This window comes from Cupressus sempervirens, chromosome 1 (assembly GCF_028749045.1).
Source record: "Cupressus sempervirens isolate cs-2001-9-10 chromosome 1, ASM2874904v1, whole genome shotgun sequence".
In the NCBI taxonomy this organism is placed as follows: Eukaryota; Viridiplantae; Streptophyta; class Pinopsida; order Cupressales; family Cupressaceae; genus Cupressus; species Cupressus sempervirens.
Window position 1 is genome coordinate 602674667 of NC_143118.1, and position 72089 is coordinate 602746755.

Consider the following 72089-nt stretch of genomic DNA (forward strand, 5'->3'; position numbering starts at 1 on the left):
CCCTCAAGGGGCTCCACACTTGACTCTCTAAGCATTGGGATCCATATCTTACTAATTTTGTCTAAATCTTTCTTCTAGTAAAGGGATTTTTTTTGCCATATTCAATAATGCAAAGGATAACCATTCTATGTGATCATTTCTTCACATGGGAAAATTGTTTCCCTTTGATGATTAAACCTTGGCATAAGGACTTTAACCCAGCCATATAATCTTTTTGCAAATTACCTATCTAGGTACGACTTCCTAATCTCCCTCTTCATCTCTGACATGACTCTATTTTTGAGGAAGTTGGTGAGGATTTAGGTGATTTTTTAAAGGTGGAATCAGAATCTTCTAATATAATACATTCTATCTATGCAAAGATTCTTATTGATATAGATGCTTCTAAAGGGCCTTTCGATAGAGATTAATTTGTGTAGTCCTCTTGGCTCTTGTACACAATCGTTAGATTATGAAGGCCTCAAGTTTAGAAGCAGAAAATATTTTAATACCAAGCATGTTGCAGCAAAATGTGAGACTCAAAAAATCAAATCTAAGAAACCCTCCTCATGGTGGTCGAGTGCTTTGAGGCAAGCATTATACGGTGGTCAAAATGCTTGTGTCTATTGGGGAAGTTCTCAGATACTATTGTTGTTTCTCAGTGACAATTGGTGGAGTTGTCCATTCTCCTGGTCTTTTGTCGGAAGTTGGCTCCACTAAGTTCGATGTTGCCATTGCGGTCCCTCCTATGGTTGGATATAAAAATGGAGCCTCTGGTGGTACTTCTATTGCTATTGCTGATCAAAAAAAGATTGATGATGCTCGTTCAATCCAGCATGGTGTTGTTGGGTCTGTTGTGGCTGGAAGTGATGTGGCTTCTGTGGAGAAGATTAATGATGTTGGCCCTGTCCAAAATGGCTTTGTGAAAGGTGGAGCCGCTGGTTTTGCTACTATTGGTCCTGTCATTAATGGTGTTGGTTCTGACAGTTCTGCTGATTCAATGGCCTAACACTTTGTGGCAGCCAAGGATTGAAGAGGGATGGATTACTTTGGGTAGGTGGGGGTTGCGAGATGTTTGGGCACCCTGGGCGCCCCCTTCTCTATCTATGTTTTGTTTCATCTCAACCCCGTATTTCTTTGAAAAGTGTATTGTATATCTTTCAGTTTGGTTTGCAGGTTGCTATGCTTTGCATCTACTCTGTATTTGGGTTTCAAGGCCCCTTTAAAATCCATTTTACTTAATCAAAAACATTTTCTATTACCAAATCTTTGCCATTGTAGAGGCCAAGTGAAAAGGGCCCCAAATATTTAGTAATACATTTCAAGACTAATAGTTTGAACTAAATACATTTCAAGTGCTACTAAGTCTGAAAAAGAATCCTACCCAAGCTATGTATGCATGTCTGGTCTTCAATACTACTACAATTTTCTGTTTATAAAGGTATGTGCTAATCTTGGCTACTTTGACACAAATGTGCCCACAAATTAATGACCATTCAAATACTCTGAACTGGAGCAAGGATCAATGGAAAGAAGCATTAACGGATGCACAAGTCACTAGATTCTAACAAGATCAGATGACACCAAGAATAGGGATGCAAAAGTTAGAACAAACGATTAATAAAACAACACACAAGTATTAGACACAGGAAAAAAAACATTCAAAATAAGTAAAGTCATATACCACATTCAAAACAACACCATGTAACTGCATGAAAGCCAACACCTAAAATAAATCGTAAATGTGAAACCCAGAGTAAAAACATAAATGTCCTGAAAGAGTTCTTTCATGTTCAAGCAAGAACAAGAGTGCCTATCCTGAGACACATCTCATCATCACAAATGCAGATTAAAAAAAATTGAAGTCTGCATTGTATCAATCTTATTTATTTGTGTCCACTCAGAGGCTTGTGGCCACTTACATAATCTAACCAAGTGTTTACTCAGATATTAGAGAGTAATCAATGCAACATTCTGCAAAGTGCATTAAACAAAGTCAAATAGCTCTAGACAATCTAAAGAAAGACTCAAAACATGGCACTGATTAACTTGCACCAAAAATGGATCTTCATTCGTCAGATGGAACCTGTCGAAGGACTGCATCACAACAGAACAAATGTAGCAGTCAGATTTACCAGATAAATCTTACTCTGCAAACATAAAATGCTTACATGAACAAATTAAGACAAAAAGAAGTAATACTCTAGGCACATGAATTTCAAACTGCATCGTAGTATATCCAGAATCCAATATAGAAATGATGTGGAACATTTAAAATATCATATTGTCTTGCCACTCTAAATAAACATGCTGATATTTAGTTGAAAATTAAAAATGCTAATATTTGATGTGCACTACATCCTTATTCTTTTTTAGAGCAGCCAAATACTTAAAGTGCACATAAAAGAAACAAATAAGCAACTTTGCTGCTCGCTGTGCTGCTGTGAAGACTAAAACTAGGCGACCACCTTCCTGGTGGTCAGGGGCCTCTTCTGAACACTACACGGTGGTTAAGTCTAGTGATGCGCCTCTGGATTCAGCGGTTGTATCTGAGGATGTTTCCTTTGCAGACGATCTTTCAGTGCCGGTGTTAGAGGACGTTCCTGTTCCTTCTCCTGCCCCAGTACTGGATGTTCCTCCTGGTCCTGTTGGGGGCCAGGACCCTTTTGCCTCTCCTGGCCCTGCCCCTGTCCTTCCTTCTAGTTCTGTGGGGGGCCAGTTGGCAACAGGCTCTTCTAGGAAGATTGTTGGTGTTTTGGATTCCCCTGGGCTTCATTGTTCAGTTTCATCTAGGGATTAGAGTGCTGAGGCTGCTAAGGTGGAGGATGGTTGGACTGTGGTAAAAAGAAAGAACACAAGACCATCTGCTCCTCTTTTAAAAATGAACCTCCGATCATGCAAGGGTGTCTCAAAATCAAAGGGCAAATTGTGATATATCGGGCTTTGCCCCTTTGCTGGATCTTTATTTTTGGTTGGTGATAGGCTTTTTGTCACCTTGGTTACCCTATGTTCGGGGGCTGACCAGTTCTGCTTTTGTTTGCTGTATCTTTGTATCTGAACTTATTGAAAATCTTTAGTCTTGTACAGGGTTTCAGGCACCCTTCAAAATACCATTTAAGCACTTGGCTAAATGGGCAATAAAGGGGAAATTCATGGCTGTGAGATCTAAATTGAAGGTTATTTTACAGGGAAACACACAAAAGTGTCCCTATCCCCTACTCCCCTCCCCCCCTCACAGGCATTTCTGGTACAGCAGCCAGACACCAAAGCGGTGTCACCCTCCCGTCCCCAATATTCACATAGGATTGGGGATAGCTAGCTTTCCTGGGACAGCTGAGGGACACTTTAAGACAAGAAAACAAAGTTGATTTTATAGCTTTGCTTCTGCACCTACATATGAGAATCAAAAAAATACATTCAAATTTCAAAGTACAAAAATCAAAACAGCTATTCTAATTTCAAATGCATGAGAACCAATTATATTCAACAAAAGACATATTAAAAGTTATAGATGTTTGATTTTCTAAGGCATAACAAGTCCGAGATCTTGAGTTTTTAAATTAAAATATGTACAATCCTATTTCTTTGTATGATCATATTTTATTTGCTCTGAGAATGTTTACTAGTTGACACTGACCATAGTTGCTAGTAGCTACCATTGGATGATCCACTTCTGCCAGATGGTGATGATAGTGACTCCGATGATTCTAAGTCTTTAAATATTGATAGACTGAATGAGACTTAGTTTCATAGACTACTGTATTTTGATGATTGAGACTCCAGGATACATGTTTGAGAGTTTTGGATATTGATAGACTATGGTTTTAGGTTGTTTGAGACTGACGTTAAAATGTGTTATTGAGATTTATTATGCTGCTATGCTACAGCTCCCATAATTTATTTACATATTTATATTATTGTTATCTGTTATTGACATATTTCTCTCTTTCCCTATCCCGCTCTATAATATATAAATAGATAGATACATACTAATGTACCCTGCCATCCCCCATCCCTAAAACACTGTGGAACATAGCTATTTTATCATGGCAAGAATGACTTCAGCATGAGATGTCAAATAGCAGAAAAATATCATAGAAGCTGGAAATTAATCTTCCACATCATGTATAGGTGAGCGACCCACCAGGATATCCTGCACATTGTTACACCACTCCCATTGCACTTGTTTTTCTCTGTACCCATCACACAGCATAACAATTTTCGGTACTCATTAATGTTCCTATGGTAAGTATCACTGAAGATATTTATCTTCAACATTAGTATAATCGCATTAATAATAACATATTTAACAAATATCTTGTTTAAGTGTTTAATTCCCATTAAGACTTTCAAGCAATTTCAGCATTGGAGAAGGCCCAATCTTAGAGGATAAGCATGTGAGCTGAACATGGTTAACTTACTTGTAGATAGTATAATTTTATCAATATTCACACTGTTAATGTTATAATTTTGTTGGATAAATTATATTATATATATGACATATATAATATATGACAAATATTATATATGGAATAATTAACTTACATTAAGAGTGATATATCTATATCTATATATATCTTATTATATAATCATTATAATATATTGAGGGTATATTAATTGTGTTATAACTATAACTAATGTAAGTTTATATATTAAAGAGACATGTCTCTTCAAGAGGCATGCCTCTTTATATCACATATATGTTCATTCATATAGTAACTTGGAAAACACACAAAATATGCACAAGTGCTATTACAAATTACAAAATAAATTAATTGATCCTATTTCACTAACATGGTATCAGAGCCAAGTTGCAAATGTAAATAAGTGATTAAAGACATGGTAGAAAGATTTATTTCAGAGATAGCTTGAATAAATATAAACAATGGAGGTGTAACAACCAAATTACAGAGCAAAGCAATTGCAACGAACTTCTATGAAAGCTTCTAATTACTGTAGTCAGTGACAACATTTCAGTGTTGCTTTGGTGATGAAGACATTGTTATATTATGCAGCTCTTCTTGGATCACTCTATTCGATACACCAGACATCGACAACCCTTGCACATGTCTGCAGTAGATGTTCAAGATGATGACGGTTGGCAATTCTACACAATGCTTCTTTCAAGGGTCACATAAATTAATGGAAGATGACATAAGGGGGCACCTCACGACTAGTGTTTGGGTTGCCTTGTACATGAACTTTCCACAAACTCTTTTGGGACACTCAGTTACTATGCATTGTCCTTCCTGCATTCAAAATTCTCTCCTCACGGTAAGGATCAAGGAAATGTAGTAGATTCTAGTTTTGCAAATGGACTCTACATAAATCTTTTGGATTCATTGGGATAGATATGAAGTCATTCGATTGTGCTATGGAGGTTCTCTCAAATGGCCAGTCCTTCATTGCCATAACTTCTCTTGCAGAAATAGTTTTGGCACTAGTAGTCGATCTAATGCATGCTCTTAGAGAAGTCAGAGAAGATTGGGGGCCCACGTTTCGTGTCCTCTTGTGAAAGAAAACAACAATGAAGGAAGAAACGACAAAATAAGAATATAACATGCGTGAATGAAAATACATGTCCTCTCCTGGTGACAAGACGTGAAGAGGTAAGGACAATAATCACTCTATTTTAGTGAGAACACGTCGAATGACCATTCAAAATTAATTGGTTTGATCATTATAAGGTGATTAAACTGTTGAAAAATAATATACTCAGTGCCTTGGTTAAAGGAAAATGAGGGACTTGTCAGGAAGAGACATAGATGTGGAAGTGAAAGACATCGATTTGGCAGGGACTTTGACAGTAGTAACTAGGAAGACAGTGACTTGCAAAGACTATAATAAATATATGAGCCAGTAGGAAAGAAGTTGCAGTCCACTTGAATCAATACATGCCCAATCAGAAACAAAGAATAATACCATTAATACAAGGTGCCAAGAAAAGACAGGAACTATGTATTTTGTGAAGAAAGAATTCTAAATTATTAGCTCCATTATATCAAGAAGTAATGGAGAGTTAATTTTATGGTTTTGATTGGATGAATTGGTGAGTTAGATATCTCAAATTTCCCACCATTCACACAGGTGAATTACCCAAGCAATGTTTCCCCATCCACGTGAGGGAAGGAGTCTCGAACAGGAAGTTGAAAGATATTTGTGCACTTTCATGCACTTGGTGTATGAGGCGTTGAGTTCAAGTTTGAAACTATGGCTTCACATAGTACCATCATGGAAAGGATAAGGGGGGCAAAAAAAAAAGTAAGTTCTGCACATGCAATTATCAACCGACGTCAATCTATTTTAAAGACATTAAGCAATGTTACTACTTATGTTGCCCACCAAGATATGATGCCTCGTGTACTATTATTGATGTGGGATGAATACCATCGGACCCCACATATAAGTTAGAGTTTGAAACATATGGTAACAAGAGTCTTACGTAGAAGACTACCTGTATAAAGGCTAAGAAGTACGAAGATTAAATGTTTAAACCCAAACACCCAAGGAAGATATTAACATGAATCGTGAGAAAGACGTGGATAGCTAGTGGTGATAAAGATTAGTTAATAAAACATTGAAATCATGGTTTCCCAGGGTACATACTATGCATTTTGTATGAACAAAATCTACATTCCTTTGAAATCAAGAGTTCATCACTGCGCGATTGATGAAGATTTGGAAACAGTGAATGTTGAATACATACTCCACAATAACAAACTTTCCATCGCCATAATTGTTTGATAGAAAAGAGACTTTCAGCCACGTGTAGTGGGAAATGCTAGCAAAGTGATAAGTAGGGCAACATCGAAGGAAGAATAGAAAGTTTGGAAAGGATCCAGGACATCATAAACCAACTGGAGTTAGAAGTAATGAATATGCAGTTGCAATAATAAGTATGATGAAGATTTGACAAGAGACAAATGTTATAAAGATCCCTCTGAATGCAGTCTTATTTAGGTTCATGATCAAGGCTTAGCATTAAAACCAAGCAAGAACTCAAAATAAAGGTAAGCCATTTGAAATACTTGGTATTAAACAAAATTGTGGGACACAACTACATGCACAAAAATACCATGTTTAAATTATGAGCTATAATTTGAAAGTTGAAGAAAAATAACTTAGTAATACGTGGCCAATTATTGATTCTAAAGTGTTGATCATTGTGCATGCATCTCACATCTGTGAACTCTTATGAGAATGAATGTAAGAAGTTTGTCATATTTCACGTGAAGCTTAAATTGTTTGAACAATATAAAAATGGGTATTTTACATTATGGGAGGAAATAATAAACAATGTTCCATTCCCACTTGAACTATATTTAGAGAAGAGATGTTTCATTCTCAAATGTCTATGGACCTTCATGTGCAGATAAGTATTTCTCATCCTTCAATATTACACTTATCTACTCTTTGTAGTCTTTCTCTTATTTTTACTTCTATATGTGAGATATAAAGAGTCATTTGCCTTAATCTTTTCCTTTGTCTCTAAGGATGTCCTTGCAGGAAAGAAGATTGGAACATTAGGCATGCTACCAATATTGTACAAACTCAATCTTGTGATAGTAGCTCCAAAGAAGTTGTGATTCATTAATCATCTAATGATTATGTTGAATAATGTGAGGCTCTTGAAGAAAATATCCTCAATGATTATGATTATGAGAGGGGGTCTAATAGATCATTAAAGGTAGCCTTGGAGAAAGAGAGTGAGCAGAAAATAAATGCTTCAATCAAAATTTTGATGATCTTGGTTCAGAAGGAGTAGACCTTGTTGATGGATTCTCCACTAGTCAAAAACTATAACAGCTAAAGGACTCTAATTCATGAGATAAAGTCTCATGTATGTAGGCTGGAAGGCCTTATGCTATCAAGATTCCCATTGAATTAAGGAAGCTTGACATGACTTGCTACCAAAAGGTTAGAAGGATGATAACAGATTCAAACGAAGTCTAACACTTCATCGGAGAGAACCTTATGCTAAGAGGTCAGAAAAGTTGATATCAAACTAAGAGGGAGAAACCTTATTCTTTGATATGTTTTATGGTGAAAGTTGTGACAACACCACATGACAGTATTCGTGGAGACTTCATGCGAACTTTTGATGTCATACATGTATGAGCTTGTCCCCAGTGTATATCATGAAGAAGTGACGACTTCTAAATGATTATCACTTGTATTAGGAGAAGTTATTGAAAGGTGAAGACCTTACAATAACTTGTATCATGATATACATTTTGTGTAAATGTTGAAATAAATCATGAAAGGCTTTATCTTATAAATCAACAACTAGGCGTTAGATGTTATTAAATTTAACTATCTACAAGTTGTTTGTATAGATATATTTTAGGTACCTGGTGAATATCTTGCCTTGATATTCGGATAGGGCATTACCACATTGAGTACTTGGTGAATATTATTTAGTTGATGTTCTAATAGGCCATTACTCAGAGTATTTGGTGAATATCATTTGATTGATATTCTGATAGGCCAATGCTCATGTTACCTAATATGATATCAAATAGTAATTGGTGAATATCATATATTGATATTCTGATAGGCCAATACTTATATGATATCATATACTAGAAATCTTCTGATCAAAGATTTCCTATATGTATTATTTTTGAAATATTACCTATGGTGTAATATCTATGTGTTTTATCCTTCTTCGTTAAGAGGGAGTGTTAATGTTATAATTTTTTCGGATAAATTATATTATATATATGACAAATATTATATATGGAATAATTAACTTATATTAAGAGTGATATATCTATATCTATATATATCTTATTATATAATTATTATAATATGTTGAGGGTATATTAATTGTGTTATAACTATAACTAATGTAAGTTAATATATTAAAGAGACATGTCTCTTCAAGAGACATGTCTCTTCAAGAGGCATGCCTCTTTATATCACATATATATTCATTCATATAGTAACTTGGAAAACACACAAAATATCAATGAGTGCTATTACAAATTACAAAATAGATTAATCAATCCTATTTCACTAACACACACATTAATGGAGAAAACTCCTTTGTATGTACACATTAGCACATGAAAGAGGTTATAACTGTTGAAGATAAGTAGCTGCAAGAGAACTCATACCCTTGAATCTTGATAGACATTGTATCAATCTCTTCCCCATTATTGTGGGTCATTTCTGTGGCTCAATAGTTTAATGATGAATCAACAATTTTTTTTATTCTTCTTTTGCCGCTGACCCTGTTATCGCTATCAGTTTGTGAAATGTAGGAGCTTTTGACATTCTCCAAACCATCATTTGCATAACTGATATATTCAATATTTTCATTGCTGCATGCTTAGTGTATGCCATTTGAAGTCCAGTGCAGTTGCATTGATAACCGACACTCATTAAGGAACATGTTTGGAGTTCTGAGTGATTGTGTTGGTAACCATCTATCATTTATCATTGCATGCTCGTTATGAAGGAAGGAAAGATGTCACTCCTGTTGCCGTGTCACTCATTAACTCACGATGAAGTATTCTTCAGTTATGACTGTCTGTATTCTGAAGCTAGCATTGAGGCCCATGGGTGACTCCTTTGAAGCATGTTTTCTTATTCTCATGTGTAATTATTGAAAAGGCACTGGTTAAAGCACTGGGTATGGTCTGTTGATATTATCAGGCAGTCATTTTCTTAAAGGATATTCTATGGAGTGTCATTCTCTTTTTGAGAACAGTGAGCTTTGGTTACTCTGGTAATTTGTGGACATCATTCATCAGAGGTGACAGTCATGTTTCGGTTGCAGTTGATGCTTCATCTGTTATTATTGTATGTGCCTCTTTGGTGTGTATAGCATTTGTGTCCGCTATAAACGAAATATGTATGCTCTGTTTCAAGGGCAGAGATAGTTTGGGCTAATGTTTTCTACAATAACATTCTCTGTGTAATCATCGTGTGACTGATCCTTGCATGTCATCTGGCATTCTTCAGAGAGAGTGAAGCAGTCCATTTTCTGTAGATATCTAATCTTATTATGGTGTTCTACTAGTGTCTCTTATGTGATGACAGTCATTGTGAAGACATCATTCTTCTGTTGAAGCTTGCAAGGCTTTGTAATGAATCTCTTGATTATTCAATAAAGCAACTACTTTTTAGGTGTGGCTGGGTTTTTCCCTCAAGGAGAGTTTTCCCAGGGTAATCTTGATGTCTTTGTTTTTTCATTCTATGTTTTGCTGTCATTCCTGATTCCTGATGCAAGAATTTAACATGGTATCAGAGCCAGGTTGGATAAAAGGAAATGAAGGTGTGCAGCATTCAAGATTGATTTGGGTCTAGTGCATACTCCTTTGAACTAGGAAAGATATCTGATTGGAGATTGAAATCCGGTTCCAGTTAAAGGTTTTGAAGATTTGTGCAGCTCAGAATTAATTTGATTTTATTTGGGAGCAATGCAATTGCTCTGAACTGATTGCTTTATTCAATACTGAACATTATGACCGAGTAATATGGTGAGATCAGTTCTTATTTGAGGGGAATGTCATAAGTTTGAAATATATTGAGTAAAATATCAAATCAGTCTTATAAACTCAAAGTTGATTTTCTTGTGTCTTGCTGAAACTGGTTACCATAAGCCTAAAGCCTAAAGGTAACAGGGAAGAATAATTGTTAAAATTTTAAAAGGACGAAAGTTACCTTCCTGAGCATTACAACATTTATGCTTGTTTATTGGCAATATCCTCTTCGAGATTCAAGTCTTCTTCAGTTACAGGGGCTCAGATCTGATTGAAGTTGAATTACATTCAGAACAGCTCTCCAGGGTTCATGATCAACAGAGGTGCAGTTGCATTGAGCAGGGTGATCATGACGAACTGGTGATCTTTAGATACTGTGGCCAAGAGCCACATGAAACTGAAGGAAGCTAATAAGACTTTGCTGCTTATGAGTGTGAAAACTTTTGTATTGGAGAAGATGACATATACTTACTACTTTACGTATAAGATGGCATTACTGGAACCTGAGTATCTACTGGCTACATTAGCAATGTTTCTTCAGAATTAATAAAGGTTTGAATTGGGGATCTCTGACTATTGAAAAACTACCGTAGTTCTCTGTCGTCTAAATCAAAAAAAAAAATTTGCTTCATTGTCCAGCTGACTCGTCTGCTGCGTGCATCAATTAAGTAATAAATTTGCTAAGGGTTTAAGCTGCTGTGACAGCTGCATTTTTTGAAATTGATGCCATGTTATTTGTGAGATCTGCTGATGTTTTAGTAGCTGCGATAGAAATCCTTATACCTGCATTAAAGTACCTTGAGTTCTCTGAGATTCATCTGCGATGATGGACTTGTTATACTTCATTCAAACTTCTGATTTCTGTAGAAATACTTTTCTGTATGTGAGCCTTGCTATTTTTTTGAAGCTGTGACTATTCATGACATGGTCATTATATTCATCAGTGATAATGAGCTGGAGCTTATTCCTGTGGATTCTCAACAGTTTATCATGAATTCTTTGCCGTGAATGCTTGTTGGTATCACGAGCCATGAAGTAAATTATTGGGAGTTGTTCTAAAGGTTCTTCAAAATTATACATCTGAAATATCAATGGCATGTGTTCATACTCTGAAGCTAATTACATTGTGTTCCTTCTACTTGCTGTTAGCTTCTCTAAGATTGAAATTTTTTTAATTTTCTGTCTGAGCTCTATAGTATTGCTATAAGGCAAATATTAGCGGTGAGTTAAAGTATGCTCAGATGATCCTCAATATCCAGCCAAATAATATTGAGTGTGCTCGATATATTGAGGGCTATTGTATCTTCATACCACATGAAGTGTATCAGTAATTTTGAAAATTTTGAAAATTTTGATATAGCTCTTTTATTTTTGTTGGTAAAGAATCATTTCACAAGTTGGCTGGAGGAGAAATATGGGCATTCTTTTACAAAATATTAAAGCCAGTGGTTGTCAGGATCTTTATTCAAGATTGCAGAGTCGATTGATGCCCTTCTTGGTACATGTGGCCTGAGTGGAGGTTACAGAGTCTCTATTATTTGCTGTACATCCATGGCAAACAGAAAGTTCAGTATTTCTCAGATTATCATGCAGATTACTCTCCTAGTCCTGCATTTCTCAGATTATAATGCATAAAGACTTAAAGTATTTTTCAAGGAAAGTCTTCTAGAACTATTCGATTCGAAAATATTTGCAGATAAGTCCTACAATAAACTATTATTGTGAGACGTGACTACTTGAGAGTTTATATTTAAATTGAAATATTCAAAATTTAATGTAGCCTCTCTTCTATGCTCTTGCTACAATCAATAGAGTAGTATTTTGTACTATTTCCTTAATATTGTAAGTGGAAGTGATGCTTTTTTGTTAACTGTAGGTACAGGATGTATCAAAGGGAAATGAGGTGCTTGGTGGAATAGTGATTCTAGTGGAGTCTTCAGGCCTGCCACAGTAGGCATATTTATTGGTGTCTATGATAGTCATGGAGTTTCAGAGGCAGCTTGCTTTATCAATGATAATCTTTATTGCCATTTTCAGAAATTTGCATTGAGAGCAACAGGGAATATCAGCTGATCTTGCATCAGTTTGATCATGTTGTTTGGTTGGTGTAATCCATGAAAGATCTCTTATGTGGTCAATCTGGGAGATTAATGTAGCAATGGGACGATTAATGTAGCAATGGGATGATTCAAAAGGTCTACCGAATTTATAGATGTTGTGTAATTATCAATGGAACACAATGCTAGTGTTGAAGCTCTTAGACAAGAGCTTTGTCCATTACATCCAAATGTCTCTCAATTTGTGGAGTATCCCGTGCAAAAGGCATAATTTAGGATGGATCAAGAAACAAACATGGGGACACTATCTTGTGGCCAGGTTCTTCTAGAGGAGATAACGCTTGGAGAAGGCTTTGTGAAGAAGTCTTTTTGTAAGCTAAGAGGGTTGCAGTGTTGCAAGGCCAGGTCCTAAATTCCATGGCAAAAACACTTCAACTGCAAAGAGCAGAATTGCAAGTCATTTTGGATCTAATATTTGGTAGCTTCTCAAGCTTTCTGCAGTCTGGGAGGACAATCTTGGACTAGTATGATCTGGCATGTGGTCAAGGAGAATCCTGGACTTTAGCATATCTGAAGTTTCAAAGGTGTCCGAGCATTCATCCCTCTAAGGCAAACATTGCAGGCTACCTTGAACAAGCAATTTAGGAGGTTGAAGCAAGTGCTTAAAGATTCAGAGGGAGCTTGAGCTGCAGAGGGAGAGTGCCAAATCCATTGCAGAAGATCATCAAGTTCATATGGCAATCTGACTGCTAAAGCCCTTTGATTGGTCAACAATGGATTCAGCTCTATTTGTTGTGATGATCAAAGCGTGATATTGCTATCAGGATTTAACTGTGTGATTTTTGAGTCAAACTCATTGACCCATATTTCATAAGTAATGATTCAACATGAATCCATCTCTCATGAAAATAAATGGAACGCTTAGCACTCATTCGATCTAGGTGATGCTCATAGCGGTGAAGCACTGGGACTTCCCAGGAGGTCACCCATCCTAATACTACTCCAATCTAAGAGCACTTAACTACGGAGTTTCCTCCATGGTTAAACCCAAAGCTTGCAACCCCATTTGCAAAACCGTCACCAAGTGTTGTGCCTTATGAACCATTCATTAGAAAGCCCCTTAAGCTCATCAATTGATAAATAGGAAATAATTTCCACAGCAAGTCAAATTGTGATATTGCTATCAGGATTTAACTATGTGATTTTTGAGTCAAACTCATTGACCCATATTTCATGAGTAGTGATTCAACATGAATCCATCTCTCATGAGAATAAATGGAACACTTAGCACTCATTGGATCTAGGTGATGCTCATAGGGGTGAAGCACCGGGACTTCCCGGGAGGTCACCCATCCCAGTACTACTCCAGCCTGAGAGCGCTTAACTACGGAGTTTCCTCCATGGTTAAACCCAAAGCTTGCAACCCCATTTGCAAAACCTTCACCAAGTGTTGTGCCTTATGAACCATTCATTAGAAAGCCCCTTAAACTCATCAATTGATAAGTAGGAGATAATTTCCACAGCAAGTCAAATTGTGATATTGCTATCAGGATTTAACTGTGTAATTTTTGAGTCAAACTCATTGACCCATATTTCATGAGTAGTGATTCAACATGAATCCATCTCTCATGATCAAAGCGGTGAGAATGCTGCCTTGCTGAGAGGGAGTCTTCATTCAGAGTGAGTTTGACTTTTTTTAAGCTACCTCAGTCAAGAAGGTCAGATGGTTGATATCGGATTGAGAGAGAGTTTTGACAGAGGGAGCCTCAGCGTTCAGATGATCTTTATGTGCTTAATGAGTTCTTCTTCGAGAAGCAGAAGTTCAAGTTGCAATCCCTTGTTAATGAGTTCTTCTCTATGAGAGAAGTTTGAGGTGAAATCTCTTGTTCCACCCTTTGCAAGTAGGTATGGTGGATCCACCCTATGCGAGTAGGCATGGTGGAGGTGCATTCTTCTTTGGGAGAGGATTGAGGTGAAAGCCCTCTTATCACCCTCTGCAAATAGGCATGGTGGAAGTGCAATCTTCTCTAGGAAAAGATTGAAGTGAAAGCCCTCTTAACATCCTCTGCAAGTAGGCATAGTGGAAGTCATATCCTTATTTTTTTTAACCTGTCTATTGTAATGATGAGATAACAATATGTTTATTGTTATGATGAGATGACAATTTGTTTATTGTTAAGATGAGATAACAATCTATTTGTTGTTACATTGAGATAACAATCTACTTATTGTGAGAATGATATTGACATCTTTGGTTGCAGCTATGTTTGCCTGCAATGCTAAAGATCTCTCTCTTGCTAAGAGGTAGTGTTGAAGATAAGTAGCTGCAATAGAGCTCATACCCTTGATAGACATTATATTGATCTATTCACCATTATTGTGGGTCATTGCTATGGCTCGATTGTTTAATGATGAGTCAACATATTTTTTTGGTTCTTGTTTTGCCACTGACCCTTGTTATTGCTATCGGTTCATGAAATGTAGGAGCTTTTAACATTCTCCAAGCCATCACTGTGTAACTGATATATTCAATATGTCTCATCACTGCATGCTCAGTGTATGCCATTTGAAGTCCTGTGCAGTTATGTTGATAACCGACACTCATTAAGGAACACATTTGGAGTTCTGAGTAACTGTGTTGGTAACCATCTATCATTTTTGATTGCGTGCTCGTCGTGAAGGAAAGATGTCACTCCTATTGCCGTGTCACTCATTAGCTCACAAAGATGTATTCTTCAGTTACAGCTGTCTATATTCTGAAGCTAGCATTAGAGCCTGTGGGTGGCCGGATTTTATAGAAAGCATGTTTGGTTATTCTCGTGTAATTATTGAAAAGGCACTGGTTCAAGCGGTGGGTAAGGTCTGTTGATATTATCGGGCGGTTGTTTTCTTGAAGGATATTCTCTGGAGTGTGATTCTTGTTTTCAGAACAGTGAGCTTTGGTTACTCGGGTTATTTCTAGACATCAATCTTCAGAGGTGATGGTCATGTTTCAGTTGTAGTTGATGCTTCATCTGCTATTATTGTATGTGCCTCTTTGGTGTGTATAGCATCCGTGTCCGCTATAAACTATATATATATATATATATATATATATATATATATATATATATATATATATATATATATATATATATATATATATATATATTCATATTCTGTTTTGAGGGCCGTGATTGTTTGGGCTTATGTTTTCTACAGTATAACATTCTATGTGTAATCATCATGTAACCTAAGTTACCATGGTTCGTCCCTAGACCCCCGGGACCTACAAAAGTTTGAACTGGTTCGAAATTCGGGTCCAGTTTGCAGTCCGATTCGGGCACAGTTCTAATTTTTGCCTGCTGGTTCGATTTGGTTCAAACCAAGTTCGAACCCGAGTGAACCAAGCCAAAAAAATTGGGCCAAGTTCGAACCCAATTCGAACCACATGCTTTCTGGGCCCCAGGGACAGCAATAAAGTGTTTTTTTTTTTTTGCAAAATTTATTAAGTTTTTGGCGCCCACAACCCTAAAAGATTGTTATAAAGTGCTTTTGGTGGCCTCTCATTGTCATTTTTTGTGGCCTCTCATTGTCACTTTTTGAAGAATTTGATGCCAATAGCATTGTTGCTGCTGCTGATCCCATTGGCCTTAGGTCTATTGCTGAGTCAACTAATGCCAGAGAAGAAGAAAATGAAGAAGTAGAAGAAGATGAAGAAGATAAAGATTGAAGAACTTAGAATATTAATAGATTTTTATTCCATTAATTGAACACTGAATGTGAAACAATGATACTTGAACTTGATGATACGATTTATTTTTAATGTTTTAAATCTTTGATATTGAACTATATGATGGTAAGATCACGATGATTACAAGTTTATGGTGTTTTTGTTATTTAAGCATGTTTATGCTACTATGCTACATTCTAATTTTAACTCATGCTTCATAAATATGTATATATACATATATTTTTTATATGTTTTTGTACTAACGAACCCAAACGAGCCCAAACCTCTTTCCAAAATTTTGACAAACTTGCAAACTGATTCTTGAACTTCGAACTTGGAACCGAACCCAAACCGGAAACTTAGCATGTGACTGATCCTTGCATATGTCATTTGTCATCCTACAGAGAGAGTGAACATTTCATTTTCTAAAGATATCTAATTTTATTATGGCATTCTACTAGTGTTTGTTATGTGATTACAATCTTTGTGAAGAAATCGTTCTTTTGTTGAAGCTCTATTGAAGCTTGTAAGGCGTTCTATTTAATCTCTTGATTATTCAATAAAGGAACTACTTTTTGGGTGTCGTCGTTCATTTTTGCACGTGAATTGGGAATGACCTTGCAGCGAATGTGGTGCGACTGGCAAATATGTTGACTTTTCTAAATTTGTTTTTAACGATTTCCTGCCAAATGAAAGTATAAACCTAAAAAGTAACAAGCATATGTCTTAAGACTTAACTCTTTCTCCCGCGACGGCAAACACCATTTCCTCTCGTGATAGCACACACCAATCCACTGTAACCACCGAGTTTTGTTGCAAGGTTTGGTAACTTGTTCCCTGCTTTGTCTTCCTAAAACAACAAGTTCAGTTGAAAGTTGAAACTTGGTAAGTATGGACAAATAATAAATATTTGTCTGATTACCGATTAGTATCCTAGGTGCTCAGATTATAGACTACAAATAGTTTTAGTTTTTTTCCCAGCCCTAGGTGTTCGGATTGGTGTGTCCTCACTGTGTATAGAGTCACAAACAAATATTTGTCTGAATGCTAATTATTATTTAGTATCAATTTATTTTATTTAATATTACTGTGGCTTATTGTCACCTGTATTGTCTATATTAATTTTTAAATTTATAGACTTACAATTTTACTATCTTACAGTTTTAACATTTAGAAATCTTTATAGACTTCCCTAAACACTAAATAGGAAACTCTATCTTATTGTTACTGTTAATCTTTCAATGTTCATATTGATCAGTCATACTCTAAATTAAAAATTTGATCATAGTCCCTCCTGATTTTTTATTTTGTATTGCTATGCTTTAAAATATGCTACCATATTTCTAATCTCTAAATATTGTTGAACGTTGTGGCTTCTTATTTCAAGCTTCAACACTTTGAGTTTGGATGGCTGCAAGCGTTTCTGGCACCAGAAGCCCCCACTTCAAAATCAACAGATGCTCCCTGTTAGTGCTTATAATTTTTCTCACACTCTAGTATGTTTTTAGTCCCAAGTTTTCTTTTCTTGAAGTTGAACTTGAAGTTTTAGTTTACTTCAACTTCAAGTTCAAGTCTACCTCAGTCTTAGTGTGTCAAGTCCGATCTTTCCTCGAGTTGGTCTTAGTTAAGTCGAAGTCGAAGTTGAAACCCGGTCACCCAATTCTTCAACTTCAACTTCAGTGTCAAGGTTGCAAACTGACGAAAGTTGTATGCAGGTTTTAATTCTTCGAGCCAAATCAAGGTGGGTCCCAGTATAGCATTTCCCAATACACGCGAAGTCATGAATAGAAGGATTTAAGGCAGTATATGCTCGGTTATGGCGAGATTTGATTGAGGGATAAAATTGTCATGTCATGATCACCTAACATAGCAGCATACATGCAGATTTGATGGAGTATTTAAAACAAAGCACACGCGGCGTCTTTTCCAATCCATGCCACATGAGTGGGTAATTATTGCACTTACTTGCCAAATCTGTCCTGCTATCTCCCACACAAATCATTCCTTAAATGCATTCATTTTAGCCCTTTTCTGCTCATTCTATTTTCTCCGAAGAAATTCCCAGCATTATCGGGTCAGAAGGGCGAGTTGCAGGCTTTGTCTCTGTCAAACTGTAAGTGCATTTTCATAACCCTTTGCATTTCAAATTGTGTTTGCTTTGTTTTGAGGTATTTCAAGCCATATATTGTAGACCTGTCATTATTAGCAACCATGACGCTTTTTCGCCCAAAATTGCCTAAGCTAGAGAAACCTTCCTTGCTCAGTTCCTTGCCTGAAATTCGTGACACATTCCTGGTAAATAAAAGTTTATCTGAGTTAATTGAACGAACCAAAAACACCCAATCAAGCCCTATTTATCAGAGGTTAGTTGATAGTGGATTATTAGAAGTCGTCACTTTTCCCGCTGCCATCACATACCCAAAACTTGTTCTTGAATGTGCAAGCCATTATGACCCTGTTTCTGGGTGTATTAAGAAAGCCTTGAAGGAAGTGATTGTTAGAATCAATAGAACCAGTGTCCATTCGGCCTTTAGGATTCCTCACAAGGAACCTTATGAGCCATGGACGTTTGAAGAAGTCGAGCGCCTGTACGCCGAAAACAAAAACAGCTATGATAACAAGATAGCTCAGTCCTGGCTCTTGAAACCAGCAGAGGGAGGTTCTAGACTACCTAAGCCATTGACTATTGAGCATTTTATAAAAGAAACTGCAGACATCATTCTTTTGCTGAATAGGATCAAGGGAAATGAGCATGCATTCCACTAGGAATCATGGATGTACTTTTTCATACAGAAGATCGTTGAAGGGGTTAAATTCATCGATTGGTCTGATCTCATAGCAAAAAACCTACATAGGGGTTTAATAGTTGTTAACAATTATGGCCCATTTTTCTTGTCTTCCTATCTAATTTACGTCCTAGCTACATCTAAAGAATGGGACTATCTTCCACATGCACCTTGGGTTAATGACATGCCCATTTACCAATATCATGGCGATCTTCAAGAAGCTATAGTACGCAAGGAGTTCAAGAGGGTCAATGACGTCTTTCTAGGGAAATTGGTATTTGAACTCCAAGGCCGGGAGAATGATAGGATGACAGAAGAAGCTATGCAAGTTGTGCAAATCTATGGTTGCTATTACATTCAATTCCCCAGGTTTACATATATCAGAGTGGGTGGTTTTTCTGATGAACCTTTAAAGCTGCCACGTTATTGTTCAGATTCTATAGTGTTATCTGAGATGTGTAGGCAATTTGTTTCTGTGATTGAGTCCTTTCAAATTTCAAAGAGATCTTCTTCAGTATTCTTCCCAATTGAGATTGGACACTATAGATGCCCCAGTCTGAAAGAAGCCATATTGTCAGCAAAATCATTAACTCGTTTAGGCTTTAAACCTTTCATTTCTTGGTTAGATTTTGACTATGCTGGCTTTGTCAGAAACAATGTCAAGAATGCGGTATCCCTGGTCCACTCCCCACAATTAGAAGATTTTTGGGCAAACTACCTTAATGAATTCGAGGTAAGGAAAAGACTGTGGTCACACTTGACCATTAAACAAATCACTATGTTCAATGTGGAATTGGATACTTATGGAATAAAGGATGATGATTCTGAAGAAGTGCTTGATCAGTTTTATATTGACCAGATTGAATGCATGCCCATTCCTGAAATTGACTGGGAAAAGAGGGAAGAAAATGATGTCTATGCTCGTACTAAAGATGTAATAGCTAGAACCGCCATGTGGATAAAATTAAAGGCAGTGGCTACTCCAGACCTCTCTGGAAGTTTCCAAAAAGCAAAGATAAAAAGATTGCTAAAAAGCAAACTAATCGAGGTGTTCCTGATTCTATTGCAGGCCCAATCGAAGTTGAAGTTGAAGCAATTCCTGAAACACTTCAGCTGCAACTTCAAGAGACAACTCCAAAAGGCAAGAGGGTAATCCGTTCAAGCACAAAGAAGGCATTAGTCGTCAAAAGTAAGAACACTATAACCGTGGACTTGGAGGTAGCAGAAAACCCACCCATGGCGGATAATGTACCCGAATCCCAGAATTTGCCAATAACTACCGAAGGCCAAGAGGGTAGCCTCTCCTTGGTCAAATGCTCCCCTGCTACCATAAAAGATCAAGCTACGCCTAAATGGCTTGAGACATCAATGGAGAAGAAAAGGAGCATAGTCCCAATATCCATGCCTATTGACGATTTGGTTAGTAAGTGTCTTGGTAAGGCACCTGAAATAAAGAAAGCAAGAACCGAGGCAAGAATTAATTTTGATAAAAATTCAAGACAATGGGCAGCAGAGATAGCTACACCACCAGATGGAAGGCTCTCGTGATTTCATGGTTCCTCAAGACTTCCAGATAACAAAGGTTGACTTGGGAAAAGGGAACCGCGAAGTAGACATGGAGTTCTTTGAATTATCTAATAAAAAGATCGCGCACAGGGTATGGAAAGATGGACAAGACAAGAAGGAAATGAAGGAAACAATAAAAAGCATGGCACAATATATCAATGCTATCCTCCACCCTAAAGCAAAGCCAATCCATGAAATGTCAGCCATCATTGATATGTCCTCTACAACCAATCAGCAATCATTGGAGAATCTGCATAAGTGCAAAGCGGTAGCCAAGGTAGCAGGTGAATGGGTTCAATATGTTCTACATGATACCATAAAACACATAGGTCACCTAGATCATGCCTCAAAGGAAATAATGAATATTACTAAAAAGGTGGAATCAGGGAATGAAGGATATGAGAAAGAGAAGAACAACTGGACAAAGGTAGTGATGTGGTTAGAAGATGTGCAGGAACTTGGCCTACAAAAATTTCAGGCTGAATGCCCTGTAGCTGCCCTAGACGAAAAGGCCCTGTATGTCATCAAAGATTGCATCGAATGGAGGAATGAATGATTGACACAAGGAATAACTGAAATCAAAGAAGCGTTGCAAGAACTTAAGGTTATTCATCAGATTATTCAAAATGACCTTAAATGGTTTGCCAAACAGTTCATGGGAAAAGAAGATGACTCCGTTGCCCAATCAGATGAAATAATCAAAGAGGTTCAGAAGAAGTTTCAGGAGTGGCAAGACAAGAAGGCACCAGCTAAGTAGGACTTTTCCAACGTGGCGCATATAGAGGCTATGTTAATCATCAACCTAAAGCACTTAGAAATGCATGAAGAATAGGTTGTTGAACTGAAGAAGATGAAAAAATCTGGAAGCAAAGGTTCGCTTATATTGGTCTGCCGCATCAATCCGTTATCTCAGCCTTTTCGACTGACTATGAAACGTGGAAGACGACGAAAGGCGTGGCTAGTGGAGACAGCGCTACTTGATCAAGACAAGCGATTACATTTAATCGCTTAGTTTTCTTTTCTTTTCCCTGTTTAGTTTTTCCTTGCATTTCAGTTATCAGTTACTTTAGCAAAAGACAATTAACTCTTGGCGGGGTAATTTTGGCAATAGTCCAGCCCCATGCCTATATATATGTAATAATTAGTATGGTAGAGGGGTTAGAATTCTCCAACAGATCGATAGACAAAATTATTTTTGTTTATGGTTTTATTCCAAGTTAGAAGTAGCATTTCAGAATTTCTACAGATACAATGAAACTCTACAGTTTGATTTATGGTTAAAAGCTTTGTAAGTGGATATTATTGTTTGCCTATTTAAATCAGTGTTTTTGAAGATAATGTTTAAGCTTTTAGCGGTGTCTGTTATTTGTTTTGAAATTGTCTGTTCAAAACTTGGGATGCTGTGAGAAGTTAGTTTTATTGGATTTGCCTACTCGATAGTTTTAATTTTCAAATATGTGGATCATTTTGATAATTAAAATCGAGTGGTTCTTTTGCATTAAAATTTATTTTGTATTGATGAGATAAAATAAGTTGATTCAACACTCTCAGGAGATTGTTTTCCTGTAAAGGTCATTCTGTTGAGTTTATTAGATCAAAATATTCTCATTATAATAAAGGTAGCTGCGCCTGGTTTCAGTGAAGAAATATCAAGCAGAGAATTCCTAAGCCTCTTCGACAGGAATTCATTTGTTAGTTTGCATGCTTTTCTCTGTTTTTGCATATGAACATTTATGGGAAAAACTGTTTACTAACACTCCCTGTTATGGAAATACATGGAAATACTTCCGACCAATGCCAGGGGCAAGAGGTTGTGTATGGATTTGCGGCCATTGCAAAGAGGAATCAAGTAGTTCCTATAGTAGAGTGAAAGCACATTTAAGCTTTATTCCTTAGAAAGGCATTAAATTTTGTATAGGAAAACTGAGAGTAAATGGAAAGCTACCTAAAAGCCTCCTTCCAAACCACATTGTGAACAAATACATTCAAGAACAAAAGAAAGCAGATGAAGCTACCGGGAAGGCAAGTGTTTCTCATCCGTTGCAAAGTGGTAGGCCTTTAAGAAAGGGAAAATGTCATCTATGTCTTCAACTTCCATTACCAGTGAACCACCGGCTGAGGGTCATCCATTCTTACATTCTCCTCAACAACAAGTTGTAAGTAAGAAAGCAATGGGAACATTGGAAGCATCATTTCAAAATGAAGCTACAAACATTGTCGATCAAGCCATAGCGAGATGTGTGTATGCAAATGGACTATCATTTCATGTTGTTCGCTCACCATATTGGCAATACATGATGAGAGCAGTTAATGAGGCTCCAAAGGGGTTCAAGGGCCCTAGTTATGAGAAGATACGCACCACTTTACTTGATGATGAGGTGGCTCATGTAGAGGCTGCCATGCTACCCATCAAGGATTCATGAACCGAAACAAGTGTCACAATAGTATCGGATGGATGGAGAGATGGGAGGAACCATCCTCTGGTGAATGTTATTGCAATGTCTACAAAAGGTGAAATGTTTTTGAGAGTTGTGGATTGTGATGGTCTAGTAAAGGATGATCCTTTCATTTCAAACATTCTCATCCAAGCCATTGAGCAAGTTGGCCCTCACGATGTTGTTCAAGTAGCAACCAACAATACAAAGAATTGAAGGCATGTCAACTTATTGGTTGAGGAGCAGTACGAACACATTTTTTGGGCACCTTGTATTGTGCACTCACACAACCTAATGCTGCAAAAAATTGGCACTAAGGTTGAATGGATTAAAAAATTGTATGAAGAGGCACAAGATATCCAAATGTTTGTCACAAACCACAATATGACACAAGCCATATTTAGACAATTCTCGAAATTGGAGCTCTTGAAGGTAAGTTCAATTGTTTAAAAAAATTAAATTTAAACATGTTTAGAAATCTAGTTGCATTAGTTTAGTAAACTTTTTATGTTTTTTAATTTAAATAGATTACTTGATTTTAAATTTATAATCTACTATTGTTTTGATCTTAAAATAAGTTACTGAGACCCACTTTGCCTCCAACACTATTGTTTTGAGACGCCTTATCAAAGTGAAAGAGGGATTGTCTAGAATCGTAACCAGTGCTAATTGGAGCATATGGAGACAATCTAATAGTGAAAGGGCAGCTGCCATTAAGGAAAGGATATTACGAGACTCTTGGTGGGATCGTGTTGAATACCTTCTGAAGTTCACTAAGCCTGTATTGAGCATGATCCGATACACTGACATGGATAGGCCTTGATTGGGTGAGGTATATGATCACATTGACTCCATGATTGAAGACATTAGAGCCATCATAAATTAGAAAGAGCAAAACCCTGACGAAAAGTTCTTCAAGAGGCTAAAAGTAATCATGGAAGAGAGATGGAATAAAATGATTACCCCTTTGCATCTACTTGCCTTTGCATTGACCCCCAGGTTCTATAGCCAAGTTGTCCTCAAGGGGAACACCACTAGAGTTGCTCCATATAGAGATCCTGAAGTTTCTAAAGGGCACAAGGCAGCCCTCTAAAGACTCTTTCTTGAGCACCTACGATCAGCAATGAGGTCTGAATTGATGAGTTTTGCGAGCACCGATCATTGTGGTCTTGATGCTCTTGAAAACAAGAACAATTTTGATGCTCATAAATGGTTGTACTAGCAATTGATGATGGTGAACATAATGATGAGATACAAGGTGATGTTTAAGCTGATCCTGAGATACAGCTGAGACTACTGATGCTAGTGGCACTAATTGTGCTTCTAATCTACAACTTCCTAATGATGAGGAATTCTATGATGATTTTTTATCACATGACTGATAGTGATTAGTAATGTTGGCATTACTGTTTTTGAATTGAAAGATTGATATAGTGGTGTATTTTGACATTTTGTCATGCTATTTGAACTAAATCGTGAATATATATGGTCGTGTATGTTGTTAAATTGCTATAATATTGGCATAGTAGTGTATAAACTTATTTGCTGCAGGATACGTTTACATATATATAATTTTTCTTTTTTTTTAAAAATTCTTGTACGAACGAACCCAAAACAAACCAAACCCAGCCCCAAAAAATTTTGAGCGAATGTCGAACCCGCATACGAACCAGAATCCGAACCAGCAACTTAGATTTTATGTTTTTCTGTCATTCTTGGTTCCTGGTGCAAGAATTTAACAATAACTGCACCAAGCTATCAAGCTCAGATGGTCTAATGGAGCATAATTTCATAAAATACTCCCGCTCGAATTTTCATAAACCAAATCATCTCATATATTGATCAACTCCGAAAGATAGGGAAAATAATGGAATCTAGAACTTTAGGATCGAGACCTATTGGGCACTAAGAAGGGGGCAAGCTGAAATCCTTCCGAATCCATTATGTAAATCTAATTGCTTTGTTATTATTTTCCTGCGCAATATTTAGGAGTTGTTTTGGAATTAATAACGTAAAATGCAAAGCTGAAAATCGCATATTTTATCAGTTCATCTACTCAGTAGCACCTGTGAGAAAATCCAGGAGGCATCTTTAATAAGACAATGAGGTATGAAGACTCACTAATGAATTTTATAGTGGCACCCCATGAAATGAATCTTTCATTCTTTAATTTTCAGAGAAGTCATTCCGTTTTTATGTCATCATCACAAAGACACTGAGTTTTCCATGTATTTCAGTAAGCATTCTCCCATCAGTATCAATCAGGAAATCTCTTCCGGTAAGATCCTTTGTTAGATAAGCTACAACATTAGTTATATAATGCCATCGATGGGCGTGATGACTTCTCCTAGAGGATAGCACATAAACATCACAATAGTGTCAAAATTTCAACAGGGATTCATGGTTAGGGTTTCGGGTAGTTTACACAGAAAACAAAGAAACAGGAAAGCACGTTTTCTGATTATGCATTATATTCTGGGATGAATGGATTAGGAAAGCCGATAACACAGTGATAGAGACAAATGCATTGGTTACTTGGTGGGTCCCGTTTGAGTTTTTCACAGAAAGAAGAGTATAAAACCGCATTACAGTCGTGTATTCTATAGAGTGTGAGCATGGATTAGCAAAAACAAAATACTCTTTTAGAGAAAGATATATTCGTTACCTGGTTTTTCCTGTTTGCTGTCTACCCATTTGCTGACAGAGTAGTGAACCCTCTCACGAGCGACGGACTCGGATTTATAGGGCTCTTTGAGACAATTTCTGAGCATTGTAGCACATACATTAGCATACGCTACATAGGTCATTCCCGCTGTCCTCCAGAAAGGGGCGGCTGCTGTAGATGCTACTGCCGAAGACATTCTATTCTGTAATGGCCTTCACAATCTTGGTCGTCGTCAACCTCTGCTCTACCAAATGTTTCTCTCGCCAGGCTTAAATTATTGGGGGCTCAAAAGGCTTCGATCACATGGAACAGGGGCCAAGCAAACGAAAATAGATATGATAAGGTTAGCACTTGTGCTCTGGGTGCAATGGGGGCATATAGAAGAGTTGTGAAAAGTCCATTAGAAAACAATGGTTAAATTACGGGTGGTTTAAAGGCTTTGATCACATGCTCTCTCTTTCTTCTTTTCTTTTTCTCTTGTCTTTTTTATGGGAAAGAAAGACTTAACAAACTAAAAATTTCTTATAGGTAGCTATAATGACTAGGGTGCAATGGGGTTATATAGAAGAGTTGTGCAAAGTTCATTAGAAAACAATGGTTAAATTATGACCGGTTTAAAGGCTTTGATCACGCTATAATGACTAGGGTGCAATGGGGTTATATAGAAGAGTTGTGAAAAGTTCATTAGAAAACAATGGTTAAATTATGGCCGGTTTAAAGGCTTTGATCACATGCTCCCTCTTTCTTCTTTTCTCCTCTTTCTGTTTTTTCTCTTGGGGGAAGAAAGAGTTAACAAACTAAAAATTTCTTAGATGTAACTATAATGACTAGTATATGTACTTTGATGTGTTATAGGTATATAAAAGAGGTGGAAAAGGCTAAATAGGTAACAATTTGTTTGCTTATTCTTACATTTGTTTAGTATAAGAAATCAATTTTGAACAGTGATGGTGAGCTAGGGAAGGGGAAGGGGAAGGGGAAGAGATAAACTAGAAAATGGGTAGCCTTCTAGCTCATTTGAAAAATTAATCTTCAATTTGGATGCATCAAATCGTAATTAGAATATGAGTTTTGAATTCCTATTTTGATCTGAAATGAGGATTTGTTAATTCCACCTCAAGAGGTGGAATTGGAGTTGCCAATTAGAATTAAATCAAATTTGAATTTTTTTCACTCAACAAAACCCAACTCTAAATCAACAAACCCAACATATGACAAATTCTAGATATAAAACAAATGCAGTGCTTACTAATGCCACTAGCCAAAATGGACCCTTAGAAATGTCGACGAAATAAAGCAAAAGGACTAAACATTAGAGAGAGATGTTTAATTATAAAAAATTATAATATACTATTATATATTACAATTTTATCTATTTTATAATATATGTTTAATTATATTTTTATAATTTTACGTAATAAAATCTTTATAATGTCTTGTTTTTGTATTGGAGAAAAGTTCAACTCCTGGATTTCATAATTTGTATCTTTATAATACTTATCTTTGTTATTATTTTATAGAGAATTAGTTATAAAATATGTTTATTTGTAATAATAGAAATAATGATATAATATGGTAAAATATATTAAATAAAATAATGTATATATAATATTAAAAATGAGGATAATGTTGCATAGAGCAAAGTATGTTGTGATGTGGAGCCTAATCAGACTTGGAGGTTTATTTGGCATAGTTTCCCCCTAGATTATTTATACGGGGGTTTAGGGGCAGAGCCCCTAAGACAAGGTCAAGGGGCAACACCCCTTACGAGGTTGGTTTTTATTTTTCTATTGGACGACTTATTCTAACCCTAATTTTGTAAGAGGCTAAAGCTTGTATAAAATGGCTTGGGGTTAGGGATTTCATTATGTATGATGAGATTGTAGCTTCTTGCGATGGTATTGAGTTGTAAGGGATTGCATATTGTAATCAATGGATAATAATAATATTAGACATGTTGGTGGTGGACGTAGCCCATGGATTGGATAAACCATGTTAAATCTTTGTGCCTTGTGTTCTCATTTGTGTGATTTATTATTTTATGATATTTGTTGTATTTGCATGTAATTATTATGTCCCGTCATAGTTGATCCTAAAAAGTGGTATTAGAGTCAAATTGTCATCATTTTTTTAGCCCAAGTTGTCATTTTTTTTTAGTTATCCTCTACAGAAAGGTCTCACGATTGAGTGGGAGCAATGGCAAATGAGGGTAAGCTAAAGGTTGAGAAGTTTAATGGGTAGAACTTTCAATTATGGAAAATGCAAATGGAGGACTATCTTTATCAAAAGGATTTATGGTGATTATTGGAAGGAAATGCCAAGAAACAGGAAACTTTGACGGATGAGGAGTGGGCAATTTTGGATAGAAAGGCACTTGGAAGTATTTGATTATGCCTGGTACAATCAATGACATTTAATATTACAAACGTGAAGATGATAGAAGAGTTGATGCAAACCCTAGCGAAACTATATGAAAACTCCTCCTTTCAAACAAGATATTTGTCATGAACTGTTTATTTGATATGAAGATGGCAGAAGATGGATCTATTGCAAATCATTTAAATGAGTTTAATATAGTTGCTAGTCAATTATCTTTTGTGAATGTTAATTTTGATGAAGAAATTAGGGCTCTCTTGATTTTTTATTCTTTGCCTAAAAGTTGGAATGGCTTGGTAATGGCTGTGAGTAATTTTGTTTCTAGTTCTAATACCCTAAAATTTGTTGATGTGATTGGTGTTATTCTGAGTGAAGAAACTCATAGAAAAACCTCAGGTGGATCTACATCAGAAAGTGTTTGTTGGAATACTTTAGAATAACTGAGAGGGGGGTGAATCATCCAAGGTCCAGATGTATAAATAAAACTTTTCACAGCTTAGTGAACCCATAAAACATTTATCATCATGCATGCATCCATAAGATCATGCAACCACTTAAAACTTTTAGGTTACTGTCAAATCAATTTGCAGAAATGTAAACATGAAACATAATAGATTTGCATGGAAACCCAATTTGGAAAAAACCTCAAGTAACATGCTACCCTTTCTCACTCATTTGAAGTGATGCCCTGTGAAAGGCCAACCCTATCAAAGGTTACAATGCACACTATTAAATGTGACCCTGTTAAAGGATTTCAATCACCCTATTACGAGTGCATCTTGTTAGAAAACTTTAGACCATTCACTTGAAATGTCACCCGATTAAAAGATTTACGAATGATTGGTAGGTCAACCTTAATCTAAAAGATTTACCTTAGACTAATACAATTATTAGAGAGTAATAGTAATGCTTGATCTGATAACAACTTACAACTCCATTTGCAGATTATAGATCTTTGTTTTAGTTCTCCATTCTACTTGGCCTTCACACATTTTAGCTTTGATAGCTTGTTCACCCTTCAAGCATTCATACCCTTAAGCCTTCTTACTTAACATGATAATACAAACTCTTCTCTTAGGTCACTTGATGAAGCAAAACCCTTGACTCCTTGTCTTCCTTAGGTTCTTGCACATGACAACCCTTGCTTCTAACCAGCCATTCCTATGAATAGAAAATTAAGATCTTTTGCCGCTCATTCTCCATCATCCAATTTAGGGTTAGAATAGATTAGGTAGGATACAATGAATCTACCCCATATTTCATATCTCTTCTACAAAATTCTTCTTCAATCCTCTTTGAATTTACCTCAAAATAGTTTACCTTGAATTTTGTACCACTAGCTCATCAATCGTATCTTCCACCTGGTTCACACAATCCATGAAAACAAACTTGTCTCAGATCCATCAAATTCATAATCTTTCAAATAATGCAGTCACTTGGCATTAACTTGCTTCTGATGCTCAGCACATATTGTGTTGCTCGACATCCTTTGTAAAATCACTTGGCATGAACTAAAGTTTACTAATTCTCAACATCAAGTAAACTTTACTCAACATCCACTATTTTTATCGGCATACACTAGAATAGACTTTTACTCGGCTCCAATTGATTTTATGCTTAACTTGCACTGACTTTGTTTGACACCTACTATCCATTCAGTCAAGCTTGACAGAAAAATTTTGTTTAACTTGTTCTTCTATACTTTCTTAGTGTAACTAGCCTTTATAACCTTAAGTAGATTATCAATACATCATGTTATCATTGTCTTAGCTAACTCTTGTACTTCTTTACATATCATAACTCAACCTTTCCTCTAGGTACTATTGTTACATCTTTTGGTCAAATCCTCTTCATCAATCAAATAAGTGATAGCACTTAAATCTTGTAACAAGTTGTCTTACCAGCAAATAGTAGGTTTGACATTAGTGACAAAACAATGATTGAAACATATTGATCATACTTGTATCAATTTGTTCTCAATAGTCTCCTTCTTCAACAGTGTTTTGAAAGCACAAAGTAGAGGCAAAATGACTAAGAGAGGAAATAATTCTGAAAATTATGAAAAATCAATGGAGAAGAGTCTCAATCCAGAGGACCAAGAGATTGTTGGTATTGTGAAAAACTAGGGCATAAGAAGAAAGATTGATAGACTTGAAAGAACAATGAAGGAGATAAACCAAAAGGGAACAAGGAGGCAAATATGGTAAGTAACAAATCTAAAGAGGATGTTTTTCTTCTTTCTTTAGAAAGTTTTGACAATTCTTTGATTTTAGATTATGGGGCTTCATTTCATGCTACACCCCATAGAGATTATTTTTATATTGATTATGTCTAAGGGGATTTTGGGCTTATTTATTTGGGGGATAATGAACCCTATCAGATTGTTGGAAAGGAAAAAATTAAGATTAAATTGCATAATGAAAATTATTAGCTACTACAAGAGGTAAGACATGTTCCAAGGTTGAGTAGGAATTTAATTTCAGTAGGGTAACTAGGTGATGAGGTTTGTGTAGTTACTTTTAATGATAAAAAATGGAAGGTTTCAAAAAGTTCGTTAGTAGTAGCAAAAGGTGTGAAAATAGGCACCTTATATCTTTGTACACGTCATATTGTTCCTTCTACTTTAATTGTTTTAGAGAAAATAGAATGTTCAAGATCAGTTGCTACAGTTGAGCAGGGAGAACAAACAATTGTTATAGATTATAAAATTGTGCTATGACACAACAGACTTGGGCACATGAGTGAGAAAGGTATGAAATTACTTCATTAAATGAAAGTTTTACCAAGTCTAAAATGTGTCAATATAGATTTTTATGAAAGTTGTGTGTATAGAAAACAAGAGAGAGTGAGTTTTGTGAAGAGTGGGAAGGAAAAGAAAAATGAAAAATTAGAGCTTGTGCATATAAATGTATGGGGATCAGCTTAGGTATCTTCCCTTGGTGGCTTTCATTATTATGTTACATTTATTGATGATGCAACTAGAAAAGTATGGATTTGTTTCCTTAGAAAAAAATTTGATGTATTTGTAACTTTTAAGAAATGGAAATGATTGGTTGAAAATGAGACTAGTAAAAGATTAAAATGTCTCAAATCTGATATAGCGATGAGTATTGCAACATTGACTTTAATGAGATATTTTCTCCTGTTGTTAAAATGACTTCTATTCATATTATTTTAAGTATTAGGGCTACTGAAAATTTGCATTTGGAGCAGCTCGATGTTAAAATGTGCTTTCTTCATGATGATTTGGATGGAGAGATATGTATGGTAAAACCATAGGGATTTGAGGTCAAAGGTAAGGAGAACTTAGTATGCAAATTGAAGATAAGTTTATTTGGCTTGGAGTAAGCACCTAGGTAATGGTATCTTAAATTTGATAGTTTTATGAATAAGCATGGTTATATTCAGTGTGATTCATACCATTGTGTATATTTTAAGAGGCTAGATAATTACAACTACATTAATTTATGTTTATATGTTGATGATATACTTGTAGATGGGTCTAACATGGATCACATTAAGGGGTTAAAAGAACAATTAGCACAATCATTTTCTATGAAGGATTTGGGGGTAGCAAAGTAAATCCTAGGTATGAAAATTTGCAAAGATAGAAAGAATAGAAAATTGACATTATACTAGGTTGATTATATTGAGAAGGTGTTGCAACATTTCTCTATGGAGATTGTTAAAGTTGTCAACACACCTTTACCTGGTTATTTAAAATTGACTAAGGAGATGTGTCCAAAGATTCCAAAAGAGGAGGCTAAAATGTCCAAGGTACCTTATGCTTCAGCTATAGGGAGCTTAATGTATGACATGGTATGTACTAGGCCTGATATTGCACATACAGTGGGAGTGGTTAGAAAGTATATGAGTCATCTAGGGATTGAGTATTGGAATGAAATTAAATGGATTCTCAAATATTTGAGAGGAACAGCCAGTAAGTGTTTATATTTTAGGGGTTCTACTACTAATTTACATGGCTATGTTGACTCAGATTTGGTACAAGATATTGATACCAGGTGAAGTATTATAAGTTATGTATTTACTATTGGTGGGATAGCAATGAGTTGGATTTCTTGGTTGCAAAAGGTTAATGTTTTATCCACTACAGAGGTAGAGTGTGTTGCTACTATAGAGACAATCAAGGAGATGATACAGCTTCAATTTTTCATGGAAGAATTAGGACACCGAAGAGGGATAATTATTTATTTATAGATAGCCAAAGTGGCATTCATCTTGTTAATAATTGTGCTCTACATTCAAAGACAAAACACTTACAATTGTGGTACCATTTCATTTAGTTATTTTTGGATGATGGATAGTTAAAGACGGAGAAGATACATACAAATGATAATCCAACATATGTGTTTACCAACCAATAACAAGGGAGAAGTTGAACTCCTCTTTAGTTTTAATTGGTCTTCTAAACTGAATAAAATAAAAGAACAACATAGTCCAGGATGGTTTGATATTCTAGTGGGTGTTACAAGTTCGGCAGTGATATAATCGGTCTCCAAGAGGGAGGTTATTGTTATGGAGTTTGACCAGTCTCCAATGTATGTGCAGAATCGTGGTCAACCAAACTATAGCCTTAAGTGGCAGTGAAAAGCCAACAAATCAGAGTTATGTTAGCTGGACACATAATTTTAAAGTGTTCATGGGTTTTATATAAAAAAGTTGTAAGAAAAGAATCTGTAGGAAATTGAATGTAGTTTCTAAACTACTAGGCCTTATCTAGAGAAAAAAAAAATGATTTGTCAAAATTTTGGATTTTAATGTAGTACTACAAAAATTTTAGGGCAAAAATAAAAAGTAGGTGTATGTCTGATCACCTTAATCAAAATCAAATGATAATATTTTTTAATATAATTATAGATATAAGAAGTAGAATCATGCCCAGATGTGACACATATTTTTGGGTATTTTTATTCCAAATAAATAATTAAATATGAATTTTCTACTATAACTTTTGTAGAATAAAAAAACTCCCATGTCTGACCACCTTAACTAATTGAAAACTTTACAAAAAATAAATAAATTATTTTTTTTCTCATACTAGGCGAAGCATAGAATGTGACACAACTTTTGAATATAAAAAATGTTACATCATTTGAAAGTTATAGTTATTTTTCAATCAGTATGTCAATCAACAGTTTACAGACATCTTTATTAAAAATTAACTAATAAATACTTATCAAACTAATAATTTGATAGCAATTATATCAACAGAATCTTGAGAGTGTTATCAAAAAACTCTTTTCATTTCATTGAATTTGGATGAAAAAAAAATTGTCAAATGGCTACTAAAAGTCTGAATGTCAAAGAAACATGTCTCGAATAATATGATTGATTACCCTATGTCCCTAGGGGTCCTAGGATACCGAGGGACACTTGTCTCAATGCAATGGGTCAAATAGGGTCATAGGCTAGCTTATGGCCCCATTCGACCCATTGTACTGATTACCCTATGTTCCTCGAGATCTTAGGACACCCAGGGACACATGTCGTGATGCAATGGGTTGAATGGGGTCACAAGCTAGTCCCAACCCCATTCAACCCATTTCATTGATTACTCTATGTCCTTAGGGATCCTAGGACCCCTAGGGACACATGTCATGATGCAATGGGTCGAATGGGGTTGTAGGCTAGCCTGTGACCCCATTCAACCCATTGCACTGATTACTTTATGTCCCTAGGGGTCCTAGGACCCTGAGGGACACATGTCATGATGCACCGATTACCCTATGTTCCTAGGGGTCTTAGGACCCCCAAGGACACATGTCATCATGCAATAAGTTGAATGGGGTCGTAGGCTAGTCTAGCCCATGACACCAAGGACACATGTCGTGATGCAATGGTTAAATGGGGTTGTAGGCTAGCCTATGACCCCATTCGACTCATTTCATCAATTACCCTATGTCCCTTGGGGTCCTATTACCCCTAGAGACACATGTCGTGATGTAATGGGTCGAATGGGGTCGTAAGCTAGCCTATGACCCCATTCGACCTATTGCATTGATTACCCTATGTCCTTAGGGGTCTTAGGACCCCTAGGAACACATGTAATGATGCAATTACCCTATGTCCCTTAGGGTCCTAGGACCCCCAAGGACACATATCATGATGCAATATGTTGAATGGGATCGTAGGCTAGCCTACGACCCCATTCAACCCATTGCATCAATTACCCTATGCCCCTAAGGGTCCTAGGACCCCTAGGGACACATGTTGCAATGTAATGGGTTGAATGGGGTTGTAGGCTAGCCCACGACCATTTGACCCATTGCATCGATTACCCTATATCCCCAGGGGGTCCTAGGACCCCCAAGAATACTTGTCACAATGCAATGGGTCGAATGGGATCCTAGGCTAGCCTACGACCCCATTCAACCCATAGCATCAAAAATCCTATGTCCCTTGGGGTCCTAGGACCCCGAGGGACACATGTCATGATGCAATGGGTCGAATAGGGTTGTAGGCTAGCCTATGGCCCCAATCGACCCATTGCATCAATTACCTATGTCCCTAAGAATAGGACCTTGAAGAACACATGTCACAATGCAATGGGTCAAATGGGGTCGTAGGTATTCGACCCATTGCTTTGATTACCCTATGTCCCTAGGGGTTCTAGGACCCCCAGGAACACATGTCTCAATGTAATGGGTTGATTGGGGTCATAGGCTAGCCTATGACCCCATTCAACCCATTGCATCGATTACCCTATGTCCCTAGGGGTCCTAGGACCCCAAGGGACACATTTTGTGATGTAATGGGTCAAAATGGCCTATGACCCCATTTGATCCATTGCATTAATTACCCTATGTCCCTCGGGGTCCTAGGACCCCCAGGGATACATGTCGTGATGCAATGGGTAAGACCCCATTCGACCCATTGCATTAACTACCCTATGTCCCTATGGTTCCTAAGACCCCCAAGGATACATGTCGTGATGCAATGGATCGAATGGGGTTGTAGGCTCGACCCATTGCATTGACTACATTACTATATAATAATATATTATTATTATTATTATAGTAATAATTGTAATAATAATTATTATAATAATACTAATATTTGTAATACTAATAATTATAATAATAATACATTACTATATTATATAATAATAATATATGACTATATATTATATAATAATAATAATATATTACTATATTATATTTAATAATAATAATATAATACTATATTATATAATGATAATTGATTTTATATACTAATATTTAATATATATTATTTTATATTCCCACACTAATTGATTTTATATACTAATATATAATAGTCATTGATTTCCCACACTTGCCCAATTGATTTCTATCCAAATTTTTGGCGATGATTTCAAGTACCCGATAATATCAGATACCCAATATGGGATCGGGTACCCGAATTGTTTTACTGGTAGACTTTTTCCCAAAATATTCTATGTCATTGTAGACCTAACAATCACATTTTTTATTTTCCATTATCATGAGTTTGGAGAAAAAAGTTTGTTTGGGGCCCATTCCACCGAAAAGGTTGCAACAAAATTTGATTAAGTGTTTGGTATTATTGTTTGAATGGGGAGCAGTAGTCGTTGAAAGGCTAAACATAAAAGGAAGGCATCGAATGAAGATATTGCAACATATAGGGAAAGAGATAGGGTAAATCACCATAGGAAGAGACAATGTATGTTAAATGTGAGTCAAGTTGATGATGTATTGATTGAAGGTGAAATCATAGAGTCAAAAATATGAATATGTTCAATTGGGGAATGAAAATGTACCAATTGATAATGATAATGTCTAGATTGAAAATTTGGAGAATAAAAATTACCAGTTCATAATATAAATGTTGTGATTGACCATGTCGAAAATGAAAATGCACAAGAACATTACATATCTCCTAATTATAACCAAAATGAAGGTCCTAAAACACCAAAATGGATAATTGAAATTGATGAAACAATTAATAGTACTACTTTGAGAAGAGCACTTACTAGACGATAAAGAATTGATGGTCCTCTTCAAAATGATACATGAGCTTTTGGTGAGAGACTTCCATGTTTTGATAAGAAGCTAATTGATGATGTGAAGCAATAAATTACATAGTTTTGGCACTCTACCTCAAGAGTCTCACCCAATGTTAAAGACGTGTTGAAGTTGGAAATTGGCATTAGAGATGACACGCCACATCCTAAACATTATTTGGAGGTAAGTCAAACTATGGTGTTCAAAGAATTTAGATAGAGTCATCCAAGATTGCATATATCACAAAGGGATTTTGAATCCTTGAAACCATTTTATTGTGTGTCACTTAAGATTTGAAATACATATTTTTGCAAATATCATGTGGAGTTTTCTATGCACCATGAACTATTATGGTTCATCTTTTCTACTTTGCATAGTAATGAAATTTTGGAGAATTGTGGTGCTAGTGGGCTTCCAAAATCATCAAGAGACTTGCTAGATCAATTTTTATGTCCTAGAGGTTATGGTTGTTTCTTTTATAGAAATACTTGCTTAAATGTGAAGTTTTCAGAAGGTGGTGGCTTATCCAAGTTTGGCACATGTTTCCATGAGGGGTGCGAACAAGATCTTGGGAGGGCAATAGTAAAAAATTGGTATATAAAATGATGAAATACACATTGAAGAGTAGAGATGAGGGCTCTAGATGTGAATTGGTTGCAAAAGAAATCAATGTGGCTAGTTTTATTTTAGATTTCAAGACAAATATTTTCTACAAGTATGCAAGGCATAGTCACAGGTCTCAATGGTTGAATCAACAATTTAGAAAGTGTAAGGAGACTTTTCCCATTAGCACTGTTATATCAATTGTTGACTTTGTAGAGAACTACACATTACATCCTCAAAATGAAACACAATCTCAGTATTACAACTCCATTTAGATTGTTATTTTTGTCCACATAACATATAGACATGCCCCTAATAGTGTGAAAGATAATCAAAAGATTATTAGAGAGTACCATTTTTACATGAGTGATGATAGATCTCACTCTCACAAGTTTTTGTAACATTTTTTTGAGAATTATTTTGATTTCTTATAGGAGCATGACATCGTTATGGATAGACATATCATTTGGTTAGATAATTGCATAGGTCAATTCAAGAATTCTCGCATGTTTTATTGGTTTTGTAGGATGCACATAGAGAGGGGGGTACCTCATATTTGGAGTTTTTTTGAGTCTGACCATGGGAAAGGGAAACATGATGGAGCAGGGGCATGTGTGAAGAGAGCTATAGTTAAGGAGTGATTAAAGATTTTAGGAGCATAGCTTCTTGATGCTTGTAGCATTTTTAATTGGTATAGTTCAACATTATCATAGGGGGGAACTCTTGATTCAGCAGTACGCAAGTTCTTTTGGTTGGTTCAGGAAGGGTCCATAGGTGATAGATCAAATTGTGCTACTGTTAGAGATTCATCAAAAATGCATCCATTCTAGAGCTCCAATTCTAGTATATGAACCATTTGGACACAACAACTAGCTTTCTTTTGTCTCAGTTGTTTTTGGTGTGATTGGGATCACTGTGAGTCGAGTGAGTGAGTGGACACATGGGCTCCAAATTATCTTATTCTATTTTCTATCATACCCTCTATCAAAAATGATGACATGAAAAGTTCAGTTGAGCATAACCATCTATAAGATCTTCTTCAACCAAGAAATGTCTTTGCATTGGTTGCAACATAGGGGAATGATAAGATATTAGATTATTGGTTAGCACATTGTGTAAGAGGTAAACAAAAGCTTGCACAACTAATCATAGATGATGATGGATTCACATATCCTATTGGTTCAATTATTGTTACTAGAACATGGCTGCGGACATACATTCTTAGAAGGAATGGAATTCCTGCATTTAAAAACTATCAGAATCACAAAAAAATTCAGATATATTCAAATTTTATCATAGCAACAAATGTGAAGTTGTTGAATCATCAAGGAAGACCAAAAGTAAAAGAACTTTTTACAATTACTAATGTTGATCATGAAGCCCTATTGGAGACCCTAAAACAGAGAGAGGGTCCTATAGGAACACTTGACAAGGTATATTTACTTCTGATATGTTATTTTGTTCATAATGATTCAGTGAATTGACGATTATCTTTTTTAATACAATTATTTACTAATATTTTTTATGATATTTGAATGTAGGTACATCATTAAGAGTAGTTGTGCATGAAGATAAAAACTAAATAAGGAGTAGAATGAAGAAAAATCTATTCTATTTTTTATTCTATGATTTTTGACACTATGATTTTTGGTAGTCGTGTATTGACGTGATAATGATGAAATGCTTAATATATTGTAAATGTAAACTTGTTGATTTAATGTAAGAAACAAGGTTTTTTTTACTTAATGTAATTAATGTGGAGGGACCTAAAAAATGATGATTTTAATTAATACTAACACCAAACTTGCATTGTTCCCAATGCCAAAAACTTGAGGGAGCTAAAAAATAACATTTTTACTTAATACTAACCATAGTGACACCCTTGCTCCGGTCGTAGATAGCCTCCAACATTCATGACCACCCTACATTGACGAGTCTCCAAGGTGCTCTAAGTGCATTTGGAGGTTGATATTCTGAGGGTTGTAGCTTGGAGCTCGTGGGGGCTATTGGTTAAACAAAATATGCTACAGGACGGTCATACTAAGGTCTACAATAACCTATCTCATTTCAGAGAGATCACATTCTATTTGGATTTGGCATAACGATCTCCCTCGATGCTAAAACTTCCAGTGTGCCTTAGTTCATTTGTAGTGCCTCTCCCATTTGACTTTTGTAAGTCATCCTGATGGATGCACCCTTGCTGATCTTTTGTTGTGATGGATCATGATTGTGACCCTGAGTGGTCTACACCGTTGAGGTGTTTGGATTTATGTTTCTTTATTAGTTGCGTTGATTATGCTTTTGACTGATCTTTGAGATTATGATGTGATGTTTGGTTCACTAAGGTTTGTGCCAGTGGTTACCAGGATCGATGTGGTATTATGAGGTTGTTCCATGATTACCTTGAGATGTGTGCAGAGATTGCACTGTGTACTTTTTACCATGCTACACTGGACTAGGTTCCTGTAGCAGTGGTTAGTCATGTTTATGACTATGGTTGTTTATGTGTTTTAAGTGTCTTATTAAATGCTTAAGTAATTAGAATGGATTGTTCTTGTTGGATTATTTGGTTATGTGTTGCGAACATTTACCTTGTTTTATTTTGATCTGAGAGATATTTGTTCTTATGTGAGGATTTACATTTGAGATGACCTGAGGGTCAAATGTTACTCCTTGATTCCAGTATCATGGATTTTAGACTACTATGATGTTCAGTTAATCATATTGCATGATGATGCCATTTTGAGATGACAGTGTGTTTTATGATGATATCTGGTTATCTGGTATTTAGACATACCTCTGATTAGGTTATGTGATGGATTTAATGCTATGGTTATTTACTTCATTCTTGCGTTGTTATGCTTTATGCGCACGTGAGTGATGTAAATAGATTATTTTAATCTAATTAAATAAATGGTTAAATTAGGTGATTTAATGCATTATTGCTTCGGCTATGTTATTATATGCAATTGCACTTGATCGTGTTGTTTAGTGTGCAGGATTTATATCCCTGGCAGTGGCACATGGAGTTAGTGATTCAGCCGTTCATATTTTACCAATGTCGTCCTTGTATGGTCGACATATCCTTAATTAAATGTTTAATTTAAACCTTTCGGTGATTATTAAATCCGAACTCATTTGCATTATGTGATTACACCAGTAAGCATGTCTATGCATTTAGAGGTTCGCACTGTCGCGAAAGTTGTTAAGGTGATTTTTGTGTTTTTGTGTTTTCGGGCTTTTAATTGATTTATTTTATATTTATGGCAGCTTTTCCATAGATGAATTCCTATTTATAGGAATAGCCTGTTTTCGTTTGGGTCGATTCAGGGTTTAACTGGATTGGCTGGTTAAATGCCCTAATTTATTATTCACCCAAAAAGTGAATAAGTATCTAAAAAAGGAATTTAATTCCTCACTTCTCACTTTTGAATTGGAAAGTTGGAGAGTAAAACCCAAAATCCTCTTCATGAGGATTTACTGTTTTGTTCGTTGTGGGAGCTACGTGCGTGGGATCGTCGCGAGGTTGGGCTCGTTGGATCCAGCTCGGGGAAACCTTGGATTGCCGCGATTTTCAGCTACTTCTGCGAGATATTTATTTTATGGTTCAGATTCCTGTTTTGCCCTTTAGGGCTTTCCCGTTTTATTGTTTCTGCTCCGTTTCTACTTTTGTTTTTGGTAGCCATTTGTTTGGAGGCTGAGAACTAGTGTTCCCCTCCGTTTCTGTATGTTAGTTCTACCCGGTTGGGCGAGTATGAACATTTCTCTATTTTTTGAGATGAGGGTTTGGGATTTTATGCGATTATGCTGGCCGTTTTTGCATACGGTGTCCGATTTCATTTATTTTTGGATTTTTGGGGTTTTTGAACCCAAAGGCAAAATGGGTTTTAATTTTGAAGTTTTCTAAATTTTTGGGGTTTTCACCTCATTTTGCGTGCCGCCCTATTTTCTTGGCACAATGTGGGTCATGGACCTTGATGATCCGTTTGGATATTAGTTAGACCACTTTTGCACTTTTATGTTGCATTGGGATGCGTGTTGCATCTGTACTCCCGACGTTGTGTTCGGTTGAGTGATTTTACACCTGTTATGGTTTCTTTTGGACCTTTACTTTTGTTTCGTGAACGCTAGGATTCGTGTAGAATCCATACTCTCGAATTGAGGTCGGTTGAGTAAGTTCATGACTTTTGGTCTTGTTACATCATTGGGATTCGTGTAGAATCCATACTCTTGGATTGAGGCCGGTTGAGTGATTTTATGATGTACGATTTTATTGGCTTTGGGATTCGTGTAGAATCTGTCCTCTTGAGTTGTTTTCCGTTGGGTGTTTTGTTTTGCATTGTGTTCTCATTCCTATCCTTGTGTTATGATCTTCGTGATGGTGGTGCACCACACACAAGTACGTACGCGTACATTTGTTGGGTGACTTACGAGGCCCGATCTTCCGTGGATTTGCCGAAAGTTATGATCATTGGGGTTGGAATGTGAGTATGCATACCGACGGGCACTTGTTGTAGGATGAGCTTGGGTAGGGTAGGGTAGCATATGGAGGGGGCTTCTATCTCGTAGCCTGGTGACCTTAGTCCCATAGGGTTGGCAGAGGAAGTTTTAAATAAGTGATAATTAAAAAAAATGTGTGACTGATAATAAAACTTAAGATAATAAAATGTGTGTGCGGGGCCCTCCGTTGAGGAGTTGAAACGCACGATCCGAGCTTGGGCTTGTCAATGCCAAGCGACTCTCCATGATGTCAGCCCCTACATAGTAGCCTATTGAGCGTCTGACCAGGACCTGTACTCCTTGCATTGTCTTAGGTTCTTGGTTCAGCCATCATACTGTCTGGCGTGAGTGTTAGCCATGGATGTTCTTTTGTGTGTTTGTGGTTGGATCATTATCTCCATCAGCACGGCGGGTGTGGACCTATGGGTGCCACATGGTTGGGAGGCGTAGCTACCTTTACCACTGCTAGGGATCGGTGTACAGAGACGATCTTTTGTCCTAGTGCGACCATTGCTGGATGTCTTCACTTGGTACTTCGGGTTCCGGAGTATGCTTTCTTGTCATTTATGCTTTCATTGGGATGCTTGTATATCATGTTTAGATGATGTTATTTTATTTGGCGCATTCCCTTATTATAATGTTTAGCATATGATTAGATGATGTGATTTGCTTTAATAGTATATCTATTGCTTACTGCTGTTTAGCATGTGATAGGTGATGTTATCTACTGTAGGATTGTCTTATGCTTTTCTACTAGCATGTTAGATTTTCTTATGCTGTTACTGTGCATGTTTTAGTAGTGACGTCCCTATTACAACAGTACAGACGATCTGGTCGGTGACTTGGGATGTTACACGCGGGGGATGGCTAGGATCCACGATGGTCTTATGATGCTATTGAAGGTTGGGAGGAACCGCATACTTAGTTTGGTTGTTTTGTTCCTGAGATGTATTTCTGTACATTGTGATGTTGCTTTTGTTCTTTGCGATGTTTATTTCAGTGTGTTCTTTGCTGTTGTAGTTTAGATGGATAGATGTTCTTCTTTCTGTGTTGTTCTTGCACTCGAGTGTTCATTCCTCAAGCCTTTGTGGATCTAGTACTCCCTGGTGTGGAGGTTCTTTGCTCTATTTTGGTCCTTTTTGCTTCTGGGAGTGTTTTCGTGCTTCTACGGGCGACATTTGTTCAGCATTGTGCGACACTGATAAAGTATCGCACGCCCATAAAAAGAATGTCGTACGATACTGTAAAGTGTCGCACGCATTACTTAGAGAGAAGTGTCGTACAACACTGGAAGAGTGTCGCACAGCTTTATGAGAAATGTCGTGTGATACTTTTCCAGTATCGCACGCCTTTTTGAGAAGTGTCGCACGCAGTAAGGGAGAAGTGTCGCCCTCCCTTAGTGAAAAGTGTCGCACGATTTTTGTGAAAAAACCTGCGCATGCCATCAACGGGCACTTTTCTTCGTGATACTATCTTTTTGAGAGTGGTTTTGGATACCCTTTTGGGCGTTCTTCGACCCTATGCTATTGCATTTTGAATTCTGTTGGTTTCTCTTGAAATCGAGTTTTCGTGTTTCTGTGTTAGTCTCTTGGGGATTTAAAATATATCGTTTAAGTATAAGTTTCTTATACTTAAGATATATTTTAATATATGCGACAAATCATTTGAGATAGGTTTCAGACCTCTCAGAGATAAGTTATGGATTCTAGGAAATTTCAGGGCTTCAGAAATCCAGACTTAGCCAATTTCAGGGCTTCAGGATTTCAGGCTTAGCCAAATTTTAGGATTCTGCATTTTACCCCAACTTGGTGTTTTGTTGATGAGTGGTTGTTTCTGGTGCCCTCATCATGTGTGTTGTCGTTGTTGGCTTTGTTTGTGTGTGTCAGTTTGGTAGTGGCGTTTGGAGATTCGTTGGTTGCCGAGATGGTGGTGAAGTCTTCCATTGCGATCGTTGTGATCCCTGTATGATGTTGTCATGTGCATTCATACTTGTAAAAAAAAAAATATCTTGGCTTGATTTGAATCCTTGGTTCCAAGGATCTCCGGGCGGGGCATTACATCTGGTATCAGAGCCCATGTTCAAACATTGGGATCTCTGTGTATGTTGCTGTTGTGGTTGTTGCTGCGTTGGTTGAGTGCGAGTGTCTTGGTGAGAACTCGTGATCTTTGTTGCTTTGGTATCTACTAGTGATGGATTTGCTTGTCCAGTAGATATAACTAGAGCAGTGTGTGGAGAGGGAAGTGAGTCTTCCTGGTTTGGTAGCGGAATCAATGTGGCTTGGTTGGTTGCTTGCTTGTGTGACCCTTTTTGGATGGAACCACTGATTGGTGTCCATGTGTTGGCTTCGAGAGCCTCTTTGTTTCTCCTTGTGGAGTTAGGTGCTTTGTTTCCCTATTTTCTCCTGATTGTAAGTTGATGAATGAATCTTATTGTGATTCTTTATTTTGTTGATATAATGATGAAATGGTTCCTTTCATTGAAAATGAGTGTTTATTGTGTATCATTGCAAAGCGTAGGTTTGCATTATATCCTTGGGTTAATGACTTAAGTCCCCAATCTAATTGTTTCTTAAGCTTATGGAAATTTGTATTAAATTGATGAATATTTAAATGTTGCATTGCATGGAAATTAGTGTTTTTGCATATGCATGAGGTTACTAATGGTATACTGCTTGATGTGTGTGAGTGTGTTCTCTAACATTGCTAGAAGGATGTATTCCTTAGCATTGTGTGGTGATTTATCCCTCTTGTGTGACTGTACTTAGTCATCACCTGTAATGTGATTTGTTTGATGCTTTATTTTATTTGGCTGGAGGTACTTTCCTCATGTTGTTGGGCTAGCATTAGTTTTTAGTATTTTCCTCTCTTGGAGTAGTCATCAATTTTATCTATCGCTATCTTTGTGACAGTTGTCACATTTGACTTATTGTTGAAATGAGCTCTTTTTGGTACTTACTGTTGGAATTGATAATTCTCCCATTTGGGCTTTTTGATTATGTTTCATGATGACTATTCTAGATGTGTTTTATTGCTGCCCAGGTGTGTGTTGTGACTCTATCATATTCATCTCGAACCTCTGGTAGTACGTACAAGGGATAATATCATGGAGAACATGCTAGTGTGTCTGATAGATTTTAAGTGTTAATGTAATTGGATGGTTTTAAAGATGAGTAAACATAGTGTATTCTTAAAAGAAATTGAAAGATGTGTACTTGTTTTATGGTGACTCTTGGACCCTTGCTTGAAAATCTTTCAGTTCATTATGCATTAGTGATTATGTTATGTTTAATTAATGAAATTATGAAAGAGGAGTAATGATGGTTTCAATGTGTGAATTACCTTTCATTCCATGTCTTATGTTGTTTTGGGCATGTGTGTTCTTGTGTGGATTTGGACATTTCGTCCGTTGCTTGTCTTGGTGACCAAGGCAGTTGGTTTTGTCTTTGTTGTTTTGATTTGAGTGGTGGCTCAGATCATAGATCTTAGGTCTCTTTTAGCTTCTTCATGTTGTTGTCCTTGTCGATATCTTTTTGACGCTTTTCATATAGATTCAATTTGAGTCCGGCTATGTGGTTATGGCTTTTGGAGTTGTTGATCGATGTTTTGAGTACCTTTTCGAGTAGAGGCCAATTCAATCATGACATATCATATATATGGCCATTGGAGAAGTTTAACTCCTCATGTTATTCATAACGGAAGAGTTATCTTGTCTTCATAATCTACTAGGTACTTGTTGGAGTTCGTGCTTGGGGTTTTGTGTTTCCTATTGCACTGACCCACCCTTGTGTGATGTAGTGTGGTTTGTGAGCTTTCCTTGTTGTGGATGATGTTGCTTTATCGTTTGGGAGTGACTCAGTTCTTTGATGAGTCTACATTCTCCTTTTTGGATGTTGACCTTGGCACATCTCCGTATCCTCTTCTCTCTTGTGAGAGTAGGCTAGTGTGGTTATGCCACTAGCTCAGTTAGTGTTCTCTTGTGAGTATGTTGATGGTTGGGGGAATCGTGAGTTCCCTAATGCATCTTGGGCTGATTTTTTGCAGAGGTTGAGAGCGACTCCCTCTCAGTCCTATACTCTGTAGTATCCTTCTCCCTAAGCTTATATCTTCATGTGGATTGTCTCAAGCAAGTTTTCTCTTTAACTGTTGACTTGAGGCTAGAGATTGAGTTAGTGGTAATTTGGGTGTAGTTTTCCTAGCATGGTGCTAGAGGGACATGGTATCATTGGACACATGTTACCATCTCATGAGTTGGTATGCAGACATTTGATGATTGTGTCCACTGACGAAAGTCTTTGAACCTTGTGGAAAGGTGATATCTTGTCTGGTTGGGTTGTGTTGCCCTAGTTTCCAGTGGCAGTTGAGCTTTTGTGCCATGGTGAGGCGTCGTGCTCCTACGCTTGGTGGTGAGTAGTCTTTTGGACTGTGTCCTTTTGTTGGTAAACTTTCATCCTCTTTGTTCTAAGGGTGAGTTTAAGTAGATTTCAGAATGATCATGTGTGACATGATAGTATTCTTGGGATTTTGGGATGGTTTTTCCCCATGATTCCAACTTTTGTTGGAAGTGCATTGTGTTTTGACCTAGTTTTGTGGTCATGTGGTAGGTGCATGTTTTGTTGGGCACCTATTGACAAGGTAGAGTGGCTTGTTCCTTACCTTGTATTGTTGATTTTATGGCTAGATGGTTTTTCCTAGCGCATAGAAGGTTCCTTGTTGGAGGACCTTGTGTCTGTGTGACATCCATTCTCTTGTGGTTAACCCATTTGGGGGTTAACATGATGGTTTGAGAATGTTGGAGTGTTTTGGGTTTGACTTGTACGGAGTTGTTGAGTCATTCCTATTGCTCGCTTTTGATTTTGTTCTTGTGTGTTTTGGGTTCTATGCTTGGATTGCAGGCTTCCAAGAGTAAGCCTAGTCTTTGGGGGGGATGATGTAGTGCCTCTCCCATTTGACTTTTGTAAGTCATCCTGATGGATGCATCCTTGCTGATCTTTTGTTGTGATGGATCATGATTGTGACCCTGAGTGGTCTACACTGTTGAGGTGTTTGGATTTATGTTTCTTTATCAGTTGCGTGGATTATGCTTTTGACTGATCTTTGAGATTATGATGTGATGTTTGGTTCACTAAGGTTTGTGCCAGTGGTTACCAGGATCGATGTGGTATTATGAGGTTGTTCTGTGATTACCTTGAGATGTGTGCAGAGATTGCACTGTGTACTTTTTACCATGCTACACTGGACTAGGTTCCTGTAGCAGTGGCTAGTCATGTTTATGACTATGGTTGTTTATGTGTTTTAAGTGTCTTATTAAATGCTTAAGTAATTAGAATGGATTGTTCTTGTTGGATTATTTGGTTATGTGCTGCGGACATTTACCTTGTTTTATTTTGATCTGAGAGATATTTGTTCTTATGTGAGGATTTACATTTGAGATGACCTGAGGGTCAAATGTTACTCTTTGATTCCAGTATCATGGATTTTAGACTACTATGCTGTTCAGTTAATCATATTGCATGATGATGCCATTTTGAGATGACAGTGTGTTTTATGATGATATCTGGTTATCTGGTATTTAGACATACCTCTGATTAGGTTATGTGATGGATTTAATGCTATGGTTATTTACTTCATTCTTGCGTTGTTATGCTTTATGCGCACGTGAGTGATGTAAATAGATTATTTTAATCTAATTAAATAAATGGTTAAATTAGGTGATTTAACGCATTATTGCTTTGGCTATGTTATTATATGCAATTGCACTTGATCGTGTTGTTTAGTGTGCAGGATTTATATCCCTGGCAGTGGCACATGGAGTTAGTGATTCAGCCATTCATATTTTACCAATGTCGTCCTTGTATGGTCGACGTATCCTTAATTAAATGTTTAATTTAAACCTTTTGGTGATTATTAAATCCGAACTCATTTGCATTATGTGATTAGACCAGTAAGCATGTCTGTGCATTTAGAGGTTCGCAATTTTGCGAAAGTTGTTAAGGTGATTTTTGTGTTTTTGGGTTTTCGGGCTTTTAATTGATTTATTTTATATTTATAGCAGCTTTTCCATAGATAAATTCCTATTTATAGGAATAGCCTATTTTCGTTTGGGTCGATTCGAGGTTTAACTGGATTGGCTGGTTAAATGCCCTAATTTATTATTCACCCAAAAAGTGAATAAGTATCCAAAAAAGGAATTTAATTCCTCACTTCTCACTTTTGAATTGAAAAGTTGGAGAGTAAAACCCAAAATCCTCTTCATGAGGATTTACTGTTTTGTTCGTTGTGGGAGCTACGTGTGTGGGATCGTCGCGAGGTTGGGCTCATTGGATTCAGCTCGGGGAAACCTTGGATTGTCGCGATTTTCAGCTACTTCTGCGAGATATTTATTTTATGGTTCAGATTCCCGTTTTGCCCTTTTGGCTGTGAGGTAGGGCTTTCCTATTTTATTGTTTCTGCTCTGTTTCTGCTTCTATTTTTGGTGGCCATTTGTTTGGAGGCTAAGAACTAGTGTTCCCCTCCGCTTCTGTATGTTAGTTCTACCCGGTTGGGCGAGTATGAACATTTCTCTTTTTTTGAGATGAGGGTTTGGGATTTTACACTGTTATGCTGGCCATTTTTGCATACGGTGTTCGATTTCATTTATTTTTGGATTTTTGGGGTTTTTGAACCCAAAGGCAAAATGGGTTTTAATTTTGAAGTTTTCTAAATTTTTGGGGTTTTTACCTCATTTTGCGTGTCGCCCTATTTTCTTGGCACAATGTGGGTCATGGACCTTGATGATCCATTTGGATATTCGTCAGACCACTTTTGCACTTTTATGTTGCATTGAGATGTGTGTTGCATCTGTACTCCTGACGTTGTGTTCGGTTGAGTGATTTTACACCTGTTATGGTTTCTTTTGGACCTTTGCTTTTGTTTCGTGAATGCTAGGATTCGTGTAGAATCCATACTCTCGGATTGAGGTCGGTTGAGTAAGTTCATGACTTTTGGTCTTGTTACATCATTGGGATTCATGTAGAATCCATACTCTTGGATTGAGGTCGATTGAGTGATTTTATGATGTACGGTTTTATTGGCTTTGGGATTCATGTAGAATCCGTCCTCTTGAGTTGTTTTCCGTTGGGTGTTTTGTTTTGCATTATGTTCTCATTCTTGTCCTTGTGTTATGATCTTCGTGATGGTGGTCTGCCACACACGAGTACGTACGCGTACATTTGTTGGGTGACTTGCGAGGCCCGATCTTTCGTGGATTTGCCGGAAGTTATGATCATTGGGGTTGGGATGTGAGTATGCATGCCCACGGGCACTTGTCGTAGGATGAGCTTGGGTAGGGTAGGGTAGCATATGGAGGGGCCTTCTATCTCGCAGCCTGGTGACCTTAGTCCCATAGGGTTGGCAGAGGAAGTTTTAAATAAGTGATAATTAAAGAAAATGTGTGACTGATAATAAAACTTAAGATAATAAAATGTGTGTGCGGGGCCCTCCGTTGAGGAGTTGAAACGCACGATCCGAGCTTGGGCTTGTCGATGCCAAGCGACTCTCCATGATGTCAGCCCCTACTTAGTAGCCTATTGAGCGTCTGACCAGGACCTGTACTCCTTGCATTGTCTTAGGTTCTTGGTCTAGCCATCATACTATCTGGCGTGAGTGTTAGCCATGGATGTTCTTTTGTGTGTTTGTGGTTGGATCATTATCTCCATCAGCACGGCGGGTGTGGACCTACGGGTGCCACATGGTTGGGAGGCGTAGCTTCCTTTACCACTACTAGGGATCGGTGTACAAAGACGATCTTTTGTCCTAGTGCGACCGTTGCTAGATGTCTTCACTTGGTACTTCGGGTTTCGGAGTATGCTTTCTTGTGATTTACGCTTTCATTGGGATGCTTGTATATCATGTTTAGATGATGTTATTTTATTTGGCGCATTCCCTTATTATAATGTTTAGCATATGATTAGATGATGTGATTTTCTTTAATAGTATATCTATTGCTTACTGTTGTTTAGCATGTGATAGGTGATGTTATCTACTGTAGGATTATCTTATGCTTTTCTACTAGCATGTTAGATTTTCTTATGCTATTACTGTGCATGTTTTAGTAGTGACGTCCCTATTACAATAGTACCGACGATCTGGTCGGTGACTTGGGATGTTATGCGCGGGGGATGGCTAGGATCCATGATGGTCTTATGATGCTATTGACGGTTGGGAGGAACCGCGTACTTAGTTTGGTTGTTTTGTTCCTGAGATGTATTTTTGTACATTGCGATGTTGCTTTTGTTCTTTGCAATGTTTATTTCAGTGTGTTCTTTGCTGCTGTAGTTTAGATGGATAGATGTTCTTCTTTCTGTTTTGTTCTTGCACTCGAGTGTTCATTCCTCAAGCCTTTGTGGATCTAGTACTCCCTGGTGTGGAGGTTCTTTGCTCTATTTTGGTCCTTTTTGCTTCTGGGAGTGTTTTCGTGCTTCTATGGGCGACATTTGTTCGGCATTGTGCGACACTGATAAAGTATCACACACCCATAAAAAGAATGTCGTACGATATTGTAAAGTGTTGCACGCATTACTAGAGAAGTGTCGTACAACACTGGAAGAGTGTCGCATGGCTTTATGAAAAATGTCGCACGATACTTTTCCAGTATCGCACGCCTTCTTGAGAAGTGTCGCCCTCCCTTAGTGAAAAGTGTCACACGGTTTTTGTGAAAAAACCTACACGTGCCATCAACGGGCACTTGTCTTCATGATACAATCTTTTTGAGAGTGGTTTTGGATACCCTTTTGGGCGTTCTTCGACCCTATGCTGTTGCATTTTGAATTCTGTTGGTTTCTCTTGAAATCGAGTTTTCGTGTTTCTGTGTTAGTCTCTTGGGGATTTAAAATATACCGTTTAAGTATAAGTTGACGTATATTTCTTATACTTAAGATATATTTTAATATATGTGACAAATCGTTTGAGATAGGTTTCAGACCTCTTGGAGATAAGTTATGGATTCTAGGAAATTTCAGGGCTTCAAAAATCTAGACTTAGCCAATTTCAGGGCTTCAGGATTTCAGGCTTAGCCAATTTAATTTGATTTCTTATACTTAAGATATATTTTAATATATGCGACAAATCGTTTGAGATAGGTTTCAAATCGTTTGACAAATCATTTAATTTCTTATACTTAAGATATATTTTAATATATGCGACAAATCGTTTGAGATAGGTTTCAGACCTCTCAGAGATAAGTTATGGATTATAGGAAATTTTAGGGCTTCAGAAATCCAGACTTAGCCAATTTCAGGGCTTCAGGATTTCAGGCTTAGCCAAATTTCGAGATTCTGCATTTTACCCCAGCTTGGTGTTTTGTTGATGAGTGGTTGTTTCTGGTGCCCTCATCATGTGCGTTGTCGTTGTTGGCTTTGTTTGTGTGTGTTAGTTTGGTAGTGGCATTTGGAGATTCGTTGGTTGTCGGGATGGTGTTGAAGTCTTCCGTTGCGATCGTTGTGATCCCTGTATGATGTTGTCATGTGCATTCATACTTGTAAAAAAAAAATATCTTGGCTTGATTTGAATCCTTGTTTCCAAGGATCTCTGGGCGGGGCATTACATCATTGGTGCATCACTATGTAACTTTGAAATCGTTAGTCTTGGCATCAAATCATCAGGGTGAACCCTAGTGACACCTTGTTTCGATCGCGGAGAGCCTCTAATGTTTGTGGCCGCCCCATACTAAAGAGTCTCCAAGGTGCTTTAAGTATGTTTGGAAGTCCATCTTCTAAGGGTCATAACTCGAAGCTCATGGGGGATATCGATGAAATGATGAATGCTACAAGATGGTCATGCCAAGTCTACAATAACCTATCTCATTTTCTAGAGATCACATTCTATTTAAATTCGACACAACAATCAAGCTCGATGCCAAAACTTGTAGTGTGCCTTAGTTTATTGGTGCATCACTGCATAACTTTGAAACCGTTGATCTTGGCGTTGAATCTTTAGCACCATTAGCTCAAAATGGGCAAGTGAACCCTAGTGACACCCTTATTTTGGCCATGGAGAGCCTCCAGTGTTCATGGCCACCCTGTACCAAAGAGTCTCCAAGGTGCTCTAAGTGCATTTGGAGGTCAATCTTTCAAGGGTCATAACTCAGAGCTCATGAGGGCTATTGGTGAAACATCAAATGCTACAGGATTCTCATGTTGAGATGTACAATAACCTATCTCATTTCAGAGAGATCACATTTTGTTTGGATTTGGCACATTGATATCGCTCGATGCCAAAACTTGTAGTGTAACTCAATTCATCAATGCATCATTGTGTAACGTTGAAACCATTGATCTTGGCATCAAATTGAAGTGACCCTCTTTTTCTGTCCATGGAGAGTCTCCAATGTTAGCGGCCACCCTATACTGAAGAGTCTCTAAGGTGCTCTAAGTGCATTTAGAGGTTGATCTTTTGAGGTTTTTAACTCAAAGCTCATGGGGGCTATCAGTGAAACATACAATTCTATAGATGGTTATGCCAAGGTCTACAATAACCTATCTCATTTTGGAGAGATCACATTTTGTATGGATTCAGCAGAATGATCTCGCTCGATGCAAAAACTTGCAGTGTGCCTCAGTTCATTGGTGCATCACTATGTAACTTTGAAACTACTAATCTTGGCATCAAATCATTAGCTCCATTAGCTCTAGTTAGGTGTGTGAACCCTAGTGACACTATTTTTCTAGTCATAGAGAGCCTCCAACATTCATGGCCACCCCATACCAAAGAGTCTCTAAGGTGCTCTAATTGCATTTGGAAGTTGATATTTTGAGGGTCATAACTTAGAGCTTGTGGGGGATATCAATGAAATGATGAGTGTTATAGGTTGGTCATGTCGAGATCTAAAATAACCTATCTCATTTTAGAGAGATCACATTTTGTTTGGATTCAGTACAATGATCGAGCTCGATGCCAAAACTTGTAATGTGCCTTAGTTCATAGGTGCATCACTATGTAACTTTGAAACCACTAATCTTGGCATCAAATAATCAACACCATTAGCTCCGAATGGGAGGGTGAAACCTAGTGACACCCTTGTTCCGGTCACAGAGAGCCTCCAATGTTCGCGACCACCCTGTACTGAAGAGTCTCCAACATGCTCTAAGTGCTTTTGGAGATTGATCTTCCAAGGTCATAATTTGGAACTTGTGGGGGCTATCAGTGAAATGTTAAATGCTATAGGGAAGTCATGCCAAGGTATACAATAAGCTATCTCATTTTAGAGAGATACATTTTGTTTGGATTTGGCACAATGATCTCGCTCAATGCCAAAACTTGCAGCGTGCCTCAGTTCATTGGTGCATTACTGTGTAACTTTGAAACCACTGATCTTGGCATCAAATCTTTAGCACCATTAGCTCTAGATAGGTGGGTGAACCCTAGTGACACCCTTTTTTGGTTGTAGAGAGCCTCCAACATTCACAGCCACCTCGTACCAAAGAGTCTCCAAGGTGTTTTAAGTGCATTTGGAGGTCGATCTTTTGAGGGTTGTAACTCAGAGCTCATGGGGGCTATCGATGAAATGTCAAATGCCATAGGATGGACATGTTAAGGTCTACAATAACCTATCTCATTTATGAGAGATTACATTCTATTTAGATTCATTACAACAATCTCACTCGATGCAAAAACTTGTAGTGTGCCTCAATTCATAGGTGCATCATTGCGTAACTTTGAAACCACTAATCTTGGCATTGAATCATCAATGTCATTATCCCTAGATGGGAAATGAACCCTAGTGACACCCTTGTTCTAAGTGCAAAGATCATCCAACATTCGTAGCCACCCTGTACCGAAGAGTTGCTAAGGTACTCTAAGTGCATTTGGAGGTCGATCTTCCGAGGGCCATAACTTAGAGCTCGTGGGGGATATCAATGAAATGTCAAATGCTAAAAGATGATCATGTTGAGGTCTACAATAACCTTTCTCATTTTGGAGAGATCACATTCTATTTGGATTTGACACAATAATCTCAGTCGATGCTAAAACTTGCAGTGTGCCTCAGTTCATTAGTGCATCACTGTGTAACTTTAAAACCACTGATCTTGGCAACAAATCATCAGTTATATTAACTTCATATGGATGGGTGAACCATAATGATGCCCTTTTTCTTACTGCAGAGAGCCTCCAACGTTCATGTCTACCCTATACCAAAGAGTCTCCAAGGTGCTCTAAGTGTGTTTGGAGATCGATCTTATAAGGGTCGTAACTTGGAGCTTCTGGGGGCTATTGGTGAAATGTCAAATGCTACAAGATGGTCATGTCAAGGTCTACAATAACCTAGTGAGACCCCTATTTTGACCATAGAGCCCCAATAATGTTTGTGACCAATACATAATGAAATGTCTCATAAGACCAAAGATACACTCCTAAGACCAAATTGGCCATGGATTTGGCTAATTGTAGACATCCTAAGGGATTGCAGAGATCATTTCAAATTAAACATTGCATAAAATTTTGATAATAAAGGTTGTTAAAATGTTCTTCAAAAATTATCGCGTTTGAATCAAATATAACAAACATGATCCAAATGAATGATATTCCATAAACATGAACAATAAACACGATCCACGATAAATTGAACAATACTATACTAAATTAATATGTATATCCTTGTGTACATAAATAAAAACAACATATATATCAAAATACATGTATCCATAGACAAATTACGCAAATATATATATATATATATATATATATATATATATATATATATATATATATATATATATATATATATATATATATATATATCAAAATACATAGATCCATATAAAAAATGTGGTTGATCATGCCATCAAAATGATATAATATCAATGTTTTTGTATACAATATGGCATATGCCATCTCAAATTGTCTCATGATGCATCCTATGATAACTATACTATCCTATACTACTGGTGGATGATCAAAATGCAACCTCTTTGCTGAACTAGATGGATTAGATGCCTCCTACATAGACATAAAAGGAAAACCCAAAGTTAGACTACTAAATTTATATGATTCTATGTATCTAACATTGAATTAATCAAATGCATAATGGTCCTTTTTTTTAATGAAGATTTAAAGTATTAGACTTTCATCATTAATACCTTTCTCATCGACCTCCTGCAGTGGTCAAGAGTTCACTCATATGTCAAGATTTCTGGAACTTGGTTGGTTCTGGCTTGTATATGTTCAAGTATGTTTGTCAGATGGATCAACAACTTAAACTATAACATTATAATTCATAGAAAAATAAATCTATAATATATAATCAAGAATTCAAACTAAAACTCACCTATGTCGACTCCTCCTCTAGATATAATGGTTGTGTGAGCAAATATACAAAACTTTGATGTCCAACCTCTTGTTACTAGGTGTTTCCTATGAGATACAAAAGCCTAGTTGTTAATATCATGGAAATCAATTTTGAATTTGTTTATGAAAATAAGGAAAATAACAAATAAATGATGCTTATACATAAGATGGGCCTCTCGCTGCAAATGGAAATGCCAGAGGGTCTGCGATGCCGAATATGCCTGAACTCATCACTAGTAGCCACACCCTATAGAATAAAGAATGTAATTAAATATCATTAGCACAAAATTTTTACAAGAATGCATCAACATTTAATCAATTTAGAAACACCTAATTACCTTTCTATTGTCAATGGGTTGTGCCTCACCCCCCACACTCTGCCCCCCACTAACAGGTGATACGTGCAAGAGAAAAGAAAGATTAGAAACCATATATATTCCAATATCAAATAGAAAAAAAATGAGAACACACCATAATGTATCGTAGATGTATCAAGGCCAAATGAAATAGTTGAGAGCTTGACATCATCAACCTATTTGAGCTCCTCCTCAGTAATCAACTAAACATGAATGAAGATCACATACATATCTAAGTCAATATGGGTTAAAATTACTCTATTATAAAGATTAACTTTAAATTACATAAGTTGTAACAAAAAAATGTATACACATACCGACATAGAAGGATCCCATGCCTCTACATGCCCCTCTTCTCATGTTAGGGTGTGTAGTCTCTATACATGCATCTAGTGTATTATCCTCCTCAAATAAAAAATGATACTCAAAAAGATCATCTAAGGGACCTAGACAAATATTCTTGCACGTTATGCAAGTATGGGGCACACAGACATGTCATGAGCTCACCGATGATGAACTCATGCCAACATCATTAACATGGAGAGGCAACACTGACCTAGCCTAGAATATCAATAGCTTACTCAAGCTATGGATGACTCTAATAGTCTGAGAGCTAGCCTTTGTAATGATATCAAGATGTTGCACTAGAGGAGGGGGGCAGACATCAGTAAGGGGGACAAAAGTGCCAACTTTCTTCCATTGGGCAAAGGGCCTATCCTAGGGAGCTCCTCCTCCTATACCTATGTTGGGCCTCATGCTCCAATAGTTCACCTTGAGGTCCAATGCAAATTTGGCATACAGTTTCCTAATGAAATAGAATGGAACCTCTAAGTTGTTGTGTGGAGGTTTGTCAAAAACCATCCACCAATGATCCCAAGAGTTCACATGCATAGCCTCATTTGTGCACTATTTAATTGATAATTTGGGCTTTTTGCAGTCTACTAATTTACCATTTTTTGGGTATGCAAAAAGGTTAACTATATCATCTTTACTTATGTTTAGGGTTGCAACCTCATCATAGTCCAACCCATCATCAAACATGGCATGCATTTGCTCACACCAATGAAGAGCAGTATTTTGTTCATCGGCAAGTGTTTGAATATTATACGCTATGGTGTTTAACATAGATAACATGGGAGGCAATGCAGGTATAGTGTTATATGTGGTTTGCAAACCCCTCAATTCGGTCAAATTTTCTTGTGTCAAATGTTCAATTTGAGGAGGGTTTTGAGGGGATAGGGGATCATTTGGTGGAGGGTTTTGAGGGGGTACTAGATCATTTGGTGGAGGGTTTCGAGGAATATTATTTTGTGGCTCAATGTCATCATTTAGGTTAGCTATACCTATTAAATTGTAAAACAACATTTTCTTTTTTTTAAAACCTAATTTTCAACAATTTTTATTAAAAGAAACCTAATTTTTAATAATTTCTATTTAAAAATACTAAATTTTAAATAAAATAAATTTAAATTCATTAAAAAATATTAAAAAATTGTTACCTATATCATGTACCTGTTCTTGGATTTGATACCTGAACTAGAGGCAATACAAATCAAGCTACGGTCTCAAATGCCCAATTTGGTCTCAGGTTTTAAAAAAAAAAAGATTCCTAGTCATAGGTTTCGAGTATCCAATCTCATATTGGGTACCTGATATGATACTGGGTACTCGATAATGGATTAGATACTTGATAATATTTGGCCCAATCTTTTTGCCTTAGTATTAGGATGGGTGGAAAAAAGTCATAGTAGATTTTAAAATGCTTTTAGATGTTTTCAAACTCCACTTTTTTCACATGGCCACTTTTTGGCACACCATGACCTTGCACATACCCTCCAAGTGGGATATTATTGTGATGTGGAGCCTAATTAGACTCAAAGGTTTATTCACTCTAATTTTTTAAGTGACAAAAGCTTGTACAAAATGGCTTAGGGTTAGGGGTTTCATTATGTATGATGAGATCTTATGGAGGTATTGAGCTTTAAGGGATTGCAGATTGTAATAAATGGACAATAATAATATTAGACTTATTGTTGGTGGACGTAGCCTAGGGATTGGGTGAACCACATTAAAAATTTGTCTTGTGTTCTCTTTTGTGTGATTTACTATTTTCTAATATTGGTTATATTTTCATTTAATTTTTATTTCTATAAGTGGTAGATCCTAACAAATTAAAGTACAAATATTTGTTACTTTGAAGCAACCCAAACAAATCTAGATGGTTGAAAACTTTTCCCTCTTGTGGGAGCAAATGCAATACCAATTAGGGTTTGTATCATAGAAAATATTTCAAAGGGAGAAAGGGAATGGTGGAAGAGGGTGAACACTTAATAGCTAATTGTTCTAACACAATAATTGTACTAATATTTCTCTTAATTTATTAAATAATCTTTATTATTTAATTAATTTGTGCCATTCTGCTATATTCCAAATTAAAATTCATCATTTTAAAAAAATTCTATAATTAAGTGATTTTAATTAATTACTTTAATTATTGAACTTACAATCTATTATTTCATCAATTATTCATCTATAATGTAGTTAAATAATTAACATTATTTAATTATATCTTAGCTTATTATATTAAGTAATTATTCATATGCAATTAATTTTATTCCATGTTTCTTCTAATTGCATTTATGTAATAATTAGATCAAATCTCCAATCTATAAGGAAATTTGCAACAAATATATAATTATTTCCACATAACCCATAATAGATCTAAAATAAATATGTAATAAAATCCACATGCAAGAGAATAGACAATGTACCCACAAAAATGTGACACAAGATATACCTTGGAAACCTTCATTGAGGGAAAAACCCAACCTCCAAAAGCATCCATCACCATGTATTATTCAACAAAAATACCATTGCAATACAACCATCAAAGCCTTCAAAACCATAGCCACAACCAAACAATCCAAATGAACAAGCATGAATCCACACATCTCATGTTATGCTTCCAACCTTCACAAATGCTCCCTTGGCTAATCTTTCAAGCCTTGTCTTGCTCAACTCTTGCATTTTTTCCCCTTTGTCTTATCTCATACAACAACTACCCTTGCGATTGTTATATAGTAGCAAGGTCCACAAAATCACCAAGTGGTATTACATAATTCACATGTGAAAACCATGTGCTACCTAACCCATTGACCTCACATTTAATATTGGACATTTAATTTTTTTTATACCAATATTAAATAATTACATCAAATATTATCACAATGTTACAATACAACTTATCAAGTATATCCCATGAGAATCTTTACATGTTGCATGCCCATCTAGGTGCAACATTACATAATAAAATAAAATAAAATAATTTAACAATTTTATTCAATGTGTGCAACACCTATTATCTCAACAATCCCCCACTTGTTGTATGCATTTCATAGGATCAATCTGTAGCCACATAAATGAACAAGGAAATAATCCCTCCTAACACATCCACAATCATGGATCAAAGTATACCATGTACTCCATCTTGGCACCCACAACAAAATCAAAGTATCCAACATCTCAAACATGAATGATCCCAACTTCTATTATGCCACTGCCACTGAACATGCATATAAGCCATCCAAAGAGAAAGACACCCAACTTGTCACATAAGAAGATCATAAAATCATGTATCAATTGAATTGCCAAGCACAAACACCTAATCCAAAAGGTAATCACATGTATCCATAGTTGTCAAATATCTATAGTTGAAATAACACCCACAGCAAGTGCCAACCCATCCAACTATCCATACCTCCAAAGGTATACCAAGTGAATTTCATATCATTAATATCCAATCTGTAACCTACAATCACGAGTCTCAAGAGTAATACCTACCACATATATACCAACAAGCTCTCATTGCAAAAGATAATGTAAAATCTATAACCAATCCACTCACAACATCTCAAAGAAATGAATCTATGTACTATAAAAGACATCCACAACACATAAACCAATAACCTGCAAGAACAACCCTCATAGAAAGTCTCCAACACTCTCCCAAGTTCTCCACAACCAATAAAGGAAAGAGATAAAGGAATAACCATGTCATCTCTCACATGAAATACATGAACCCAAACTAGTGATCACAATCTCCAACCACTCTCAAATCCAATGTAAGTAAAATTGAACATCCAAAAAGATAATCAAGACTAAAGAGAAACCATGCAAATAATAACTTGTATCATGTCCTTCTACACACACCTCTAGATGTAAATTGTGCAAGTATGATATCCTCCATAAAACCTCAACCAAGAAACCACAACAACACACAAACTATACCATATAATTAATTATGGATGTAAGCCTCTCACAAGAATATCAAACTCTTAAACCATTCCTAAACCAAGGAATAACCATTCCTAATTTTAGAAATATGCTCAATATAAAACCATCTCACAAACTCAACCATCATAACAACAACATATGTACATGGAGATAACCAGTGCTAATCCATCTCTCAAATGAGCCTTCTAGAACTAAATCATGTACTATAGCTCAAGATCCATATCAATGAAAGACAAGCAAAAACATAATGCACTTGAGAGAAACAATGGGCTATACCTCTTAAGTAGTAAACCATTGAGTAGACCAAGAGTGGGTAATGAGAATCCTCATCAACATATCCAAGTCTCCAACCAAGACTCATCTAAGAACAATCTCCTCTCAAGTCCATATTAGGCGAGTCCTCTCAATCTTCCTGTTAAAACCATCAACCGTCTCAACAAATCCTTCTTTAATCCAAGAGAAATAAACTTCACCACCATCTTTAAGTATCCATGAGGACCTATAACCAATCAATCCATGCCAACTCTAGATGCAATATAGCAATATCATGAAGTATCCAACAAATAATCAATGTACTCAATACCAAGAAACTAAACCAAGATTAATGTTAAAGTTCCAACCATGGCTTTAGGATCATAAACATGACAACATGATTTAACCATCTCAACCAAAGAAATAACATGATCCATATGAACATACTATAACATTCCAAAGCTCTAACCACATATCAAGAGTATACCATTACATAATAATGAAACCAACTTAACATAATAATGAAACCAACTTAACATCAAATATAACATGTCAAATTAAAGCATAAATCACACATTTACCAAGAACCCCACGAGTCCTCGAGATGTAACCTTCTTCACACACCATGAAGAAAACCATCTCCACATACCATGAAGAACCATCTCCACACACCATGAAGAAAACAAGTGCACCATGCAAATGTCAAAGACGTTTATGCATCAATAAGATCTAAGAAAAACCTCCAACATCTGCAAACATTCAATAAATATATCAATGCCAAAAAAACTCCCACTCAACCATGGTACCACATCACCCATGACATCATAACATCCATCTCCTACACCAAGATCCTCTAGGTCTACACACATGCAACCAAAGTGTCAGTACCAAGTGAAACCAAACTCTCCAAGCCAAAAAGATATAAACCAAATTAGGAACGAATCCTACACTGTCACTTCATCATTTTCACAAGCTCCCACTAAATAGTGTATCTAAGCTATCCATGACATCAATATCCTCTCACCATGAGAATCAACCAAGACACCAAACCATCAAATAACTCAAAGTGCACATCATGATCTTCTCAAAAGAAAACTAAATAATCATGATCCTCAACCAAGAAGATATATCACCATAACCAAATAAGGAATCCAAACCAATGAACATCAAGGATGTATTGAGCAACTAACTCTTAAAGTTTCCAACCTATTAGCATAAAATAGTCAACCATAATCCTCCACCATGAATGTACCTGGTAATAATATCTCATCCCTTATACATGAAGAAAAAAGTCAAAAAATCATGCGACTAAGGGCACAAACAACCCAAATCAAAGCCACCAATCTAAATATGCATCAATAATGAAAGATCAATGGGAAAAGATAACCCATATCCAAGCCATAAATTTAGCTTGTAAGTATAGACCGCTTACAACACAATACAACTTGTAGACTCAACAAGTCATCATACATATCCAAACCAAACATTGATAACCATATCACAATGAGACTAATCTAAAATATGAATTCAATATACAATGACATCAAATTCAAATCTTCAAAATATACAATGTCATAAACTCACAATGTTACCATAGTCAATATATATCATAAACCATTTAAATAAATATATCACCAAATAAACTATGCCAAACTTGCACTAGATCAAAACCAATGTGTAGAGCTCTCTAAGAGCTTTCTGTTGACTACTCGAAGTTCAAAATCTGACTCTATATGCCCAAGTTATGCCCAAATATGTGCTCAAAATAAAAAATATATGACTTTTAGGCTCTTAAATCTGGACAAAATATCCAAATCATAGAATCAAACCTACATCAAGTTGTAGTGCTCTGAATTAGCTTTCTGACGACTACAATAAGTCTAAAATCTGATAGACTGAGTGAAAGTTATGACCATTTTATCTAAATAATCTTTTTACAATTTTCTCTGCGATTTTTTTTCTTTTTTGACAAAAAATTCTGACGGGATTAAATTTGACAGCCATCACGGGCCGAAACTAAAAAACCTTTGCATTTTCTCTTCACACGGCCAAACAAGGGCATATTATATATCAAAATTTAAGGAAACATCGACCTAGATCCAATGATGACGTCTATTTTTGCCCATGAGGTCATTTCAACAAGCTACCTCCTAAAACCCTCATTTTAATGAAATTTCCAAAAAACCTTTTTGACTAACAATTTCACATGCCCAAAAATCTTCCAACATCCCATCATAACAAAAAACCCAAAACCCTTAGATCTGTAATAAACAACTCATATATATTTCCCTTTCTTTTATCCTCTCATGCATTCCCGTGTATTCAATCTAGGGTTGCAACAATAAAACCATAGCTTTGATACCACTTGTAAAGAAACTTGCAACAAAATATATAATCATTTCCACATAACCCATTATAGATCTAAAATAAATATGTAATTAAAATCCATATGCAAGAGAATAGACAACATACCCACAAAAATGTGATATAAGATATACCTTAGGAAACCATCATTGAGGGCAAAACCCAGCCTCCAAAATCATCCATCACCATGTATTATTTAGCAAAAACAAAGCCATAGCCACAACCAACAAATCTATGCGAATAACCATGAATCCAGACATCCCTGCCATGCTTCTAACCTTCACAAATGCTCCCTAGCTAACTTGCCAAGCCTTGTCTTGCTCAATTTTTACCTTTTTCCCTTTTGTCTTATCTCATACAACAACTACCCTTGCGGTTGCTTATATATTAGCAAGTCTTACAAAACCACTAAGTGGTATTACATAAACCATGTGCTACCTAATCCATTAACCCCACATTTAATATTGGTCATTTAAGTTTTTCCCCCAATATTAAATAATTACATCAAATATTATCACAATGTTACAATACAACTCATCAAGTATATCTCATGGGTATATAGAGGTGTAACGTTACATAATAAAATAAAATAAAATAATTTAACAATATTATGCGATGTGTGCAACACCCATTATCTCAACACATTCACAATTATATTTAATTAATTTAACTAATTATTCTTCTATCATGAATAAAATAAGTTAGCCTAAAGTTTTACTAAGTTTTGCAAACTTTTTTTTTTTAAAGATAAAGATACAACATAAGTAATAGAATAATGAAAGAAATAACATACACTCAAATAACAACAACACATAATCAAGTTGCAACTCTTAAGGGTCCCATGATGATGATTCATATTTAATTTTAATTAATACTAAATCTAATATATAATAAATCCACATCAAAGAATAATGTACAAGTATAATTCCATTTAAATAATATATAGTTATCTCGAATGCCACTTGACAATAATCATAATGCACCTTCATCCACTGTATAGGTCATAGGGTATGAAAGGCTAAAAGAATATACATCATAAAAATAGATTACAATAACATCTCATAAGATTCACAAAAATAAATATAATACAATAGGTATAACCAACCATCATAGTACACAAGAATAGAATAGAAAGGAACATCTGCACAAACACATCCAACAATGGCATCTGACGGTCGGATCTCAATGGTACAAGAAAAAGCACTACTACCCAACCTCATGGTAACCTAAAAAGGTCCACTCCCACTGCACTGAGGAGATAATCTCAGGTCCCAAACATGATAACAAATGCAAAAGTCAAATGCAACATCTAAGTTAAGGAAAACTTAAAAGCACTCTACCTCAAAGGTACCAAGACACAAAACACATCTAAACCCATAGGCAACAATGACACACAAGGAATCTATTATGCATGTGGGAAAATAGACGAGTCAACTCTAAGTTTACTTGGCTAGTCTTTTAATCATTTAGCCCCCTAGTGACTCGATGCGACACTAGTATCCTTTCGTACTGACAAGGCATACTAGCGAGTCAGCTCTAAGGTTACCCAACTAGTCTTTTAATCCTCTAGCCCCCTAGTGACTTTTTGTGGTACCAATATCTTATTAATTCATTTTAAACCCATTTAATGAAATATTATCACTTATTAAATAACCTACAATGGGTTATCCATCAGCCTCTTTAGCGCTTTGGCCTCCATTGCAAGCCACTTCCGAAAATGACATATAAATAACCTACCTTAAGCTTAGTAACATCAAAAGATCTCAAATGACCATAAACCACACATCAGTTCTTAAAAAAGCAACTAGCAAGCATTAAAATATCACTACTCAAAAATCAAGTACACAAACCAATCTACATCATAATATGACATCAACAAGAATAAATCATACAAACACCTCAATCTTGTACAAGTGACTAAAAAGCAATCCAAATACAATTTATCGAAGACTCAAAGGTTATATTAAATAGGACACACCATTTACCTCAGTTTCATACAAGAACACTGGAAAGCAATAACAATCAATAGATCAAAACTCCTCATAGAGCATACAAGACACATTACCATGGTTGAGTATAAAAGATCATGATCAAAAATATCATCATGACATCATAGAACAAACCCCCAAGCATCTGGTAAACATCCTGACTAATCAAAGAATTAAGTCAACCTGAAACCCAACACAGAAGTAAACATACAACATACAATGTAGTTTCGTAGTTCTATTTGATTTTGAAAACACACAGTTTGAGTTTATAGTAAGGTTCAAGTTTTCATTTTGTTGTACAATTTTAGTTCGATAAAGTTCACTATATTCCCCTTACAGCTTAACTCATTGTCACAATTAAATATGAAAGCATCATTACCATTAACTCACAAAACCAACATCTCTATAAGGATCATCACTTTAAAATAATAGTTAATAAATATTTAACTAGCAATTATTTAACAATATTAAAAGATAAAATAAATCTCATAAATTGATTACCTTCTAACATCCTATTAACAAATTTATTAATTAATAATTAAATTAATTAACTTAAATTTCTAATAACATATAAAATACTTAACAACTAATAATATTTTAATAATTGAAAGAAAGCTATTTATAAAAATATATAATAATCAAATTTTAATTAAATTAAAATTTAAATAACATAAAATTTAAATAATATAAATTTTTTAATATTTTTTAATAAAACATAGCGTGTTTGAAGGCCTATTGACCTGCTATACTAAAATAGTCGCCATGCCATAGCAGGCCCTGCTATGACCACAATAGGTCTTGTTGCTATTGTAGCAGGATTGCTACGACAGTCCATGTGCCATCGGCAAGGGCAGTGGTGGGGGGTTTGATGGCCTCGCCCCCAACCAAATTTATTAATTTTTTTGTTTTATTAAAATAACAAAACAAAATTCACAGCCCCCCCGATATGTGTGTGTGTGTGTGTGTGTGTGTGTGTGTGTGTGTGTGTGTGTGTGTGTGTGTGTGTGTGTGTGTGTGTGAGTGTGTGTGTGAGTGTTCCTTTTCTTTTTATTTTTATTTTTATAAAACTATGAAAAATATTCTGATAGGGAAACCTGGAAAAAGTATTCGAATTTACATTCTAGAATTCAATTTTTAAACCAAAACCCATCTGATTAAAATTTACAAGAATGAGGGTTTCAAAAAGACTTCATTTCTCAAACATAGATAATGTTGAAATCAAAATAAACCAATATTCACAACAGAAATTTTTTCCAATGGTATCAAAAAAATCTACAAATTTTTGAGAACATATTTATCTAGACACGAGGTAGACAGAAGATTGGAAAATGGAAATCCTTTTGCGTAATTTAATCACAAGATTCTACCTAAATCTGCTGCTAATATGCAAACACACAAACACACGAAGCATGCAAGAAAATCACTTCCTTTTGAAAAGCTTCCTTCTCTAAAAATCCCTTCTCCAAAACTCAAATCATTGCAAAATGAGATCTAGATCTCTGATAAAGAGTTCTCCCCTAAATTTGGGACTTTGATTGTGCAATTATGCAAGGGAACTCGTTGATCAATATTCTCTTAATATTTAATTATCTTTTACATTTTCATGCACACTTTTTGCAATTTAAAATATCTTTATTAAATTAATTTGCTTTCTGTCTTTAATTAATTTATTATATTTTAATTTCATGCATAAGCTTTATGCAATTTAATTAAAATAAACTTTATTAAATTGTATTTTCTCCCTCTTATTAAATCATGAGACACTTTACTAATATATTTATTAATTAAACTAATAATATTATTTAGAGATTATTATTAAAATAAAACTCTTAAATAAATTATTATTAAATTAAATAAATTTAAATATGCAAAAAATAGAACTTTAATAAAATCTTTAAATTTAATTATTTTCTTTAATTAATTAAATATAATTAAATATCAAATTTGTTTATAAAATTTCCATTAAATCAAATCATTAAATTATCTTTTAATTTGATTTAACTATAACAAAAAATCACCACATGCCCACGAAACCAAAAATGACAACTCAATTGAAGACAAAGGACAAAATCAAATTCCAGGGTTAAAATCACAAATTCATGTCACTTGACAAATTTGGAAAGGTGAAACTAACTTAGATACTTGTCTTATTTTCTAGGACAATTGGCTTAGGTTAGGATTTAGACTCAAGAGTTATCTTCCCACTTATACTATTGAAATACTATGATAGGGTACGCTCATCCTGATAATTCAGGGAAGTCAATACCCAGTACCTGCAATCTGCATAAAATCCATGCATGTACAAACACATATGTTCTAAACTAAATAGGCAATGGTGGGAAGTGGTAAATCATGTAGATTCTGACTAGCAAGTGACTACAAGTCCCTCCCTCAACCACATTAGAAACATCAAACATAAAGAAAACATACATGCACACCATACACATGCAAGTATGGGGTAAGTATCCATAGAAACTGCATATAAATAATTCATCTACTAATCATCATGAGATAACTGAAATCACTAAATGAACATACATCTATCATCATTGAAAGGATAACTATCAACACATGAAATAACTAAATAATTAAATAACTCATCACATATATCAACTAAGTATAAAATAACATTTAATCAAATCTGGTAACCAAGCACCAATAATCATAAAACATAATTAGAAAAATGACCTAAAAGAATCCGATACTACAACAAAAAAGTCAAGTAGGGGTAGGCATTACAACTTATTTATTTATAATTCTTGAATGTACAAGTAAAAAGCTTCATTTATTTATTTAATCATAATTATTCTTCCAAAAGCTAACCCATATTAACTTTCAATTCACTCATAAATCACAAATTTGAGTATTCAATCAATATTTTTAATTCCTCCCTTAGCAATCAGTTAGAAGCTCAATCAACTCAGCCTTCTAATCCATCTAATTAGTTTTCTAATCAATCAAATGAGTTAACTCGCTTATGCATTCTATTATTAATCAATATATTCTCTTAACAAATAAATCCAACGCGTTGACAAAGCAATAAACCTTGTTAAGTTAGTACTCAATCTAAGTTAACTTATCAATCACAACAAATCAATCCCTTCAATTATGGGATCCTTATTGAAACCCCCAAAATTCTCATAAATAGAGAGCTAATTCTCTTATTTTGCTAACCTTAATTTTTTGAAATCTTATGTTGGCATACTTCTAAGGTCAATATTGAGAGCCCAATATTACATGAGAAGGAGAACAACAAGGAATATATGATTTCATTTTCATTTATTTGAAATGACTTCATGTTATCAATCATTTATGCTTGTTATTTTTCATTATTTCCTTTCTTGAATTTATGAATACTTTCTACTTAACATATCCCTTTATGGTCAAGATTTTGATGCTATTACAGGTTTCACATATCTTTATTACCCCAATTACAAATGATGAACCCAATGTGAAGCACCAAGCTTTATAATGTTTTCATTTTTTTTTTCAATTTTATAGACATATAGAAGATTGACGCACTTGCAACATCCTAGAGATGCACATGCCATATCTAGTCACAACATAAAATACATATAGTCATTGCACTTGTTCATCTATAGAACATGCATACAAATTTCAAACATCACACTCACTAGTATAGATCAACACGTAAGAAATCAAAGAAAGACTCATTCACTGATCAAATGCACATGTTCTATAGTTTTTTTTTTTCATTCTATTACCTTTGATTTTGTTATCTATGTTATCATCAATTATAATTTCTTTATTCATGGCTATGATTAGTAATAATTTATCTAACATTTTTATGCTCTTGAGTATTGATGCTTTGTAATTTTAGATCAAAATATTGTTATTTGTTTACATAGCTTTTTTTATTTTATGCACGTAATAGATTAGATCGACTCACTTGACCATTGATATTGTTGCACTTAAAATACTAAATTGATGCATTTGTAGAATGCTTTCACCACGAATAGCTTTTTAGATCATCAAACTTGCTAAATAGGGTCGTTGCATATGCAAAGTTAGAAATATGCAACCAAAGGATTACAAAGATGCACTTGATATACATCAGAAAGACTCATAACTTTCTTAGTTTTCTTAATGTAAATTTACTATTCTATATTATGCTCCATTATGCTCTTTTGTTGTATTGAAGGAAAAACATAGTAGGCCACCTAGAGACAGAAAATCAAAATTCACAAGCATGTTGAGAAAAAGTAAGAGAGAATGAGAAATTAAAGAAAACAAAAGACATGTACATAGGTAGTAAATCAATACATTGGAAGTGGAGATTTATTATGAAGGACTCTTCAATTCTTATAGGGATAAGGTAAGCAAGATCTATGAGAAATTCAAATTTAATGAGCATACATTTGTCCTAATGTGTTTTATGATTCTCAAAACTAATTTCTATCACTTTTTAGTTTTAATATTTTATTTTTGGCACATGACATTTAATCATTTTAATTTTAAAGTAATTCATCTTTCTTTTTAGTGATTTAAAACTAATGGTGTATGCGTAAACATCATAGTTCATATTTCATTTTGGTGCTTAAAATTGACGTGTTGTTAAAAATCTAAATAAGGAAATATATATTTGAGATTGCTTTACTAAAATGGAACAATACAAATCTTATCTATTTTGGAGCTTAAAATAGCACCTGTTTATTTGTATGGATGGTTCGGATAATTTGACATTTAGTTTTTGTTCTCGATTCAATTAATTTGGTGTTTGTTGTGTCTAGTGTGCTTGAACAATATGTTAGATTAGCAAACATTTTATCTTTTTAGAGAGGTGTGTATGGGGGTGAGATTAACCTCTAGATGACAACCTCAACTTAGAAATCCCTCTAGATGATATATAAATAAAGCCTTTCGTAATTTTTGGCCTTTATCTCTTTAAGCTTGAGCAAGGTGCATTGATGATAGCCTTGGTTAGGCCAAAGTGTTATAGTATCCAGCATGGTCAACTAGATACTTAAGTGTCTCATAGACATACAAACTGATTGGGGAAACACCATGGATTTTATAATAACCATATTGACTATCACTTGCACCAAACGAAGGTGAAAGGATAAGTCGATAGCCGATCATTATTGTGAAAGTATACATGAAGGTTCACATATTAAAAACTAGAATATTTAAGTATCATTTTACAAACAAGGATTATTTTAGAAGGAAGTCTTGTAAATATTTACTCCCTTATTATACACAAAATGGATTCCATTTAAATGAAAGAAGTAATATAACACAATATAGAAGATAATCAATAGTGGAATAAATAGGTCATCAGGGCTATGGATTACACCACAACATTACTCATAGATTCTCTAGAAGTGGACATAGTAAAGAAATGCATGTCACCTCATAGAACATTAATGGATTGATCAAAACACATTAGAGGTCCATTGTATTTTTCTACACTATTTAGAACTAATTAATTTCCTACTTGAGTGTGGATGTAGGCAAGTTTGTTAAACCACAATAAATATTATGTTCTCGTATTTCATCTTCCTTACATTTATGTTATTATATTTCTTTATTCATTTTATATTTATAATTATGAGGCTAGAGTATCTATGGAAGGTGTTGAAATTTGTTTTATCATTAACAATTTTTTAAGAAATTGGAGGTTGAGGTTATGCATCCAAAGCGAAAAATAATCTACCACATGCACTGGTAGGATAGCTAAGAATATAAGCTAAAAGTTGAACTAGAATAAGAGTTTAAAGATCTCAAATTTTATCCTAATTCAATATTTGAGCTCATGGGTGATGCACACAATAAGAAAGTTATAAAAGATTTGTGAAAGAGAGAAAAGGAGGACAAGGCTAACTAGTTTGTAAAACACTTGGTATTGGCCTTTTATGGCATTGCTTCTCTTATTTTTGACTTCAAACTAGATGATCAAAATATTTTTTCTTCCAAAGTGCACAGGATGTTTGAGTTGGAAAACTGTACACATGCCCCTAAAAAATGAAAGTCTATAAGAGATGAGAAGCTCATTGTAGAAATAGACAAAGGGGCAACAAGAAGTTTGTTGTGGAATAAGGTGAAGGAACAGATGAAGATAAGAAATAAAGCAATAAGATTGGGATTCAAACTTTAGGAGGGTAGCCTCTATTTGGCATAAGGGTGAGATGTTTGGGCTTCTAGAAAGATATGTTCTTGATGAAGAAAGGGAAAAGTGTCTAAAAGAGGATTGCATAGGCCAAGTTGCTAAGGAGCCAAATTAGGGCATTGTGAAGGACACATTCTCCAATCCTCAAAATTCTGTGGATCCTTTAGATTTTGAACACACTTGATGTAGGAGCATCTTGGGTAGTTTGGAAATATTGCATCAACCAAAAAGATTTCATGTTTGATGTATGAAATGGCCTTTGTTGTTCATGTTTACTCTTTTTGCGCATTTGGCTCCTTAATGTGGACCTATTGTGAATCTTGTTCCTAAGCTTGTGGAAATTAATTCCATTATATGAGAGAGTTAGCCTTATCTTTTTTTGGAGGTGTGCTTGTTTCCTAGTAGTTTGAGTAATGTGCAGGTTTGGCTTCAGCAAGGTTTTATGTGTCATCAAGGCTTTCCATAGCCTTAGGGATCTCTTATCAGATCATGCTTGGACCTATCTTTGTCCCTACAAAAGTTAATTTTCTAAATTGTAAGGTCACTGATTTCTCCTTTGGGACAAGACCTATATTTGGTAATAATATTTGAAAGAAACCTAGTGAAAGAGACCTCATCTACAGAAATGTCTTTCCCACTAATATCATATTCATAAGGCTATTACAAAGCATGAAAAATCATATATGAAAGAGAAGAGCACCAAAAAGGACTACATGCCTCATTATTCTATCCCACCCATATGAAAACATACTCAATAGGCCATTTGATCCTTTTTTTAATAAAAATTTTCTGGGAGTGATTATCAGGCACACAAACTTGCTATACCATTGAATCCTATGATTTAGGGTAAGGTGCACAAACCTTACTAGGTGAGATTATATATATATATATATATATATCTCACACACACACACACACACACACACACACACACACATAAAATAAGGTTTGTACACCTTACCGTGAATCATAGGATTGAATGGTCTAGCAGGTTTGTGTTCCTGATAGTCACTCCTAGGAAAAATAAAAAATAAAAGCCAAGATCAAATGGTCTATTAGGTTTGTGTTCTTGATATTCAACCATGTGTGCCCATCATCAACTTATGCATGTGTGCCCACTCATGTATAAATTTCCTAATATCACCATAGAGTGTGTATGTGTGTGTGTTTCCTTAGTATGGAGAAGTTTTAGTGATACCCATTGAGAATTTAACAAATTTGTATATATTACCTATATATGACATTTAACATATGTGCTTGTGTGTGAAAAGGAGATGAAGCAACAATGCATAGATTTGAGGATGACCTAAAAATTATACCAAGTGAACAAGGCTAAAGTACTTAAAACCATACTCAAAATCTGTATTGTCTACCCCATGGTTTTCAATAGAAACCAAGGGGGACATATGTATGCACCCCTCCTTAGGATTAGTATGCAGCCATAAACATCACAAGGAAGAGAATCAAGGACAACTACTTCTATTAATAAGGAGATATCCTCTAACAACAATGTATGCCACAAACTTGGCAAAGAGAATGGGCTCTTATAAGTTAAGGAAATAGATAAATTATGATAGGATATGTTGTTTATGAGAATAAACCCTTGAAAAAAAGAGATCTTGTGTAAAAGACATCTACCTTCAAGAGGAGTGTCATGAACAAAGATAATAACTTGAAGACAAAAAGGGGAAGAAGAACAAGAATGCACTTATTTAGCCCCATGTGTATAGGTGGAATAGGGATCCTTGGATGAAGGATGAAAGGCTTTAGAGCACATAGCAAGGGTATATTATTATAATGAACATAGTTTTACAAATAAAGAAGAGGTGATGATCAAGGACATGCACATCTTGTACATAAGAGAGAGGCATGATCAAGACAGAATTCTTTATAGGAAAATAATACCACTATACTAAGAAAATTTGATCCTTAGATAAAGAGAGATAAAGAATGTACAACAACCTTGCCCCCCAAACATAAGGAAAGAAAGAGAAATTTACAGTGGATTATATAACACATTATTCCAATATATAAAGATGGATCATAAACAACAACAGATAGATGTGCACAAAGTGCAAACACTCCACATCCAACAAAAAGTATTATGGAATAATGCCACAACATAGAGAAATAAAGAAAGAAACATCATAGGATATCCAAATCTAAACAACATAAGATTCTATAAAATACATAATAGAC

General features: G+C 35.8%; 1 protein-coding gene across 1 annotated transcript; it reads right to left on the bottom strand.

Moving 5' to 3' along the window:
* Positions 1–1684: 1684 nt before the first annotated feature.
* LOC149578887 (ATP synthase subunit epsilon, mitochondrial-like) lies at positions 1685–26102 on the bottom strand. The gene is made up of 2 exons (XM_089832478.1): positions 25691–26102; positions 1685–2076 (listed from the first exon to the last, which is right to left on the bottom strand). The coding sequence occupies exons 1-2, from the start codon at positions 25884–25886 to the stop codon at positions 2048–2050; spliced, it is 225 nt and encodes a 74-aa protein (XP_089688604.1). The 5' UTR covers positions 25887–26102; the 3' UTR covers positions 1685–2047.
* Positions 26103–72089: the final 45987 nt, after the last annotated feature.

What these genes read in the sequence shown, in the direction of transcription:
- LOC149578887 (XM_089832478.1), bottom strand. Translation starts at nt 25,886, where the DNA reads ATGTCTTCGGCAGTAGCATCTACAGCAGCCGCCCCTTTCTGGAGGACA. An exon ending in CAGCAAACAGGAAAAACCAG is followed by an intron (nt 2,077 to 25,690) that starts GTAACGAATATA and finishes GTTGTGATGCAG; the next exon opens with TCCTTCGACAGGTTCCATCT.